This window comes from Gossypium hirsutum, chromosome D01 (genome assembly GCF_007990345.1).
Source record: "Gossypium hirsutum isolate 1008001.06 chromosome D01, Gossypium_hirsutum_v2.1, whole genome shotgun sequence".
Taxonomy (NCBI): Eukaryota; Viridiplantae; Streptophyta; class Magnoliopsida; order Malvales; family Malvaceae; genus Gossypium; species Gossypium hirsutum.
The window spans coordinates 815,540-867,094 of NC_053437.1; the positions used below are offsets into that span (position 1 = coordinate 815,540).

General features: G+C 32.1%; 4 protein-coding genes and 1 long non-coding RNA gene across 5 annotated transcripts; 2 read left to right on the forward strand and 3 right to left on the reverse strand.

Moving 5' to 3' along the window:
• Positions 1-4,911: 4,911 nt before the first annotated feature.
• On the forward strand, positions 4,912-8,709 carry LOC107928934 (putative pumilio homolog 7, chloroplastic). Its single transcript, XM_016860243.2, has 5 exons — positions 4,912-6,761; positions 6,840-7,002; positions 7,400-7,563; positions 7,965-8,223; positions 8,307-8,709. Exons 1-5 carry the CDS (start codon positions 5,443-5,445, stop codon positions 8,412-8,414), a joined length of 2,013 nt encoding a protein of 670 aa, XP_016715732.2. The 5' UTR covers positions 4,912-5,442; the 3' UTR covers positions 8,415-8,709.
• A 1,824-nt stretch (positions 8,710-10,533) lies between these two features.
• On the reverse strand, positions 10,534-14,645 carry LOC107928857 (GDSL esterase/lipase 1). The gene is made up of 5 exons (XM_016860131.2): positions 14,330-14,645; positions 12,591-12,712; positions 12,295-12,507; positions 11,386-11,632; positions 10,534-11,006 (listed from the first exon to the last, which is right to left on the reverse strand). Exons 1-5 carry the CDS (start codon positions 14,607-14,609, stop codon positions 10,759-10,761), a joined length of 1,110 nt encoding a protein of 369 aa, XP_016715620.1. The 5' UTR covers positions 14,610-14,645; the 3' UTR covers positions 10,534-10,758.
• A 1,337-nt stretch (positions 14,646-15,982) lies between these two features.
• On the reverse strand, positions 15,983-18,157 carry LOC107928809 (peroxidase N1). The gene is made up of 3 exons (XM_016860086.2): positions 17,642-18,157; positions 16,738-16,900; positions 15,983-16,602 (listed from the first exon to the last, which is right to left on the reverse strand). Exons 1-3 carry the CDS (start codon positions 18,035-18,037, stop codon positions 16,187-16,189), a joined length of 975 nt encoding a protein of 324 aa, XP_016715575.1. The 5' UTR covers positions 18,038-18,157; the 3' UTR covers positions 15,983-16,186.
• A 2,517-nt stretch (positions 18,158-20,674) lies between these two features.
• On the forward strand, positions 20,675-21,239 carry LOC107928810 (uncharacterized). The gene is made up of 2 exons (XR_001692712.2): positions 20,675-20,774; positions 20,929-21,239. It is a non-coding gene; the product is annotated as an uncharacterized lncRNA (long non-coding RNA).
• A 26,599-nt stretch (positions 21,240-47,838) lies between these two features.
• On the reverse strand, positions 47,839-49,624 carry LOC107928923 (uncharacterized). Its single transcript, XM_016860221.2, has one exon. The coding sequence runs from the start codon at positions 49,453-49,455 to the stop codon at positions 48,148-48,150; it is 1,308 nt and encodes a 435-aa protein (XP_016715710.2). The 5' UTR covers positions 49,456-49,624; the 3' UTR covers positions 47,839-48,147.
• Between the last annotated feature and the right edge of the window lie 1,931 nt (positions 49,625-51,555).

Below are 51,555 nucleotides of genomic sequence, written 5' to 3' on the forward strand. Positions count from 1 at the left end.
AGTGATAACTTTGTAACTTTTCATAGTTAGGTAACAAAAAAAGAAATTTATTAATAGTTGAATAACCATTTTATAACTTTTCGGGTGACAAAAAAAAACATAGTTGAGTGAATACTAATATAGTTTACCTTGTATTTTTAATTTATATGATACTTGTACTAATTATAAAACCATAACAATTATTAAAATTGAAATTTATTTTAAACAATATCGAACTCAATTTTAATTATATCACCAACGGTAAACTACAAAAATAGTCACTTTTGTTTGCCTCAGATTACATTTTAGTCACTTATGTTTGAAATGTTACGTTTTAGTCACTTACGTTAATGTTTTGTTACAAAGTTGTCACTCTGCCATTAAGCTCCGTTACCTCCCTAACGGCAATCTTATATGGCAGTCTACATGAGTTTTAAATGCCAACTTGAATGTCCAGTTGGGATGAGAATAGGTTTTTAATTAAATAAATTTAATTAATTGAAAATTTTAAATTAATTACAACTTGAATTGGAAAAGAAAGACTTTTCGTCTCGTTTTTCTTTTAGTTTTCTTTTCTATTTTTATTGAAAAAACTATTATCATCTTTGTTGAATCGAAACAATAAAAATCAAATTTAGTGTTTCATCAATCGATTGAATTTTTTTTATTCAATTTGAAAAAACAAAGGATGAATTCAATGGAGGGTCCAGGTATATCTTATTTGCATCCGTTTGTCTCTTTTATTGAGTAAGTAGTTTTACTCTGAAATAGTATACTATTTAATGACAGCCCTAAATTAAAAACCTTGATATTTTCTTCCTTTGCATCCATCTGTTCTAGTATATCTTCCTTTTTGATATTTTCTTCACAAAAGAGGAAAACATTAAAAAGTACCCCAAAAGATCCAAAGTTTAGTGTTTTATCTCTGAAATTCTATTTACTTTATTTTCCCAAATCTTTCCAGATCCAATTTATTCTTTCTTCAAATAGAAAGTCTACATCCAAAAATGCCATCAACAACCACCACTTACGACACTATCACCTCCAACCCGACCACCTTTTCCTCGCATGCCAAACACATGCGCCGCTTGTGGCTATAGCTATTCCCCCTCTCCTCTTTTTGCCTCCCCATCTTTGCTTAACTCTTTTGGCACCCATCATTCTGCGACTTACATCCCTTTGATTTCTCCATAAAAAATTTAAGATTTTTGGGATTTATTCTTTTGTCCAATTACCATATGCTACCCACTTTGATTTTTAATCAAAATTTCTTTAGCCAAGAGCTTATCTATAATTTTAAAACAGGGTTGGGCATATTTGTCATGTTATGAAGACGTCAAAGAAGGAAAAGAAAACATTTCAATAATCCCATGAACTAGCTATTGCTTCTTTTTAGTCAGGAGAAAATTAAGTTTTAGGGTATAGTTTTGTATTCTAATTTCATAAAAGAAAATTAAAAATTTATTTTCATCCTAGCTGGACATCCAAGTTAAGATTATCGTTAGAGAGGTAACGGAACTTAACGTCAGAGTGACTACTTCGTAACAAAACACTAACGTAAGTGACTAAAACATAAAATTTCAAACATAAATAACTAAAATATAATCTAAGACAAATAAAAACTACCTATCACTAAACTACACACTCAAAAGCTTAAAAGATGTTCAACAATTAAAACGCAGAACAGAACAAAGAGCATAACAAACAACAATTTTATAGTACCAAGTTACCAACAAGTGCCGGATTAAATGGTAAGTTACCTTGTATTTTTAAGGGGAGATATCGGTGCGAAATTTATAGACAACATCTCAAACATATATCTTAAAATAAAAAAATTAATTTTGCAGTGAGAAAATTGCAATCTGGTTTTTTCTCTCGGGAATAATGTCAAACAGCAGAAGTGCAAAGAACTTGGGTTAACGGTTTATCCAAGTTCACAAAAGAACCGTCGGGAGCGGCAGCTTTCCTTGCTTTCTTCTTCCATTCAATGGCTTTTGTTTTCATTTCCACACCCTTTTCTCCTCCTATTAACTCCCTAACAAGCTTCTCCACTTGATATCTCTTTACATTCCCATCTATCTCAATACCAACACCCAATCTCGAGCACGCCCACGGCCCACCAACTGTTTGTTAATTGGTCTGCCCATTTATTTCAATGGTCAAATTTCAATTTTGGCCCCTAGACAATGTTGAAACTTAAGATTTAATCTAAATTTGAGGATCAATTAAAAAAATTAAAGGATAAAAAACTATGAAATTTAAGAATTAAATACTTTATCCTTAATAATAATTATTTGGACATCTAGCATGTGAGCAAAGATATTTAAAAAAAGAAATAATATTTAAGTAGCTTTTAAAATATCAAAATAGATAGATTTGGTCAATTTTTAAATAAAAAAATTGTTTTTAAAATATAGAAAGTATTCTATTTCTAATCATTATAGAATTTAAATTTATAATTTTTAATGACACTTGTCATAACCCGATTGGATTTAATATATGAATGGGCCGAATTAGTTGGGTCGAACCCAAAAGTCTTCTCGCTTTCCGACAAAGGAATGATTTTTTTAAAACAATAATAATAATAATAATAATTTTTTTGTAAATACCACTTTTGTCCCTTTCATTTCTTGGGGACAAAGCAAAAAACACCGAAGGTAAAGCTAATGGCTAATCTTCATTGGTGCCCAATATATTCATATTTAATTTTAAATTACAATAAAGTCACCATCTTTATTATTTTTTGCAATGTCGTAAGACAAAAATATAATTTATGCTATGTTTTTATTCTTACCAAATTGATTCTTTTTTAAAAGCTATTATATTTGATCTGGTGCCTAAACTTCTCAACTCTTAGTCCATACATTTTAGTGCACTCGAACCCACGTTCTCTTGCATTGGTAACAATACCGATATCAATCAAGCTAAGATTATTGTTTAATATAAAATTTTTTAAATAAGAAACCTTTATGTGTTTTATTTATTTAGTTTTTATTTTTTTAAATATCAATAATGAACATATATATTACGATATTTAAATTTTCTCGTTAAGTTAATGGCTCACTATCATTGTATCAAATAAATATCTTTTAGGTTTAAAAGATAACTTTCATTTTTCTCGTTTAAGTTTAAATTATGATTTAGCCTTAAATTATATTTATTTTTTTAATTTTGATACCTAAATTCCTTTTGTCCCACATCAGTCTTTGAAATATCATTTCCGTCTTAGTTTATAAAAAAAATTTAAAATTTATTAATAAAAACGTGACACATAGCACATTTTTGTTGAAAGTTGATGTTTTTAAATTAAATTGAGACGAAATTAATAACTTAAATACGAAAAATAGGTCAATAATTTTAAGCAGCAAAGTAGGAAAAAAAATATGATTTAATGCGAATTTGTTATTTAAGCAAAATAATAATAAATAGGAATATGTTTAAGAATGTAATACAACATTTTGATTCGGTAATTTTCAAAATTATATTAATGCAAAATAAAATTAAAAACATAATATAAAATGGAAAATATTTGGTACCCTGGAGTTTTTAAATTTGTTAAGCAGAATTAGGGATTGACAGGTATTTTATAGGCGTATAATAAATAAAATTTTTAAACTGCTTGTGGAATTAAAAAAATAAACTAGTAACCGATATAAAATATGTCACGACGTAAAAGAGAAATACGAATACAATATTTAACAACATGACATAAATACTAAAAAAAAGGATAAAACAATATTTAGTCTTTGAATTTGATAATTTTTTTCAATTTAATCCTTGAATTTTTTTTATCTATATTAATATTAGAACTTGACAACTTCTCTCAATTTCGGTCAATGTAATGAGTAATGACGAGATACTTTGATGTTATGTCACATCATCACCTAAAAATTATATTTTTTATTAAAAAATTCAAAAACAAAATATAAAAGTTACTAAGTTCAAGGATTAAATGTTGTTTTATCCTAAAAAATATATATCTATTTGACCGTCAATGTTTAAAGTTCGCAGTTATCCCGTGTTATCTCAAATATTCAAACTAAAAATTATTATATTTTTATTGAAAAGAATTAAATTAATTAGTTATAGTCATCTGGTGGTTATGAAATGAATAAATTTCTGCCTAACCTATAAAAAACCTTAAAGAGAGAGGAAACAACCTCAAAAAGGGGAAAAGAGAGACGCGAGTGGGTGTATTCCATATATGCTTTTTTTTTATAAAAAAATACAAAAAATATATTTAAAAAATTAAAACCCCTAAAAATAGGATCATTTGGCAAATATATGAATTAAAAAAAGTAATTTAATTATGTTAATAAATTGGGTTTGGAAAACTCAAATTGAGAGAGAAATTTTGAAGGAGGCGTTACGTATGATATCTGAAAAAAGAAAATATTTTCATGTTATCAATATGATGATGTGGCAAAACATTTTTCATCTGTCTAGAAAATATATATTTAAAATTACAAATAATTTGATGAAAAATAAATTAAAAATTTAAGTGAGAAGCTATTTTAAATAAATTATAAAAAGTAAAAGGAAATGGTTTTAATTTTAATTTTATTTGTTGAGAAAATTCAAAAATCAAATTAATTAATATAAATAGTGATACATACATGCATGCATAATATTTAATTAATAATTAATGACAATTCTTTTTATTCTACCACGCGCCATTTGAAGTGAGTGGACCCAAGTGTCCCGAACCTTCGGGAGACAAACGCTCGATTACGATTTGAGTAACGAAAAGCTCGACTGCGTGCACTTCACGCATACGAGTAAGAGTGTATTGCTTATTTAAGTCGTAGTGAAAAAGGTACCAAAAGTGCAAAAAAAGAAAAAAAAATTGCTTGAAGAAGAAAATCCCAGCGAGAGTCAGTCTGCAATCTGTCTTTGTTTCTTTATAAATTTGTAAACCAAAAAAATTAATTTCTTCATTTAATATTATTATTTTTATATTAATTATATAATTATTTTGTTGGAGAAAAATATAAATAGCGTTTGTTCTTCACATAGTCCAGCTTTAATGGCGTGAGAGCGTACACAAACGGAAGAGAGTATATATATGTATATGTGTTTATGTATATGTATATGTATATGTATATGTGTTTTTTCTTAAAAGTAAAACCGTATGTGATCTCCTTCAATCTTTGCATGCTTCACCAAACTCTTTTACAAAAAAAGAAAACCCAAAAACCCAAAATATGATTTCTGATATCAATGAAATGAAATGCCATTTGGTTTCCAATCCTTGAAGAAAACCCACGCTTTTTTTCTTTTGCTTTTTCTCAAAATCTGAGCAAAACCCAGATGTTAAAAAGTGGTAATCTGTTCTGGGTATTTGTTGTTTTTTTTAAGTTTTTTTTTTGTTTGATTTAATCTGATGTTTGTGTTTTGATTGTTTCTTTTGTTCTTGTTGTTGTTGTTGTTCTTGTTGTTGTTGTGTCTGTTTGTTTGTGTTTGATGTTGGAATCTACTGCTGAGATTGGGAACATGAAGGATGATGAAGAGTTTGAAATGTTATTAGATGAGATCCCTCATGCAACATCTCATAATCATCATCATCATCATCATCAACATGAGAGGAAGAATCATGTGAATGGGTCCTTACATGGCATGTATGGCAATGGTTTTATGTATGATGATGACCCATCATCAAGTTACTTACATAATCGTACATGCGTTTCCCCTGTAAGCGGTTTCTCTTTACTATCAGATGGTTCATCTTCAAGCTTGTTTTCACACAATGGGCAGTCTTTTTCTGACCATGGATCACCACCACCACCATTAGAGGACTTTAAGCCACACTTGTTTGGTGAACTTGATCTTTGTAGGAACTTTAGTAAACTGTATATTAGCAATGATCAAGAGAATTTGGGTTCTAGTTTTAGAGATTTCTCCCTTGAATCCAATGGGATTCAACGTTTTGATCAATTCAATGTTGAGAAACATGGTGTTTGTGATACATTGAGGAAAGGGTTTTCTGAATTTATGCCTTTGAGTTTCAATGGTGGGATGGCATTTTCTGGTTTGCCCCATAATTTATTAGGTCCTCAAATGTATCCTCAAGGGATGGGTTGTTGGAATGGTACAATGAGATCACCATGGCAGAACAAGGATCAAGCTTGTAATGTATTGAATTTAAGCCCTTCTTTGAGTAATGGTGAGCTGATTGTTCATGGTTCTCCCCGGCCGGTTCGAAACATGTTAAACCAGGGGATGCCATTGTCCAATGGCTTGGCTAGACCTAGAGCTCATTCAAATGTTGGGGCTTTTAGTAATGAGGATAGTTTCATTATTCAAGGAGATGGTTTAAATTATGTAATGATCAATAAGGGGCTTGATTGTTCGAGAGGGCTAAACAAGGCAAAGGATATTGGTGCGAGTAAGCATCGAGAAGGAAGGTTGCAACTCGATAATTGGTCTCAATTTGCACCAGCTTGTGGAAATTCTAAGAATGCTGCTAAGTTATGTACCTCGTTTTCTTTGCCGCCTAAGTATAACTCGTTGGCTGAAGCTCGTGGATATATATACTTGATAGCGAAAGATCAACATGGTTGTAGGTTTTTACAACGGCTATTCGATGAGGGTACCCGAGAGGATGTTGAAATGATATTTAAGGAGATTATTGATCATGTGGTCGAACTTATGATGAACCCTTTCGGGAATTATCTTATGCAGAAGTTATTGGAAGTGTGTAATGAACAACAGAGAATGCAGATTTTGTTAATGGCTACTGAGGAACCGGGTCAACTTGTTAGAATATCTCTAAACACGCATGGGTATGTATGAGAACACCGTGCTTTCGATATGTTTGTATTTGCTGATTGTATTTCTAATATTGTTTTTCCTTGTTTCAGGACTCGTGTGGTGCAAAAGTTGATTGAGACACTCAAAACCAGGCAACAAATTTCGCTTGTTGTATCAGCTCTTGAGCCTGGGTTTTTATCACTCATCAAGGACTTGAATGGCAATCATGTCGTACAGCGTTGCTTGCAATGTCTTAGCTGTGAAGATAACAAGGTAAAGCCTTCCATCTTATAGATTTCTAGGTGTTAACAAAGGGAATCTTTTCTGTTCCATTCTGGTTTTGTTCCTTAATTCAAAGTAAAATGTTAGTCTCTTTTTGGGGTCTATATGTGTAATTGTCATACATGATTGCATTCCTTAAATCACAACCAAATTAAGCTTTAGTGACACGAAAACCGGAATGCATCATATTGCATATCGAAACTTCACAACTGAAAAGAATTACTTAGTGATACTTTGTGTAACCTAGTAGTTTTGCTTAAAATTCAATTAAGACAATGATGCATGTGTGCATATCAAGTTTTGTTTGTTCATCTCTTTTTCTCGAGCCATTTACTTTCCTCAGTAGCAGACATTGACAATGGCCTTTTTTTCCCGATCATTTTGACAGTTTATTTTCATTGCTGCTGCAAAGTATTGTGTTGATATTGCAACTCATCAACGCGGCTGTTGTGTATTGCAACGATGCATCAGTCATTCCACCGGGGAATATCGAGATAATTTGGTTGAAGAAATATCCTCCAATGGACTTCTACTTGCACAGGACGCATATGGGTAAGTATCTCTGCTTGCATTTTCCCGGGAAGAAAGAAAAGGAAAAAGTAAACTTGACTTTCATAATTTTGACATGTAGTTGTTTATACAATTATAAATTTCTGGTTTACCGAGTAGCCAAACTTTCTGGTTTGACTGATAATGCAAAATAGTGCAGTAAGCTGAAAATCTTCTTTGCATGTTTGAATGTATTAATGGCTTATTTTGTATCATGGACTTGTATTACGATAATAAATTCAGACATTAAACATGCTGAGCAAGTTATCATATCGGTTTAGTGTTCATATTGTTATCGGAAAACAACTGTTTGTTCTTGGTTGGCCTATATTGTAACGAGACTGATCAGTTCATTCCAAAAACGGTATTCCCCGGTGCCCCTGAATTTGTTTTTCGTTTTGCAGAAATTATGTTGTTCAGTTCATCTTGGAATTAAAAATTCCATCTGCCACTTCAACTTTGATCTCTCAATTTGAAGGGAACTACGTGCACCTCTCGTCTCAGAAGTTCAGCAGTCACGTGGTCGAAAAATGTCTCATGGTGTTAAATGACGAGAGCCGATCGAAACTCATTCATGAATTGCTGTCTACAGCTCACTTTGAACGATTGCTTCAAGATCCGCATGCAAACTACGTCGTGCAAACCGCTCTCCGTGTATCCGAGGTTCGAGAATCAATCACTTTTCCCATTATTTACAAAACCCCCACTCCCTTGTTTTGATTCTTCATTTTTCTTCTTTATATTAGGGATCTCTGCACAATTCCCTCGTAGAAGCAATTGAGTCCCATAAAGCAATATCACGCAACAGCCCGTATTCGAAGAGGATTCTCTCTCAGAAGCTACTCAAAAAGTGAATGTACATTCTCCCCCTTTACTTTTTGTTGTTTTGTGTCAACTAAAACTATCATCTATATATATATATATGGAAAAACCGGACTTGAAACCGTAAAAACGAGCTCTCGCGTTTAACCTGAGGAAGAGTTTTTGTCTTCTAAAAATGGCATGGGAAATCCCCTTCCATGTGCTCCAAAGAGTGTAAAAGATAAAAAAGCAATTTTGAACTATAAAGTTGCTTAATTTTTGGACATTGTATTATTTATGTTGTCTTGTTGATCTTTATCTATGGTATTTGGATGTTTTCTTTTGCAATTGTACAATGTAAAGAATGTTAGGGGTTTTTTTCTTCTTGTTTCGGTTCCGTAGTTTGGAAATCGAGGAAGAAAGGGTTGCAGATCTTGAGATTCGAGTCTTTGATTTATAAGATCTTACTTATTAAAGAGTGATTGTATGAACCAACTGAATGCAACAAATCGAAATTTTTTTTCACTTTGGAAATAATGAAAGGGGTTGAGAATTTCAAGATTCAAATATCGGATTTGCGATACGAACCAAATTTTGATTACAACTCGTATTCGACATTCATTCCGTTTTTTAAAAAGATTAGTTGTGTAAACCAAACCTTGATTACAAACTCGTATTTGACATTCATTCTTTCTAAGTTTTCAAGATTCAAATATAGATTACCTTTCAAAAGTTTACTGGTATGAATCAAATTTTTATTTCAAACGCATATTTGACATTGAAGAAAGTGCGCTCCCTCAAAATAGTGGAAATTCATTTTAAAAAAAAAAGATTAGTTGTATGAATCGAATTTTGATTACATGCTCGAATTCGATATTGATTCTCATGAAAAAAGTGCATTTTTTGAAATAATAAAAAGGATCAAAGATTTCGAGATTTTAATATTGTATTTTTAATTATATTTAATTTAATTATAACCTCGAATTTGACATTCATCTAATATTAGAAACATTATTTAAAAAAGAAAAAAAAACCTTATTTACAGTTTGATTTAAATTATTATTGAATAATTATAAAATATATCAATATTAATATAAAATCTTGCAAAATATTCATTCTCAATTAAATTTCAATCGATTAATTTATTAAAAAAATCATTTAAAAACTGATGTATGGGCAAAAAAAAACACAGTTACAATAATTAAAATAGTATTTAATTAATTAATTTTAAAATTATGAACCCGACAAGGCCAAGTAACCTACGGGAAGTAGCGCGTCATAAAATATTCCTCGCCAAGTGGTTCGGGACACGTGTCGACATTGCGAACCATACACCTGACGTCAACCAATCACGTCGCTGAAACTGATTGGATCTAATCGGCCTACCCTCATTCCACGTGTCCTTCTTAGCTTCATTTCCCTTCACGTTTTAATTTTTTTGAAAATTAAATCATACATTTTAATAAATAAAAGTTTCTAAAATAATAGACCCAATTAATACATTTTGTTAGCTGCAAAATATTATTAATTCTTATGATTCTATGTGATTTAATTTTTTTGCCCAATATTAATTTTCAAGAAACATTATTTAATAATTTTATTTTCGACATATAAAAAAATATTATCTTATAAATTATATATGGACAGATCGAGTTAAGCTTAATTTTTTAAAATTCTATTTGGGACGGACTTGGACAGAAAAATAAACTCATATTTTCTATTGCGCTAAACTTAGTTAAAGAGAATAAGTAGAATATTAGAATTTGGTTTGAATCCGACCCAACTCAACCGTGAATTTATGTATTTAATTTCAATATTTAATTTATATTTTACTAATAAAAAGAATACACAAAAATGATCTGACATTCGTTAAATTATATTGTGAGTTCTTGTACTATGTGTAATTTGTGAATTTAGTCCTTGTACTTTAATTTGGTCGGTCCCTGTATTTTTTAATTTTGAAATTTTAGCTATGGAAAAAAATATAGATATTAAATTCATTAATTTTACTATTTCTAAATTATTATGCGACAGACATATTATCACGTATGTAATGTCATGTCAATTTATTATTTTCATATATTACTTACTAATGGCTAGTTAAAGAATTTAACGATTGCTGATTGCGTTATAGCTGGAATTTTAAAATTTGAAAAGTATAAGGAAGAAGAATGATCAAATTGAAGAACATTGACTAAATCTATAACTTTATGTATAGTACAAGATTGATGGTAGAATTTAACCGAACAGATTTAGCTGCTACCACTTGAGTCATGATTTAAGTTGAACAATTTTAAAAAGTAGAGGAATTAAAATGGACTAAATGAAAGTTATAGTATATAGACTAAATTCATAACTTACACATAGTACCGAGGTTGATAGCCGAATTTGACATGGCTAAAACATTTGGTCGTTGGCTTGAAACAATGTTTTGAAATTGTAAGGCCATACGATATCGATAGTTCCGCTCCACATTAGCTTTGCAAATTGCCGGTAGGCCTTTTCCGAGAAATGGTAGGCATCGAAAAAGAGATAATCGTCGGGGTTCTCACATAAAATGAATTCTGTTATCCCTCTCTTCCCTCCGCAGCTATAAACACCTCTGCCTTCACCGTACCCACAACATGCTGTCGCATCCTTGAAACCTTTCATATCACCACCCACAGAGAACATATTATTATTCCGGACTCAATGTGAATGTTGAATGTAGAAACTGACACAAATATTTCAAAAATCTGGCCATATCTCATATTTAAGCATGTAGAAATTTGACACAAATAGTTCATAGACTGTTCGTGATATATTGCCGTGAGTATTGGCAATGAAAGTGTTGAAACTAAGCTTGTCAATTGGGCAAATCGGATAAATCTAGATTAATTAATGAATTTGAGTTTTAAAGATTTCAAGTGATAGATCAATTTCGAGTTCTGATTATTTTAAATTTGAAGCTTAGACTTTTCAAATCGATTCATTTAAGTTTAGATTATTTTGTGTTGAGATGAGAGAGAGATGAGCTAACATTACCATATTTTGAAGGGTTGTTTAACCTCTCACTAACAGATTCAAAGAAATTATAGTGGGCATATTTTAACCCATTAAGCTTCTCCTTCAGCTCGTTTAGGGCTTTGGGAAACCCTGAATTGTGCAGTTCTGCTAATTGTGTGATTCCATTAATGCAACAGCCCCCATTCTGTGCCTTTATGTATGGCAAACAACCCAATGGCATCATCTCCATGAACCCAAATTTCCTCCCTCCTTTCTTGTATATTTCCTGAAACCAAATAAAACCCCGATTTCAAGCAATTTCAGCTAAGAAAATAGAATGAAAAAGTTACAAAAAATTTGGATTTTTTAAGGGTTAAATCATTGTTTGGAGCTTGAACTTGGCAACTATTTTCACATTGGGGCCTGAACTTTTTTTTTTGTCTAAGTTAGTTCTTGAACTTGACAGTTGTTTCCACATTAGGACCTAAACTTTTTTTGTCCAAGTTACTCATTGATATTTCATTGAAAACCCTAAAGTTAATGCCCTAATATGGAAACAATTGACAAGCTCAAGGACTAACTTTGACAAAAAAAGTTCATGCCTCAATGTGAGAACCATTGCCTTGTTAAGGCCCCTATATGGGAACAATTGTCAAGTTCGGAGGCTAATTTAGACAAAAAAGAAAGTTCAAGCCTCAATGTGTGAACAATTGCCTAGTTTAGGTCCCAGTATTGGAACAATTACCAAGTTCATGGACTAATTTAGATAAAAAAAAGTTCAAGCTCCAATGTGAAAACAATTGCCTAGTTTAGGCCTCAATACGGGAACAATTACCAAGTTTAAGAACTAATTTAGACAAAAAAATTATTCAAACTCCAACGTGAGAATTGTTAAATTTAGGCCCAAAGTAGTGATTTAAATTATTATTTTTTAACCATGAAACTTACTTTGACAGCAAGAGTCAAATTGCCAATCACCATGGAAACAAACTCTTCATTTGAGACCATAGTTGAGTTTTTTGTCAAATAATCATTGCCTCCTATGCCAATCAAATAAACAGCTTTGGACAACAAATTTTTGGCCTTTGCTACACCAAGCTCTTGTCTCAATGATGTCTCAACTTTCTTGAAGTATTTTATTTGTGTTCCCAAATCTACAACCTGAATTTGACTTTGGTTTTTAATCTAAATATGGAAACAAAATAAAGCTTAAAATTAAAGGAGAAAACTATGTTGTAACATACTAATCCTTGATGAGTTTCAAGTAGGGCACCAGCTCCGGCAGATGCAAAGTTCACCCCATTTCTAAACTCAGGGTTTCCTGGCTTTAAATATGGTGGAATTAATGGTAGCCCTGCAAATTGAGCTGTAACAAAATTGTAAGTTTAATGAATTTTCTGATCCAAACTTAAAAATCCGAAATTTAACTCTGCTATACTTAAAAAAAGATGACATTCAGTAAGTGTACAACAGTTTAATATCTCGGAGCTTAGCTTGATTGGTTCGTATGATCATCCTTAGAGAGATAGCGTTCAATAAGTTTGGATTTTAGTTTGATATCTATAATCCTTCTCTTCATATTACATTTTTGTTTTATACATGTTGGAATTTATTGATCTAAACTAGATATGTTTAAGGGTTAGGTTACATTCCCAAACTTGAAGGTCTGCCCCGAAATTTGGAGGTTTGAAAAAAAGTATTAAGCTTGAAAAATGAATTTGTGCAAAAAAAAAAGAGAAAAGGTCCATTTAAAAAATGGGCCGAGTTTAGGCTCCAATATTCAGAACTCGAGTTGAATCAGCTCGACCCTTTTTCAAGTTTATGATATGTTGTTTTTTATTTTTTATATTAGTAATTTATATCATGTGGAAACTAAGATATATTATTCTATAAACTTGGGTTAGCTGTGGGATTAGGCAAAATTTGAAGTCCATATTCCGGAAGAGGCTGAGTTTGGACGACTACATATGTTATTTGTTGACACATTTGGAGGCAAAATTTTATGGTTGTTTCAGTGGCTAAAACGTAGCCACAACTTCAAGCATTGTTTTATTACCTTGTCTATTTTCAGAGTTGACAAATTTTAGAATAAAAGCATTGAACTATCTGTATTGAAGATATTTAGGCAAGTTAAAACCCAAAACATGAAGGCAATTGAGTTAAAGTTGAAGACTTGAAAATTGGTTCTTGCATATCAAGTTTGATCACTAGCGGAACAAGTAAAATCTCTTTCTATATTTGAAGACATTGAATTACGCCAAGAGTCTTATGAAATTATTATCTTGTGCTAATTTTTAGTTTTACTTTACAGAAAAGTTCTTAAACTATGATTCATATGTAAGCAAAATTTAAGTAGTGTATAAGCTTAACTTTTGTCTAGGTTAAAGACATCGAGAGATTAAAGAGAGCACAAATTTGTTCAAGTTAGGAATGTGTTATGTGTGCATTATTTTTGTAATCAATCAAGAGGGTCTCTTGTATTGCAAAATTAAGCTTTCAACAATGTTAGCCTTTCAAGGGGGAAGCTTAGTGAGAGAGTGATCTGGTCTTTGTACAACAATGAGGACACTAAATTGGTGAGAGTTAGACTAATGTTAGGACTTAAATCATTGGTTGCACTATGAGAAAGATAGTAGATCATTGCTCTGGGTAAGGCCCTGTAGACATAGATTGAGGTTGAATTGTGTAAATAAAATCTCTATATTCATCTTAACGTTTATGCACTTTTGATTTTGTGGTTGAAACTATGGCCACGGCTTCTATTTGCTAAGTCAATACCCCTCATTTCTACAGTACTGATACCATGCATAGGACTGACCTAAATTCGACCTAAGTTGGCCCACAAACATCTCTAATTAAAACTCGAAGCGTTTTGAGTCTTTAATAACTCAGAGATATTCAACAAGTCAGGGTTCGAATTCCAACATCCATGTCTCGTTTATATCAAAAATAAATAAATAAATTTGGAGCGATATATATTTACCAATAAAATCCGGGATCAGTCGGCCGTCGGAAAATCTACCAGTAGGGTAATTGAAGAAGGTCTCACCATAAGGCCAGAAATTGGCTCGGAAATCAAGGATGGTGCTGATATAATTGTTGTTTCCATTATCCAAAAGTGAATCACCGAAGATGAACAAAGCAACATGGTTTTCATGACGGAGCTCAATCTTATTATTATGGCAGCTAATCAAGTTTACAAATATGAATACAACTGATAAGAAGAAGCAAATACATTGGCAACTTATTGATTTTGCCATCATATAATGAAGAAGATAGAAGTGGGTTTATGTTTTGAATTATCGTGGTTTTTATGGTTTGATTTTCCTCATATTCAATGCAACTATTTTGTCCTTTTTCATGTGGAAAATTTCTACCATTTGATTCTACTAATATATATATATTTTAAAAACATTGTATTATTATGAATAAATTAATATAATTTATTTAACAAACAGCATTATCACCAGGGGCGCTGGCACAGGTCTCGACCCCCCTTAAAATAGAAAAATTTTCATCTAGGTCATTTAAAGTTTTAAATTAGTAAAGATAAAATTATATTTTTTCTCCTTAAAAATGATAAAAATTTGATTTAACCTTTTAAAAATTATAAAAATATAGACTATTCAGATAATAAAGTTTCTAAAAGTCAATCTGAGCTCAGTTGATTACTTGATTTCTCCGTCTAAAATGTTTGGGGCTATATATTGACAATGATACAATGTTTAATCATTTGTATTATTAATGAATGTTCATTGAACCATGTAATGTTTGACTTTATATTATATTATATATATATATATGAAAGCATTCATTTTCACTAATATAAAAATAGATTAGTTTTACATAATTACATGATTGTTTACCTGATTTATATATTAAAAAAATACTATTTTTATTACTATTTTATACTTATTATATTTATTTAAAAAATTTTGTGCATGTACAATATATTGCTTGATTTAATACTTAATTTGTTTTTAATAATATAACCTACTTTTTTTTAACAAACCTACTTTAATTTCTTTTAATTATATAAAAAGTTCCAAAATTTTTGGAATTTTTATTTTTTAATTTAAAAATGATTTTTAAAAATCTTCATTTTATTTTTTTAATTTGAAAGCTTTTTTTATTTTTTATTCATAATTTTTTAATCTTCTTAAAATGTAATTTTTTTAAATTTTTTTAGGATTTTTATTAAAATATGGGGAAAATATTTTTTAATACTTTAAGAATTTTTATGTGTTTATAAAGAGTAAGGTTAAATTCATAAAAATTGTAAAGGTTGAAGACTATAAAAGTTGTTCTATTTGCTTTTATAATTGCCACATTAACAATAGACAACAAAATTAGACGAAAGTTAGTAAATGGATCAAGAATTTTAAATTAAAATAAAATTATTTTTGACGTAATGTTTAAAATTATTAATAGTCCCTCTTCAACCCATAAATAAGAGTATAATACGCTTTAACGTATTTGAATCCACTTTCTCTTACATTGACAACAATACTCATGAGTTAAGACTCAATCGACTTAAATTTTAAATTTTAAATTTTAAAAGAATATAAACAGTGTAGCAGATTTAACATGAAAGAAAATGAGCATTACTATTTAGATGATTAAATTAGAATTATAATATCCAAAATAATTTGCACTTCATTATTTTTAACAAAGCAAATGCTTAAAATTCAAATATAAACTTCTAAAATGATGACATTTTTTCTTCTAAGATTTTTAATATCCGATAATCACATTATAGAGCTGGAAACCGATTCATATTTCCTCCATTCACAAGACTTGAAACCGAGAGAGATCCGAAAACTCGGAATGGTGAAATAAATTAGTTAATGGCCGAGCAAACTCTTCGGATTTCACTGTTACTACCCGTCTTCACACCTATATTACTCATCTTCACCATGGACTTCGCGAATTCCTTTCCGAAGTTCAATTTTCGAACGCCTTTCTCGCCCAAGAACTGTTGTACAAAAGTCCTTGTCGACGCATCGGTCCATAACTTTTGGTCCGACTCGAGCACTCCCCGACCGTTTTTCAAGTTGGTGAAGAAAGACGTGTCGAACTTGTTAGCACTACCGGTATCCAAATCAACACGTCGGAAGTTGTTTCCGTTTTGCGGGCAAAGTGATCGGAGTTGAGGGAGAAATGATGGGTTGATCGTCGGGTCCGGACCACCATTGGTGAAGTTGTTTAATCTATAGTTAAATACCAAGCAAGCTGCTGTCCCTATGGTGTGTCCACCTATATGATGGAATTTAAAAATCGGGTTAAGTTCAGGGCAAACTTATATATATTGTCAATATCATGTATATTTGTGTTTGTCTTATTCTCGACTTAACCGATTGATTAGATTCGAGGTAAAAAAAAGTTGCTTACCAACAAGGGTGACAAGGTCTTGAGTGTTGAGACCAAAGCGAGCGAACTGTTGCTTTTGGGACTCAATGGAGTCCGTAAAGCCAGGCAATTTTGCGGCATCTGATTGCAACGAAAGCTTCCCATCTCTACGTCCTGTCGGCACCTTCCAATTTATTCCTTTTGTCTGCATTTTCCAAGGTATTAGACTTTTAGCGACGATAAAATAAGTCGTCACTAAAAACTGTAATATAATAGTTTAATTATAGTTTTAGTCCCTCTTTTATGTTCAAAATTTAGATTTTACCTCTCTACTTTGATTTGGTCTTTTTTATTTTGGGATAAAACAACATTTAGTGCTTGAGCTTGGTAATGTTTTTTTTTTTAGTTTGGACACTAAACTCTTTTTCAGGACGGCATTAGTCTTGGAACTTGGTAACTTTTTTCAATTTGGTCTGTAAATTTAGATAACATTAAGGCTTAAAAGTTTAAAAAGAAATTATATAAAATCTGAAAAATTATAGGGACATTATATTAAAAAAAATTTCAGGTGATGACATAGCACAATATCAAACTATCATATCATTACACTTTAACATAATTCAAGTTTAGAGACCACATTGGAAAAAGCTAAATTCTAGCACCAATATTGATCAAGGAAGTTTTAAGGATCAAGGTAGAAAAAAATGCCAAGTTTAAGGATTAAATATTTGATTTATTTTTTTTATGAAGTTGAATTGATAACATTAACATCCTTAGTTGCTATCATGATGAGGTGAATTTTTTTACTGTTATTTAATCTCAACAACTAACATTATAAAAGCAAATTATCAAACTACGATAAAAATTAAAAATGCAAATTTTAGTTAGTAGAGGGATTAAAATCAGTATTAGACCAATATTAGAGAATTCGAGTGTTTTTGTTTACCAAGACGACGGAATCACGAGCAGCGAGAGCTAGAATATCAGCACACGAAACGACGCCGGGACAAGCAGCTTCAAGCTTAGCTTTAGCCTCGTCGATGACATCAAAGCCTCTCAACAAGCTATTCTGAACGGCTTTCCTCTCCGTATTAGGACCGTCGATAAGGACGGAGCCATCACAGCCATTAACGAAGCAATCATGAAAATGCATCCTCAACAACCCCGGCGCAATAGCTGGATTTGAACGGAAATGGGATTCAACAGTCGACTTAACGATGGATTCCGCTCGTGGGCATGTTTTTGAATAGAACCCGACCCGAGTGGTTCCTTGCCCGAAACCAGTCGGAGGCATTGATAACAATGTGACAGCCATTGTAAGGAATATGTAAGAAGGCTCCATTGTTGATGAGGTTGAAGAAAGCGATTTTGGGAGTGATGGGTGGTTTGGTTTTTGAGGGTTTATTTATAGGGAAAAAAAGGTTAGGGTCAAAAGTAAAGAATGTCGGCTATAAAGGAATCGCCATTACCAAAGGAGAAAAGAAGGTTTTGGAACAATAATGGAGTAACTATGAGTGTGTAAAGAAGGTTAGAGGAAGCTGCTGGGAACACTGTAATGGCGAGCTGGTGTTTTTGAGGTTCACGTGAAGAAATGTCCTTTTTTGTTCTTCAAGGACGTGAAGCGATGTTATTTGGCAAAAGATTCGTTGTATAATAATATTATATCGACATATCCATAAAACATGGAGAAACGTGATAGAATTATGAATAAAATATCAATTTTACATCTCCCATGAAATCTATATTATATAAGGTTAGAGTGAATTGATTTTTTTATTTATTTTTATTGTTAAAAATAATCTTTATATGTAGACCTGATCATAAGGTAAGTCATCAATTCAGGTCGAAAGGTCTCTCTGAAAAATAAGAGGATTTTAATAAAAATATATGTTTGACAAAAAATAAGACCGGTTTAAAATATGGGTTGGGCCTTAGGTAAGATTTTTTTGCCCTAGATCAAGCCTGACATGAATTTGCCTAAAATTTTTCCCCTACTGTTGTTTACTTCTATTTTCCTGCCATTTTAATGTTGTTTTGCCATTATTTTGTTATTATATTGTTACTATTTTGTTATTATTATTTGAATGTTGTATAACTCTTATTTTATTATTAATTTTGCTACTATTTTAGAGTCATTTTGCTTGCCAAGTTGTAACTATTTTAGTGTTATTTAAGCATGAAGACTTTTTTTAATGTATTTTCAAACATTAATTTTTAATGTTTTTAGTAATTTATTTTTATATAAAAAAAATTAATACTGGCTGGCCGAGTCAAGCTCGAATTTAACATTTTTTATATGGGTCGGGAGTAGGCAAAATTTTAGGCTAATTTTCGAGTCGGACCTAGAATTTTGCATCGTCTTGGTCCATGATCAGGTCTACCTATATGTCAGCAAGAGTTTCAAGTAGCACACCACGTTGCACTGTCTAATTATTCTATTAGGCACTCCAGTTTTTAACAGTGCAAATGGATGAAATTTTTAATAAGAAAGATTGCCTCTTTGATCTAACATATATGGTCTAATTTTCTCATTTTCTTAATAAAGACGGTAAAATGTAATTTGACTCTTAGTATAGGGGTCTCCATGGTATTTTACCAAAAATTGATGATAAAAAAATTACAAATATGCCGAGGTCTATTAGGTCAAGTTGTACGGAGTTTAATATTCCTAAATTTGTCAATTGAGTTAGTCACGTTAAGAAAATTTTCTTTTACCAAATATATATAGATATATGTTTGTCAAAATTTTTAAAAGGTCCTTGAAGTATGTACTTCTTGCAAATTTAATCTTCTATTATAATTTAATCTTTTTTTTAAAACAAGTAATTTGATCAATAAGTATTCTATTACAATTTTATCCTTGTAGTTTATTTTAGTCCTAAAATCAATGATTTTTTGCTAATTATATCCAATAATTTAACATAATTTAGTTTTTAAAAATGTGGTGTCATTATTTAACTCACATTCTTCTGTATTGACGATAATACTCATGCCAATTGAACTAAAATTCAATCGACCACCCAAACAATATATTGTTTATAAAGTTCAACACTTTTTTTTCACATTTTAAAAAAGATTAAATATATAATATTTATTTTCACTCGTAACAAACAGTAATAATCCATGAAATTAATATAAAAAAACCCATAAAATATTAAGAGAAATGGCTATAGTTTTAGATTTAGATTAATGCCAAATGCCTTACTGTAAAGTTACCAACCAATCTTTTTGTAAAGTTGCCATATGCACGTTGTGGGGTTGAGTTTTATATTCTATTAATAATGTATATTTAAATTTTTAAATAAAAGAATTCAGGATATCTTAATAAAGTTTTGGTTTAATAATAAATCATAGTGTGGTTTTAAGATTTAAAAACTACACATGAGCTTTAGTCTAATGTGCAATACTATACATGAATTTCGATTATGTAGAATTTTATACAATAAAGGTTAATTTGATTCAATTTTCAATTTTGCACAAATCATTAACACAATTATTGATATAACATTATCTAACATTAACATACAATATACACATATAATTATATTTATTCAATATAAAAAAAATTGACGTATTTATTTCTTCAAATGTGTACAATTGAATCAAAATCAAAGTTTTATGTATACATTTAAACTGCAATTAAAGTTTCATTTATAAAAATTAAATCAAATCAAAGTTCATGCATCAAATTGAATGTTGAACCAAAATTCATGCAGAATTTTGATATTTATCCCCCAAAAAAATTGTTTTTAATAGGGAAAGAAATCTTGGAATTGTTTTTAATAGGGAAAGGGATCTTGAAATATTGCCTTGCATGGAAGGAAGAAAAAAAAGGCCAAATTGGGTTTTATTTTTAAGTAAATAACACCAAATCAGAAGATAATTATGTCAATTATTGTAAATCTATATTATATTTCCAAATTTTGATTCCAATTAGTATATATATAAAGCTCAAAAATGTGAAGGCCAAGTATCACACTTAGAAAACACGTCAAAATTTTTTTCTGGCAAATTAAATCCTTAAAACATGGGCAGAATTTCTCTCACTCATGTCTTCATCCTTGCGCTTCTTTTCATTGGTTTGTTTACTTATATCCCTTCATTCCATATTTGTATTTATATAGTGTTTTTCTAAGTTTTTGAAGAGTCGAGATTGAATTATATATTTTTATAAAAAATAAAATGTAATTTAATTTTTAATATAAAAGTTTCTATCGATTTTATTTATTGTAGTTATTTCAATGATAGCCACTGTTGAAGCACAAAAGAGATGCGCAGAGGTGTTGAACCCAAGTAGTTGTTTGCTTGCGGAATGTAGACAGGAGTGTTTCCAAAAATACCCAAGTGGAGTAGGACAATGCGTTGAAAATGGTGGAACTCCTCTTCAGCCTACTTATGAGTGTCTTTGTGTTTATAATTGTCCTCTTTAATTTTTTTTTATTTCTATTTTGAATTTCAATAATAAGTAATGAGATTATTTTAAGAGATAAATATGAATTTTGATTCAATATTGAATAACACACATGAATTTTAATTTTGTGTTATTTTATACATAAAAATTTAATTTGATTCAGTTTTATCAACTTACTAACATATTTATTGAATTATCACCATTTTATATTGATATCTTGCATATATAAACAATTATATTAATTTGATATGAAAATAAATTTATGCATTCATTTTTTTAATGTATGCATATGAACCAAAATTTAAGTTTTTTATATATAACTGCACCAGAACAAAATTAATATGACCAAAGTTAAATTTAATTTATTTTAATTCTATTTAAATAAATATATATTATTTGTGACTATACTGATAAATTTCTTTAAAAAATTTATTTCAAAAAAGAATATAAATACTAATACATTATTTTTTTGCTATGATAAATAAAGATCGTCGAGCCCAAGCTCAACTAATTACAAATTCAACCTAAAATATTCCAAACTTTCAATTTAATAATTAATTTATTTTGTCAAAAATAATTCTTAAACTCTTGTTGGAATTGTTTAAAAAATAAATATGCGATGAACCTATCATATATTTTTATTCAAAACAATAAAAACGGTGGTGCGTTTACCTGCGGTTAGTATAAAAACGGGAGTGATTGTGAGATTAAATATTGTAGTGAAACTATAGCGTGAAATAACAAGAAAACTAAATTCACCGCACTGGAGATAAACACCCATCCGAAGGGGCCCTTGGTTTAGCAAGCCAAGTTAGATTTCGGTAAATAACAACAACAACAATAAAAAGTAACTTGGGTTTATATCATACCATACCAAAGAGCTGGGAAATCACAATAAAGGAGCTCATACAATCCAATTATTATCATACTGTTTCTTCTTTCACAACAACATAAGATTTTTCATCACAACAGTAATGTTGCATCAAGTGTTCCTGTTGTTAACCTTGAAGCAAAACATTCTTTTCAAAGTCTCAAATCTTCTATTTCTAAGCAGCTTCATTGTATTTCTTTTAGATTCCAAATGCCTAAAAGGCTGCTCTACTGATGTGAATTTATGGACTTAAGGCTTGGAGGTAAAAGTATCATGGAGTTGCCTGTATTAGGAGATTGCATTTTGCCCAATTTATTAAAAAATTGGACACATTAATCCATGTATGTTAGATTAAAAAGCAGCTCCTATAAAAAATTCTACTACATCCATTTCTACTGTTAAAAATTTATCCCTGTACGTCAGCATGAGGTACACGTGACATGTTATGTGTCACCGTTTGGATATTTTGTCAACCATGCCCGTTTTTAACGGCAGAAACAAATGGGATTTTTAACCGAAGGAGCAATTTGCTCTTTGATCTAACGTACAAGGATTATATTGCCTATTTTTGTCTATTTTTTGAGTAAAGAGGCAAAATGCAATCCAACTCCTAATGAAAGGGCCTTTATAGAACTTCTACCGGCTTTGGAAAAATATAGTATCTAATCATCATTATGTAGTAGAGGCCTTGAAATCCTAAGCTCTAGTTTTTGGAACCGAGATGGCTAGATCTTTATGGTATTCCCAAAGAACATTAATTTTACGGTTCATGTCTTAACCTTAATTTTTAACTTTTTAAGTACAATGAATAAATCTCAAATTTTGTTAAAGTACAAGGACTAACAACATATTTTAACCTTAATTTTTTACGATGTTGGTGTGACAACCCGTGTGGCAGTCCACATATACTTCATGTTAACATGACACTATTTGTCTTATGTAACACCCCATACTCGACCCAGTCGCTGAGTTTGAGCTACGAGATGCTACATCCATTGTCAAAGCAACTACAATCAATTATAAACAAAGAAACTATTTACACATGCAAATAAGTATATTACATATTCATAATATGTTACATAATCATTTGCAAGTCTTATAATAGCTTACGAAAGCTCTTATGCTAACATGAGGTCGAATTAGGACCAAATTGTAAGTTTTACAAAATGTTGAGTTGACATCGTGACTTTGGGGATTCCTTTGTCGCAACGCAACTCACTGTGTAACAACTTGTTTTCCAGTGGTGACGGAATAGTGGTTTTGGGACCACAAATTTCTGTCATGTCAACTCGTAATTATTACTTATAGAATAATTACGGAGTCATTTGAGTCGTATTAATTTTTGGTTAAGAAATTTTACCGTTTAGATAGTTAAGTAGAGAAAAAGGACTAAATTGAAAAAGGTGAAAAACTTAGTAATTATTGCATTTAGATGATCAAATAGCTTAATTACTAAATTAGAAAGGACCTATGTAGTAGTTAGCCCTTATTTATTAATGATAAAATAAATATGTTTTAATGGAAATTTTGTAATTAAATCAAAATTTAAACAAAACAAATAGAAAGAACAAACATTTTCTTCTTCATTTTCTTCAAATTCATGCCAAAACACAATTGAAGGGGGCTCCAAGCTTCAGTTTCATCTCCCTAGTGCATGCGAGCTCAATTCTCACCTATTTATTGTAATTTTTATATTTTTGATATTGTTGCAACTAGGTCCAGCTAGCACGTACTTTCGTTTTTGAATCTATTAAAAATTTTAGAAGTTGCCATTGATGAATATTGGTTTTTTTTTTTATGATAATTATGTTTTTGAAGTTTTGAGCGTGGTACTTGGATGTTTTATGAAGTAATTTTTATTATTTATTATATAAGGATTAAATTGTTAAAATGTCAAAAATTCAAGATTTGATGGTGAATTAGAGGTATAATTGGGACTGTTTAAGGGCCTGGATTATTTGACTATAAATTTTGACTTGATAAAATGGTTAATTTGATTATTTTCGAGTTAGAGGACTAATTTGAAAAGGTTGTAAAAGGTAGGGGTAATTGTGTAATTTTAGAAAATAAAAGGGTATAAAAATGTAGAATAAATTTGAATATGAAATGTAAGCTAATAATTGAGAAATTTTACATTTTAGATCAAGACCTTGTTGATTTACATGGAAAAGGGAAAATTGGGAATAGTCCCTAAACTTCTGCAACTATTACAATTCAATCCAGGTAAGTTTCTTCGGTTTATAATTTAATATCTATATGAATTGTATGATGATATAGTATGAAACAGTTGATATTAATTATTTTGTTGATGATGTAAAGTTGTTTGGGAAAATGTTATTGAATTTTGATTCTTGGGCCGGATGAATGCGAGATAAAGTACAATTGAATGACGGTGTGTTATACGGGGATTGGAGTGGAGATTGATGTGGTGTGTTTTATATATATTTTCCCGAGTATATCGAGGTTCATCATCTTATTATGGCATGTTATGGGGGCGAATGTAGAGCCTACGAGCAAGGCACTTAGTGTTGAGGCGTGATATTGGTTGGATTAGCTCCACGGAGCGTTTGGCATGTTATCGGTTGGATTAGCTCTCATGAGTGTTTAGCGTGTTTTGGTTTGGTTACTTGTGTACTTGTATCTGTAAGTCGTTCATCAGGTCGTAAATTATTGTACTATAACTTGTTTAATGACTTTGAATGGCATGACATGTACTTGACATCTTGAATTAACTCTGTTGTGGACATGTGTGTTTTCCGGAGATTATTATTTGAGCTTTGAATTGAAATATTCAATTCATCAATACGCATTTGTGGATGACAGGAAACATGTGTTGTTGAATCATTTTTTATTTGATTGTTATATTTACTTCGGAAGATTTATTGTTTCTGTCCGTCGAACTTACTAAGCTTCAATAAGCTTACTTGTGTTAATTTTTGTTTCTTGTAGATACTTTTGAAGGTTGGACAATTGGATCAGCACTAGAGTCACACTATCCATTTGTTTTCGGTAGTTTTTGAACGTTTGTTTTGGATTATGTGGCATGTAATAGGCTTGTTTTGTCATTACTTTTGTTTTGGTATGTGAATATATAATGAGTAAGCCTAAGTGTAAGTAGATAACTTATTGCAGTATATGAATGCTGGAAGATGTCTTTGATACAAACTTTTAGCATATATGTGATTAATAGGTTATATTGAATTGTTATGGATTTAGGTGCCTATGATAGGCATATTGGTTAGAAGTTTAAGTTGTAGGAATTGGCATGTTTTGATTGATAGTTTATATTGTTGTATAAGTGTGTATACTTGTAGTAGCATTGAGGGTACATTGGTTAGGTACTTAAGATGGTGGAATTAGCAGACACAACCATGTGTATTAAGTTAGTCTGTTACACAGTCTGCGACATGGCCGTGTGACCAACTTAGTGAGTTACACGGGCAGAGATACAGGCTGGGATGCGGTCGTATGTCCCAACTTCGAAAGTCACATGGCCTGGGTCATTCCTCACGGCCTGATTTAAGATTTAAAAACTACACATGAGCTTTAGTCTAATGTGCAATACTATACATAAACTTCGACTATGTAGAATTTTATACAATAAAGGTTAATTTGATTCGATTTTCAATTTTGCACAAATCATTAACACAATTATTGATATAATATTATCTTACATTAAGATACAATATACACATATAATTATATTTATTAAATATAAAAATAAATTGACGTATTTATTTCTTGAAATGTGTACAATTGAATTAAAATCAAAGTTTCATGTGTACATTTAAACTGCAATTAAAGTTTCATTTATAAAAATTAAATCAAATCAAAGTTCATGCATCAAATTGAAAGTTGAACCAAAATTTATGCAGAATTTTGATATTTATCCCCAAAAAAATTGTTTTTAATAGGGAAAGAAATCTTGGAATTGTTTTTAATAGGGAAAGGGATCTTGAAATATTGCCTTGCATGGAAGGAAGAAAAAAAATGGCCAAATTGGGTTTTATTTTTAAGTAAATAACACTAAATCAGAAGATAATTATGTCAATTATTGTAAATCTTTATTATATTTCCAAATTTTGATTCCAATTAGTATATATATAAAGCTCAAAAATGTGAAGGCCAAGTATCACACTTAGAAAACACGTCAATTTTTTTTCTGGCAAATTAAATCCTTAAAACATGGGCAGAATTTCTCTCACTCATGTCTTCATCCTTGCGCTTCTTTTCACGGGTTTGTTTACTTATATCCCTTCATTCCATATTTGTATTTATATAGTTTTTTTCAACTTTTTGAAGAGTCGAGATTGAATTATATATTTTTATAAATAATAAAATGTAATTTAATTTTTAATATAAAAAGTTCCATCGATTTTGTTTATTGTAGTTATTTCAATGATAGCCAATGTTGAAGCACAAAAGAGATGCACAGAGGTGTTGAACCCAAGTAGTTGTTTTCTTGCGGAATGTAGACAGGAGTGTTTCCAAAAATACCCAAGTGGAGTAGGACAATGCGTTGAAAATGGTGGAACTCCTCTTCAGCCTACTTATGAGTGTCTTTGTGTTTATAATTGTCCTCTTTAATTTTTTTTATTTCTATTTTGAATTTCAATAATAAGTAACGAGATAATTTTAAGAGATAAATATCAAAATTATATAAGAATTTTGATTCAATATTTAATAACACACTTGAATTTTAATTTTGTGTTATTTTATACATAAAAATTTAATTTGATTCAATTTTATCAACTTTCTAACATATTTATTGAATTATCACCATTTTATCTTGATATCTTGCGTATATAAACAATTATATTAATTTGATATGAAAATAAATATATGCATTCATTTTTTTAATGTATAAACCTATTATATATTTTTATTCAAAACAATAAAAAACGACGGTGCGTTTACCTGCGTTTAGTATAAAAATGGGAGTGGTTGTGAGATTAAATATTGTAGCGAAACTATAGCGTGAAACAACAAGAAAACTAAATGCACCGCACTGGAGATAAACACCCATCCGAAGGGGCCCTTGGTTTAGCAAGCAAAGTTAGATTTCGGTAAACAACAACAACAACAACAACAACAAAAAGTAACTTGGGTTTATATCATACCATACCAAAGAGCTGGGAAATCACAATAAAGGAGCTCATACAATCCAAGATATTAGCATACTTTTTCTTCTTTCACAACAACATAAGATTTTTGATCACAACAGTAATGTAGCATCAAGTGTTCCTGTTGTTAACCTTGAAGCAAAACATTCTTTTCAAAGTCTCAAATCTTCTATTTCTAAGCAGCTTCATTGTATTTCTTTTAGATTCTAAATGCCTAAAAGGCTGCTCTACTGATGTGAATTTATAGACTTAAGGCTTGGAGGTAAAAGTATCATGGAGTTGCCTGTATTAGGAGATTGCATTTTGCCCAATTTATTAAAAAATTGGACACCTTAATCCATGTATGTTAGATTAAAAAGCAGCTCCTATTAAAAATTCCACTATATCTATTTCTACTGTTAAAAATTTATCCCTGTACGTCAGTATGAGGTACACGTGACACGTTATGTGTTACCGTTTGGATATTTTGTCAACCATGCCCGTTTTTAACGGCAAAAACAAATGGGATTTTTAACCAAAGGAACAATTTTCTCTTTGATATAACGTACAAGGACTATATTGCCTATTTTTTTTCTATTTTTTTGAGTAAAGAGGCAAAATGCAATCCGTCTCCTAATGAAAGGGCCTTAATAGAACTTTTACCGGCTTTGGAAAAATATAGTATCTAATCATCATTATGTAGTAGAGGCCTTGAAATCCTAAGCTCTAGTTTTTGGAACCGAGATGGCTAGATCTTTATGGTATTCCCAAAGAACATTAATTTTACGGTTCATGTCTTAACCTTAATTTTTAACTTTTTAAGTAAAATGAATAAATCTCAAATTTTGTTAAAGTACAAGGACTAATAACATATTTTAACCTTAATTTTTTACGATGTTGGAGTGACAACCCGTGTGGCAGTCCACATATACTTCATGTTAACATGACACTATTTGTCTTATGTAACACCCCATACTCGATCCAGTCGCCGAGTTTGAGCTACGGGATGCTACATCAATTGTCAGAGCAACTATAATCAATTATAAACAAAGAAACTATTTACACATGCAGATAAGTATATTACATATTCATAATATGTTACATAATCATTTGCAAGTCTTATAATAGCTTACGAAAGCTCTTATGCTAACATGAGGTCGAATTAGGACCAAATTGTAAGTTTTACAAAATGTTGAGTTGACATCGTGACTTTGGGGATTCCTTTGTCGCAACGCAACTCACTGTGTAACAACCTGTTTTCCAGTGGTGACGGAACAGTGATTTTGGGACCACAAATTTCTGTCATGTCAACTCGTAACTATTACTTATAGAATAACTTCTGCAACTATTACAATTCAATCCAGGTAAGTTTCTTCGGTTTATAATGTAATATCTATATGAATTGTATGATGCTATAATATGAAATAGTTGATATTAATTGTTTTATTGATGATGTAAAGTTGTTTGGGAAAATGTTATTCAATTTTGATACTTGGGCCGGATGAACGCGAGATAGAGTACAATTGATTGACGGTGTGTTATACGGGGATTAGAGTAGAGATTGATGTGGTGTGTTTTATTTATATTTTCCCGAGTATATCGAGGTTCATCATCTTATTATGGCATGTTATGGGGGCGAATGTAGAGCCTACGAGCAAGGCACTTAGTGTTAAGGCGTGATATTGGTTGGATTAGCTCCCCGGAGCGTTTGGCGTGTTTTGGTTTGGTTACTTATGTACTCGTATCTGTAAGTCATTCATCAGGTCGTAAATTATTGTACTATAACTTGTTTAATGACTTTGAATGGCATGACATGTACTTGACATCTTGAATTAACTTTGTTGTGGACATGTATGTTTTCCGAAGATTATTATTTGAGCTTTGAATTGGAATATTCAATTCATCAATATGCATTTGTGGATGATAGGAAACATGTGTTGTTGAATCAGTTTTTATTTGATTGTTATATTTACTTCGGAAGATTTATTGTTTCTGTCCGTTGAACTTACTAAGCTTCAATAAGCTTACTTGCGTTAATTTTTGTTTCTTGTAGATAATTTTGAAGGTTGGACGATTGGATCAGCACTCGAGTCACACTATCCATCTGTTTTCGATAGTTTTCGAACGTTTGTTTTGGATTATATGGCATGTAATAGGCTTGTTTTGTCATTACTTTTGTATTGATATGTAAATATATAAGGAGTAAGCCTAAGTGTATGTAGATAACTTATTGCAGTATATGAATGTTGGAAGATGTCTTTGATACAAACTTTTAGCATATGTGTGATTAATAGGTTATATTGAATTGTTATGGATTTAGGTGCCTATGATAGGCATATTGGTTAGAAGTTTAAGTTGTGTGAATTGGCATGTTTTGATTGATAGTTTATATTGTTGTATAAGTGTGTATACTTGTGGTACCATTGAGGGTATATTGGTTTGTAACACCCCTAACCCATATCCGTCGCCGGATTAGGATTAAGGAGTGGTACTAAATATCGAAATCTTACACTTAACAGAATGAACCAAATATCAAGCTGTATATAAATATGCGTCTTGAATATGTAAATATATATATATTTAAAATCCTAATTTATTTCACCGAATTATCAAAAAACAATTTATTCGCCAAAACAATTATCACCTAGGTTTAATACTTACAAAACTTAATCTTGAATACCACCAAAATAATTATTACTCACTTTATTACTCATGATTTCTCGATAAGTCAAATACTCGATATTAATAATCTTTCAAAAATATTTAATAAGTACGCACACTTAGTGCTTAATAATCAAACTTGCACACTTAGTGCTTTACCCTTATACTCGCACACTTAGTGCATTTCAATTAAACTCGCACATTTAGTGCTAATCTCATTATCGTATATTTTTATACTCGCACACTTAATGTTGGAAGTCAACAACTTAATACGTCATAATTCAAATTTTTTATCACTACATATATATCAATTCAATTCAGCATAATTACATAGATGTTAAGATAATTTAAAACGACACAACTATATATGCTTAATAACTTACCTCGGATATTGTCGACTAATAGATCGGCTACTCAACTACCTTTGATTTCCCCCGATCTAAATCCGATTTCTTGGTTTCTTGATCTAAACATATTCAAATAAATCTCATTTAAACATATTTTCATTCAATTTAGTATAAGAACACATAAATGGACAAATTACATTTTTACCCCTAATATTTCACATTTTTACAATTTAGTCCTTTTTGCTCAAAACACAAAATACACAAAATTTGACTACACTCCTTAAGGGCCGAATATTCCTAGTGTCCATACAAACCCACACATTTAATTTATTTCACATTTTAGTCCCTCAAAAATTTTATTTTTACAACTTAACCCTAATTACTCAAATTCATCAAAAATTCAAAAACAAAGCATGTTAATATTTCACATATCTTTCATATTTCATCATCAACTATCACAAAGCTCAAGCATTCATCAATGGCATTTCTCAAATCATCAACAATTCACAAAATTAAGACATTGGTTTTGAAGTATTCAAAGCAACGATCTCAAAAACGTAAAAATTATCAAAAACCGAAAAAAACTAACCTTGAATTAAGCTTCAAAATGGCCGAATATTTCAAGCTCTCAAACCTTGTTTTTCTTTTCTATTTTCGGTGATACAAACAATGAAGAAAAAGCTTATTTCTTTTATGTTTTAATGATATAATAACATAATATTATACTATTATTATTATAACTTTTTTTATTTAATATATAAAAACTATATATTAACTACCACTATCCTTTAAAATGGGCTAATTGCCCTTTAAGAACCTCATATGTAAAAGCCACTATCAAATAAACACTTTACACCTTAATAAGCAAACTTCACATTTTATGCAATTTGATACTTTTGTCAAATTAAACACATAAACAACAAAATTAATTCACGAAACTTTTACACATTTAAATTCACACATCATAAACACACAAAATAATATTAAAATATTTTTCAGACTCGGATTTGTGGTCCCGAAACTACTATTTCGTTTAGGGTCAAAATTGGGCTGTTACATGGTTAGACACTTAAGATGGTTGAACTAGCATGATTGAGCATGTTTAACGACATTTTTAATGGGTCAAATGGCTGGTAAATGGATTGCTTATTGTCTAAGAAATCTTGAAATGGTTCATTTAGGTGCACATGGCCTGAGATACGGACTGCCACACGGCCTTGTGCCACATACGATCTGAGAAACAGCCGTGTGTATTAAGTCAGTGTGTTACACAGCCCGTGACATGGCCGTGTGACCAACCCAATGAGTTACACAAGCAGAGATACAGGCTGGAACACGGCCGTGCGTCCCAACTTCGAAAGTCACACGGCCTGGGTCATTCCACACGACCTGATTTAAGATTTAAAAACTACACATGAGCTTTAGTCTAATGTGCAATACTATACATAAACTTCGATTATGTAGAGTTTTATACAATAAAGGTTAATTTGATTCAATTTTCAATTTTGCACAAATCATTAACACAATTATTGATATAACATTATCTAACATTAACATACAATATACACATATAATTATATTTATTCAATATAAAAATAATTTGAAGTATTTATTTCTTCAAATGTGTACAATTAAATCAAAATTAAAGTTTCATGTGTACATTTAAACTGCAATTAAAGTTTCATTTATAAAAATAAAATAAAATCAAAGTTCATGCATCAAATTGAATGTTGAACCAAAATTTATGCAGAATTTTGATATTTATCCCCAAAAAAATTGTTTTTAATAGGGAAAGAAATCTTGGAATTGTTTTTAATAGGGAAAGGGATCTTGAAATATTGCCTTGCATGGAAAGAAGAAGAAAAAGGCCAAATTGGGTTTTATTTTTAAGTAAATAACACCAAATCAGAAGATAATTACGTCAATTATTGTAAATCTTTATTATATTTCCAAATTTTGATTCCAATTAGTATATATATAAAGCTCAAAAATGTGAAGGCCAAGTATCACACTTAAAAAACACGTCAAATTTTTTTTCTAGCAAATTAAATCCTTAAAACATGGGCAGAAATTCTCTCACTCATGTCTTCATCCTTGCGCTTCTTTTCACTGGTTTGTTTACTTATATCCCTTCATTCCATATTTGTATTTATATAGTTTTTTCCAAGTTTTTGAAGAGTCGAGATTGAATTATATATTTTTATAAAAAATAAAATGTAATTTAATTTTTAATATAAAAGTTTCTATCGATTTTGTTTATTGCAGTTATTTCAATGATAGCCAATGTTAAAGCACAAAAGAGATGCACAGAGGTGCTGAACCCAAGTAGTTGTTTGCTTGCGGAATGTAGACAGGAGTGTTTTCAAAAATACCCAAGTGGAGTAGGACAATGCATTCAAAGTGGTGGAACTCCTCTTCAGCCTACTTATGAGTGTCTTTGTGTTTATAATTGTCCTCTTTAATTTTTTTTTATTTCTATTTTGAATTTTAATAATAAGCAACGAGATAATTTTAAGAGATCAATATCAAATTTATATATGAATTTTAATTCAACATTTAATTACACACATGAATTTTAATTTTGTGTCATTTTATACATAAAATTTTAATTATTCAATTTTATTTTCTATTAAATAATGCATATTTAAATTTTTAAATAAAAGAATTCGGGATATATTAATAAAGTTTTGGTTTAATAGTAAAGTTAATGTTGATGAGATTTCAAGTTCGAGCTTCACTTGTGTAAATCATATGTGAGCGTGTTAGTTTGTTAAGTTAATTATATGCACAGTTATAAATTTAGCATTCAATGTTTAAATTTTTTTTAGGGTTAAATATAAATCTGGCTAGAAGAGTCAAATAGTTTTTTTATTAATCATATACCACTTCATATAAAGACAACCTAATCAAATTTTCAAGTTGACAAATTTTGACAGAAAATACTTATGATTTTAATAATTGGACTAAGATTTTTAAATAAAAAAGTAAGACTTAATTTTTAACCTTTCAAGTATAAGGACTAAACATATTTTAACCTTAATTTTTTTTGTCAATGTTGGCATGACAACTGATGTGGTAATCCACATATACTTCATGTTAACATGACCCTATTTAATATATATATAAATTATAAAATGTTCACAAAAATAAAAATAAAAATAAAAATTACAATGAAGTACACGTGGATTGCTATACAATAAGCCATGTTTAAAATTTTAACATTTTAGTCGGTATTTCTATTTAAAAACAACAATTCGACTATTTTTAAAAAGTCAATGGTCAAATTCAACTATTTTTAAAAGGTTGAGGATTAACTTTTTTTAAAAAAAAAAACCGGACCAAATTGACAAAAGACAAACATTAAAGACTAAATCTATTAATATGATATGGCAAGTTACATGGAGGTGAAGGGGGAAATAGCCTAAAAGTAAAAATTATTTTAAAAAAACTGGGATGATATTTAAAATTACACATGAGTTTTGGTTCAATGTGTAATATTATACATAACTTCTGATTATATAGAATTTTATGGAATAAAGGTTAATTTGATTCAATTTTCAGTATTTTATAAATCACTAACACAATTATTGATATAACATCATTTTACTATATACACATAATTATATTCATTCAATATAAAAGTAATTTGATATATTTTTACTTCAAATGTGTACAGTTGAATCAAAATCAAAGTTCCATAGATATATATTTAAACTATAATTAAAGTTTCATTTGTAAAAATCACGTCAAATCAAAGTTCGGGCAATTTACCTAAAAAAGCCATTTTTTTTCAAAATTTACCGAAATGGGCCGATTTTTTTTATTATTTACCGGAATGGTCCATTTTCCGGGAAATTGCGTCCACGTCAGCGCGACCTGCTGACGTGGACGCGATGTCCTGACACGTAGCACGTTCTCGGGGACGCAATTTTGACGTTGATTTCACGTTTGGTTTTTCTGGCTTTTAGGGTTTAGGGTGCAGGCTTTTTAGGGTTTAGGGGTCCCAAAATAAATTATTTCGAGTTGACGTTTCTGGTCAAATAGTATAAAATCGCACCCTCGAGGATGCTAATTGAGAAGAAATTGTGAAATCGTGCCCTCGTAGACGCGATTTCGCTACAGTTGGTCATGTAAGAAATATTTTTTTTTGACGTTTCTGAGCAAATAGTATAAAATCGCGTCCTCGTGGATGCTAATTGAGAAGAAATTGTGAAATCGTGCCCTCGTGGGCGCGATTTCGCTACAGTTGGTCATGTAAGAAATAATTTTTTTTTGACATCGCTGAGCAAATAGTATAAAATCGCGCCCTCGTGGACGCGATTTTGCTACGGTAGCAAGTTTGGGCTGAGGCTATAAATTAGGTAGAAAATGTTCTTAGAATGCATAAGTCATAGCAGAAACATTTTAGAGAGGCTAAGAAAGTAAGAGTTTCAAAATGAGTGAACGTATTAGTGCTGTTATTTACTACGATGGTGAGGTTTGCCACATCGAGAATGGTGTTGTTTTTTTATCAGAGAATACGGTGCGACTGTCATTTAACCAGAACATAGATTTGACAGAACTTCGTAAAAGAATTAGGCGTAAAATCTTCGGAACGACGCCAATGAAAGTTCTGTCAATCACGTATCGATTTTGTTCTTGTGTTGATCCGGTGACATATGACTCGTTCGACATAAAATGTGCTCGTAGCTTGGAGGCAATGGTGCAGACTCATCTTGCTAGCGGAGCAACTTATATTGAGTTATATGTACAATTTACGTCGCCAACTGATGTACTTCCGTCCGGTGTTCGAGATGTATACACGACCCCTGGCCGACACTCAGTTAGCGGGTTACAAAATACGAAACAACCCATGTTTGGTAGCGGTGTCGAATGCACATCCCCCGCAAGGCACTCTGTTGGTGGATGGGACATGTACGTCGGTGGCTCGACGTTTGACGCTGGAAATACGTACTGGGGAACTGCATCAAGTTCTAGTGGATGGCAATCTACATCCAATTGGGGACGTTATCAAATGCCAAGAAGAAGGGATGACGTACTACTTACGACATCAACTGGTGAGTGGACGTCGTACGCTGTAGATGATTGTGGGTTAGAAGATGACTCCGATGTGGATCCACCTCGAGAGCCCGGGCCGGATGGTGCAGAGGTAGGATTATTTTCTGAACCGGAGCCTATTCCAACAGAAGGTGAAGATGGTGAAAGGAGTTCAGATGATGAAGAAAATCCACGATTCAGAGCATACTCACATCCAGCCCACATGCATAATGTCGATCTAGCAGTAGATGATGCGTTAGAGTTTTCAGATCTACCACACCGGTTGCGCGATCGTACAAGTTCGGGGGTAGATTTCGGTGAACTTGAAGTTGGTAATCAGTTTACCAATAATGATTGTTTTATTGGTGCTTTGAAACAACATAGCATAAAAAACGGCGTTAATTACCAAGTCGTTAAATCAAAATCTGATAAGTTTGAGGTGACGTGTGCGTGCAAGACGGCACATGTTCATGGAAAATCGTCGCCTCGTTAAGGAAAAGGACAGGGTTGTGGGAGATAAAAAAGTACAAAGGTCCACATACATGTACTGCAAGTATAGTATCGAATGTATCTGAATAATAATTTTATTTTGCCATGTTGCATTATTTAATGTACTCCCTCTGTAGGTGTTTCACAAGATCATCCCAAAATGGATTCATCTATGTTGGCTAGCTTGATACTGCCCACGATAAAAGCAGATCCTAGGACTTCAGTACCGGTGATAATTGCCAATATCTGTAGCCAAATGGGGTACACGCCCTCTTACCGCAAGGCGTGGATAGCTAAGCAAAAGGCGTTGGAGAAGATGCATAATGGGGTACAGTCCCAGGTGCCATCACAGACCTTGAAACGGAACATGCGTACTACAACGACCGATTGCTACGTGGATGCCAAGTGTTCAAACGCCTATTTTGGACCTTTAAGCAATGTCGAGACGCATTTCCATACTGCAAGCCGTTGGTACAAATTGATGGTACCTTCATGTTCGGTAGGTATACTCATCGGCTATTGGTTGCAGTGGCACAGGACGGCGGTGGAAGAATTCTTCCAATTGCATTTGAGTCGTCTGATGACTGGGATTTCTTCCTCTCTAGGTTAAGGAGGCATGTGTGCCCCCAACCTGATATTTGCATTATTTCAGACCGGGGCGCCGGTATACTAGCTGCATTTGATCGAGAGGGAAGCTTGTGGCAGCGCACACACCATAGATATTGCCTAAGAAACGTTGCTTCGAACTACTACAGGTAATATCCATCTAAGAGCGAACGACGACAAGTGACCAACATGGGTATTTACTCTATAACTGTATTATTTCGTTTGTCAATTTACCTTAGTTTTATTGGTAGAAGTGGTATAAAATATTCGCTATGAACTTATATTACCTTAGTCAATTAGGTTAGGGTTTTTAAATAAATTAGGTTAGGGTTTTTAATTAAATTAGGGTAGGGTTGGGGTTTTTAATTAAATTAGGTTAAGGTTAGGGTTTTTAATTAAATTAGGGTATGGTTTTTAATTAAATTAGGTTAGGGTTAGGGTATGAAATAAATTACGATTTTTATTACATCAAATAGAACTTTTATTTTATTATATCAAATAATATCAAAATAACTCGGGAAAATTTCTATGCGTATTACATCAAATAAACTTCTATTTCATTACATCAAATAATAAATTTTAATACGATAATCAATGTCTATGACCGGGGGATTCGGTTCCACATGGCGGCGGTCGACGGTTACGCGCTGGATTCCTCCTTCTTCTAGCTTCTGGCGGCGGTTGTTCTTCCTCCGGTGGTGATTGTTGTTCTTCCGGTTCGGCGTCTGGTTGTCGGACTTGGAGTGATGATCCACCTTCAAAGAATAGTGTATGTGGAGGTGTTTGCATCATGAACGGCGACGGTGTTTGAAAGCCATGCGTTGCTGGCAATTGGTAAAAAGGAGAGCTCCCCGACGGCCCCCCTTGCGACCCCTCCTGCGTCGCTGCCCTAGTTATCGGTGGTCCGCTCGGCATAACAGGAAATGGAGTTGATCCGGGCATTTGGCTCCAACCTGCCATAGGATTCGAAAAAAGATACATGTACGGGTTAGGGTACATATAAGGGCTAGGAAACACCTGGCATCATAGGGAAAGGCGATTGCGTCGGTATCATCTATTGAATTGCTACGTCAGGTGACTGCGTCGATACTCTCGTTGGGGCCGGTGATTGCATGCCCGCTGATGATGCGTCGGGTGACTGTCTGGGCCTCGTTGAGGGGCTGCCTTCGAAGTCTTCTCGTCTTGGATTTAGAGGCCCGCGCCTTCCCCTTTCGAGATGTAATTTTCGTTGCCTCTCCTCTGGCGTAAGTAAATACGGCTTCCCATGGATCCTAAACCATGGTATGTATTCTGGAACGCACGCTAACTCCGGAACGATGATTTCTTCCTGAGTAGGTAGATATTCATGCTGATTTTCTCATATTTTCGTGTACTCTGACCAGTATCTAGGCCAATCCGTACCTAATAGCCGAAAGTCGATTTTGTGGTGATCGTCAAACACCTCAGGGTCCACAGGAATCGGTTGTCTACATCCAAACTGCCGTAGGACTCTGTTTGTCTGGTGGGGCTCCACGGTTGCATAGTTGATCAACACCACTTTCGCGTGCCAAGCGTTCGGATTTTGTAAAAACTCTTCCGGGATTACTGCCCGGATTGCCAGATCCTCGTATAGTGTCCATTGAAACTACATGAACATGATAGAAATATCAGTTATATACATAATACTAAATACTAAATACTATATATCGGTTCCACTAGCGAATGTATGGAAATATCTACTTGCAATAATACTTACTTTTGCTTCCGACCGTTGCTCCAATAGAAGCCGTATATCTTCAAGTTCAGACGGTAATCCACGATAACTTGCCGGATGGTTCCACCTAAATAAATAAATTTTTAGCATACTTTTATTCGTAAAAATCTACATAACAATTCCAAAATGTACATAAAATTTACCTCGTTACGAGTGGAAATGTATGTGGGTGGTTCACTCGATGACATAGAAATGGAAAGCGAAACCGTGCCCATGATTGCAGTAGTGACAGGCAACCTCCAATGTTTGCTCTCCTCGGTCGCGTCGCCCTGCACATCTCCCGATATAATGTTGCCAAGACGGTAGACCCCCAACTAAATTCACCGGCTCCTCTAAAATCAATGAGTTTTAGCAGCCACCTTAGATGTACACGGCTCCGTGATGTGTCGGGCATCAGATAACCTCCAATTATTTGAAGAATGTATGATCGAGCATATCAGATTCTTTCAATTTCGGTTGAATTTGCATTCAGATTGGGGAAGGTGGCACGTAACCAGCCCATCTCCACCTTACCTCCATCCATTTTATCCGGAACAGCGCCCAAAAGCTCATAGCACACCGCCTCCCAATTGCTAGATTGGGCAGACCCGGTGACTGGGTGCCCGTCCATCGGTAATCCCAATTGCAGATGGACATCTTCTAGAGTGATAGTGCACTCACCATATGGAAGATGAAATATGTGCGTCTCGGGTCTCCACCTCTCGATCAACGCACTGATCAGTTTCGGCTCCAACTTGCATCCCCGGCTTACCATCGCCACGTGCCAAAAACCCGCTTCCCGCAGGTAGTTCTCTACTAACGGTGATGGAGGACCATGCATATTCCGAATAATGCATTCTAATACCCGATCTTCAGACTTTTATAACAAATAATAAATTAATAATTTTCTAAAAATACATAAATAAAAATATCTTAAATAATATTTAAAATTTAAATTTAATACTTACCATTTTCATTTGCTCCACCGATATATGATTCCTATCAAGACGAATCAATGATCCGGCCATTAATGAAAATATAAAAAAATTTAAAATTATTTTAAAAAAATATAAAAAAATTTGAAATTATTTAAAAAAATGAAATTGAGGGGAAATTGAAATTTAATATGGATTTGAGAGATTTTTGGAATGAAATTGAGAGGATTTTGGAAGGAAATTGAGAGTTTAAGAGAATTTTGGAAGGAAATTGAGAGGATTTTGAAAGGAAATTGAGATAGGATTTGTTTGTGAAAAAAAAGGGGTGGGGGGTTTTATAGTTTTTTTTTGACCGTTGGGGGGGCAACGGTCAAAAATTTGACCGTTGGGGTACTGTTCACGCGCGGGGGACATCGCGTCCACGTCAACGCGACCTGCTGACGTGGAAGGAAATCGCTCCCGCGATGTCCTGACACGTACCCTGACATCGCGCTGACGTGGACGCGATTTCCCGGAAAATGGACTATTCCGGTAAATAATCAAAAAATTGGCCCATTTCGGTAAATTTTGAAAAAAAACGGCTTTTTTAGGTAAATTGCCCTCAAAGTTCATGCATCAAATTAAATATTGAACCAAATTAATATATAATTTTCATTTTTATCCCAATAAAGAAAGAAATCTTAAATTTTGCCTTGTATGGAAAGAAAAATTGGGTTTTATTTTTAAGTAAATAACACCAAATCAGACTATAATTATGTCAATCTATATAAAGCTCAAAAATTTCTAAGGCCAAATCACACTTAGAAAATACATCAAATTTTATTTTTAGCAAATTAAATCCTTAAAACATGGGAAAAATTTCTCTCACTCATGTCTTCATCCTTGCCCTTCTTTTCACTGGTTTGTTTTCTTTTATCCCTATAGTTGTTGAGGATGAAGTCGAGAAATTTTTTTTGAAGAGTCGAGATTAAGTTATATATTTTTATAAAAAATAAAATGTAATTTAATTGTTAGTATAAGGGCTTAATTTGATTGTGTTTCTTGCAATTATTTCAATGGTAGCCAATGTTGAAGCACAAAAGAGATGCTCGAAGGTGTTGAACCCTAGCGGGTGTTTGCTTGTGGAATGTAGACAGGAGTGTTTTGAAAAATGCGCAAGTGGAGTAGTAGAATGAATTGGAAATGGTGGAACTCCTATGCAGCCTATTTATGAGTGTGTTTGTATTTATAATTGTCCTCTTTAATTTTTTTTTTTAAATTTCTATTTTACATTTCAATAAGTAACGAGATTATTCTAAGAGATAAATTTTAAAATTATACATGAAATTTGGTTCACTATTTAATATTATTCATGAACTTTAGTTTCGTGTGATTTTATACATAAAATTTTGATTTGATTCAATTTTCACGATACACCAACAATATTATTGAATTATAACCTTCTCACATTGATAGATATTGCATATGTAGACAATTATATTATTCCGATATGAGAATAAAAGGTTAAAAAATGTCATGGGTTCTTTTACATTTCACAAAATCGGAATTTAACCCTTGTACTTTAGTTTTTTGAAATTTGGTCTGTCTACTTGGTAGTAATGTAACTAAAGAAATGACGTAATGAACCTGTGTTTAACAAAATAATTTTACCGATGTTAATCGGACCTAAATTTTAAAAATTGAAAAGTAAAAAGATTAAATTCCAAATTTATAAAGAGTACAGGAGCTTATGTCATATTTTAACCAAAAGATAAACATGCATATATCCAATTAGACATGAAAGATTCAAAAATGGAAAAAAAAGGTTGCCTTAGGGTCCCTTGGGATGGGTGATGCATTTATCCGCGATTAGTGTAAAAACGGCGGTGGTTGTGAGATTAAATATTGTAGTGAAACTATAGCGTGAGACAACAAGAAAACTAAATGCACCGCACTGGAGGTAAACACCCATCCAAAAGGGCCCTTGGTTTAGCGAGCAAAGTTAGATTTCGGTAAATAACAACAACAACAAAAAGTAACTTGGGTTTATATCATACCATACCAAAGAGCTGGGAAATCACAATAAATGAGCTCATACAATCCAAGATATTATCATATTGTTTCTTCTTTCACAACAACATAAGATTTTTCATCACAACAGTAATGTAGCATCAAGTGTTCCTGTTGTTAGCCTTGAAGGAAAAACATTCTTTTCAAAGTCTTAAATCTTCTATTTCTAAGCAGCTTCATTGTATTTCTTTTAGATTCTAAATGCCTAAAAGGCTGCTCTACTGATGTGAATTTATGGACTTAAGGCTTGGAGGTAAAAGTATCATGGAGTTGCATGTGTTAAGAGATTGCATTTTGCCCAATTTATTAAAAAATTGGACACATTAATCCATGTATGTTAGATTAAAAATCAACTCCTACTAAAATTTGTATTATATCCATTTCTACTATTAAAAATTTGTCCCTATACGTCACACGAGGTACACGTGACACATTATGTGTCACCGTTTGGACATTTTGTCAACCATACCCGCTTTTAACAACAGAAACAAATGGGATTTTTAATCGAAGGAGCAATTTGCTCTTTGATTTAACGTACAAGGACTATATTGCCTTTTTTTTTGAGTAAAGAGGCAAAATGCAATCTGACTCCTAATATAAGGGCCTTTATAGAACTTTTACTGGCTTTGGACAAATATAGTATCTAATCATCATTATGTAGTAAAGGCCTTGAAATCCTAAGCTCTAGTTTTTGGAACCGAGATGGCTAGATCTTGATGGTATTCCCAAAGAACATTAATTTTACGGTTCATGTCTTAACCTTAATTTTTAAATTTTTAAGTACAATGACTAAATCTCAAATTTTGTTAAAGTACAAGGACTAACAACATATTTTAACCTTAATTTTTTTACGATGTTGGAGTGACAACCCGTGTGGCAATCCATATATACTTCATGTTAACATGACACTATTTGTCTTATGTAACACCCCATACTCGATCTAGTCCCCGAGTTTGAGCTATGGGATGCTACATCCATTGTCGGAGCAACTACAATCAATTATAAACAAAGAAACTATTTACACATGCAGATAAGTATATTACATATTCATAATATGTTACATAATCATTTGCAAGTCTTATAATTGCTTACGAAAGCTCTTATGCTAACATGAGGTCGAATTAGGACCAAATTGTAAATTTTAGAAAATGTTGAGTTGACATCGTGACTTTAGGGATTCCTTGTCGCAACGCAACTCACTGTATAACAACCTGTTTTTCAGTAGTGACGGAATAGTAGTTTCAGGACCACAGATTTCTATCATGTCGACCCGTAAATATTACTTATAGAATATTTACGGAGTCATTTGAGTCGTATTAATTTTTAGTTAAGAAATTTTACCGTTTAGATAATTAAGTAGAGAAAAAGGACTAAATTGAAAAAGGTGCAAAGCCTAGTCATTATTGCATTTAGATGACCAAATAGCTTAATTAATAAATTAGAAAGGACCTATGTAGCAATTATCCCTTATTTATTAATTAATGACAAAATAAATACGTTTTAATGGAAATTTTGTAATTAAATCAAAATTTAAACAAAACAAATAGAAAGAACAAATATTTTCTTCTTCATTTCTTCAAATTCACACCAAAAAACCATTGAAGGGGGCTCCAAGCTTCAGTTTCATCTCCCTAGTGCATGTGAGCTCAATTCCCACCTATTTCTTGTAATTTTATGTTTTTGAGATCGTTGCAACTAGGTCCAGCTAGCACGTACCTTCGTTTTTGAATCTATTAATAATTTTAGAAGTTTCCATTGATGAATCTTGGTTTTTTTTTATGATAATTATGTATTTGAAGTTTTGATTGTGGTATTTGGATGTTTTATGAAGTAATTTTTATTATTTTTTATTTAAGGATTAAATTGTTAAAATGTAAAAAATTCAAGGTTTGATGGTGAATTAAAGGTATAATTGGGATTGTTTAAGGGCTTGGATTATTCGGCTATAAATTTTGACTTGAGAAAATGGTTAATTTTATGATTTTCGGGTTAGAGGACTAATGTGAAAAAGTTGTAAAAGGTAGGGGTAATTGTGCAATTTTAGAAACTAAAAGGGTATAAAAATGTAGAATAAATTGGAATATGAAATGTAAGCTAATAATTGGGAAATTTTACATTTTAGATCAAGACCTTGTTGATTTATGTGGAAAAAAAATTACGAAAGTCCTTGAACTTCTGCAACTATTACAATTCAGTAATGGTAAGTTCATTCGGTTTATGATTTAATATCTGTATGAATTGTATGATGATATAATATGAAATAGTTGATATTAATTGTTTTATTGATGATGTAAAGTTGTTTGGGAAAATGTTATTGAATTTTGATACTTGGGTCGGATGAACGCGAGATAGTGTACAATTGAATGACGGTGTGTTATACGGGGATTGCAGTGGAAATTGATGTGTTGTGTTTTATATATATTTTCCCGAGTATAACGAGGTTCAGCATTTGTTGCGAACCCTCTTGTTATACTATCCTGTTCTAGCATGTTATGGGGGCGGATGTATAGCCTACGAGCAAGGCACTTAGTGTTGAGGCGTGTTATTGGTTGGATTAGCTCCCCGGAGCGTTTGGCATATTATTAGTTAGATTAGCTCTCATGAGCGTTTGGAGTGTTTTGGTTTGATTACTTATGTACTCGTATCTGTAAGTCGTTCATCAGGTCGTAAATTATTGTACTATAACTTGTTTAATAACTTTGAATGGCATGACATGTACTTGACATCTTGAATTTACTCTGTTGTGGACATGTATGTTCTCCGGAGATTATTATTTGAGCTTTGAATTGAAATATGCAATTCATCGATATGCATTTGTGGATGACAAGAAGCATGTGTTGTTGAATCATTTTTTATTTGATTGTTATATTTATTTCGAAAGGTTTATTGTTTTTGTCCGTCGAACTTACTAAGCTTCAATAATCTTACTTGTGTTAATTTTTGTTTCTTGTAGATACTTTTGAAGGTTAGACAATTGGATCAGCACTTAAGTCACACTATCCATCCGTTTTCGGTAGTTTTTGAACATTTGTTTTGGATTATATGACATGTAATAGGCTTGTTTTGTCATTACTTTTGTTTTGGTATGTAAATATATAAGGAGTAAGCCTAAGTGTAAGTAGATAACTTATTGCAGTATATGAATGTTGGAAGATGTCTTTGATACAAACTTTTAGCATATGTGTGATTAATAGGTTATATTGAATTGTTATGAATTTAGGTGCCTATGATAGGCATATTGGTTAGAAGTTTAAGTTGTGTGAATTGGCATGTTTTGATTGATAGTTTATATTGTTGTATATGTGTGTATACTTATGGTACCATTGAGGGTACATTGGTTAGGCACTTAAGATGGTTGAATTAGCATGATTGAGCATGTTTAACGACATTTTTAATGGGTCAAATGGCTGGTAAATGGATCTTTTATTGTCCAATAAATTTTGAAATGGTTCATTTAGGTGCACATGGCCTGGGATACGGGCTGCCACACGGCCTTGTGCCACACACAATCTGAGACACAATCGTGTGTATTAAGTCAGTGTGTTACACAACCTGCAACATAGCCGTGTGACCAACTCAGTGAGTTACACGCGTAGAGATACAGGCTGGGACATGGCCGTGCGTCCCAACTTCGAAAGTCACACGGCCTGGGTCATTCCACACGACTTGATTTAAGATTTAAAAACTACACGAGCTTTAGTCTAATGTACAATACTATATATAAACTTCGATTATGTAGAATTTTATACAATAAAGGTTAATTTGATTCAATTTTCAATTTTGCACAAATCATTAACACAATTATTGATATAACATTATTTTACATTAACATACAATATACACATATAATTATATTTATTCAATATAAAAATTGACGTATTTATTTCTTCAAATGTGTACAATTGAATCAAAATCAAAGTTTCATGTGTACATTTAAACTGCAATTAAAGTTTCATGTATAAAAATTAAATCAAATCAAAGTTCATGCATCAAATTGAAAATTGAACCAAAATTCATGCAGAATTTTGACATTTATCCCAAAAAAAAAAATTTGTTTTAAATAGGGAAAGAAATCTTGGAATTGTTTTTAATAGGGAAAGGAATCTTGAAATATTGCCTTGCACGGAAAGAAGAAAAAAAAATGCCAAATTGGGTTTTATTTTTAAGTAAATAACACCAAATCAGAAGATAATTATGTCAATTATTGTAAATCTTTATTATATTTCCAAATTTTGATTCCAATTAGTATATATATAAAGCTCAAAAATGTGAAGGCCAAGTATCACACTTAGAAAACACTTCAATTTTTTTTCTGGCAAATTAAATCCTTAAAACATGGGCAGAATTTCTCTCACTCATGTCTTCATCCTTGCGCTACTTTTCTCTGGTTTGTTTACTTATATCCCTTCATTCCATATTTGTATTTATATAGTTTTTTTCCAAGTTTTTGAAGAGTCGAGATTGAATTATATATTTTTATAAATAATAAAATGTAATTTAATTCTGAATAGAAAAGGTTCTATCCTACTAAATTGTATTTTTTTTTATTGTAGTTATTTCAATGATAGCCAAGGTTGAAGCACAAAAGAGATGCACGGAGGTGTTGAGCCCAAGTAGTTGTTTGCTTGCGGAATGTAAACAAGAGTGTTTTCAGAAATACCCAAGTGGAGTAGGACAATGCGTTCAAAGTGGTGGAACTCCTCTTCAGCCTACTTATGAGTGTCTTTGTGTTTATAATTGTCCTCTTTAATTTTTTTATTTCTATTTTGTATTTTAATAATAAGTAACGAGATTATTTCAAGAGATCAATATCAAATTTATATATGAATTTTGATACAATATTTAATAATACACATTAATTTTAATTTCGTGTTATTTTATACATAAAATTTTAATTTGATTCAATTTTATCAAATTATTATTGAATTATCACCATTTTACATTGATATCTTCCGTATATAAACAATTAGAGTAATTCAATATGAAAATAAATATATGCATTTATTTTTTTAATGTATGCATATGAACCACAATTTAAGTTTATATAACTGCACCAAATCAAAATTAATATGACCAAAGTTAGATTTAATTGATTCTAATTCTATTTAAATATATATATATTATTTGTGACTATAGTACTATACTGATAAATTTCTTTAAAAAATTTATTTCAAAATAGAATATTAATACTAATAAATGTAAATAAAGATCGTCGAACCCAAGCTCAGCTATTTACAAATTCAACCTAAAATATTCCTAATTTTCATTTGTAAATAAAGGCTGCTCTGCTAATGTGGTAAAAGTATCATGGAGTTCTCTGCATTAAGAGATTGCATTTTTCCAAGGACAAATTAATTCATGTATGTTAGATTAAAAAGCAAATTGCTCCAATTAACAATTCCATTCCATCTATTTTTACTGTTAAAAATTGATCCCTGTTAGAGGTGCTCATGGGCTGGGCTGGGCTGGGTTCGGGCCGGGCCTATAAAAAAATTTCAGCCCAGGTCCTAGGCCCGTGCCCAGACCGGCCCGAAATGTGGGCCTAAGATTTTGCCCAGGCCCGGCCTGGGAAAAAAATCATAGGCCCAGGCCCAACCCGGCCCGGCCCATTTTTATTTTAAAAATTTTAAAAAATTAAAAAAGTATTTTTTAAAATATTTTAAAATTAAAAAAATTAAAAAATATATTTTAAAAATATTTTAAAATTAAAAAATTAAAAAAAGTATTTTAAAAATATTTTAAAATTTAAAAAAAAATTAAAAAAGTATGTAAAAAATATTTTAAAATTTTAAAAAATAAATATATTTATTAAATCGGGCCGAGCCCGGGCCAAAAAAGTAGTGCCCGTGGCCCGGCCCGTTTTCTAAACGGGCCTCATTTTTTTGCTCAAGCCCATATTTCGGGCCTATATTTTTACCCAAACCCTCTAATATTTCGGGCGGGCCATCGGGCCGGGCCGGGCCGCCCGACCCATGAGCACCTCTAATCCCTGTACGTTAATATGAGATACATGTAGCACTATTTGGTTATTTTGTCAACCATGCTTGTTTTTAACAGAAAAAACACATGGGATTTTTAACGGAATGAGCAATTTGCTCTTTGGTCTAACGTACAAGGACTATATTACCCATTTCTAAGTAAAGGGGCAAAATGCAATCTGATTCATAATGAAAGAGCCTCCATGAAACTTTTACAGACTCTAGACAAAGATAGCCATCATTATGTAGTAGGGGCCTTGAAATCCTAAGCTCTAGTTTTTGGTACCTAGATGGCTACATCTTGATGGTATTCTCAAAGAACATTAATTTTACAGTTCATGTCTTAATATCCTACAACTTGTATTAAACTCCTTTCCAATAATCCGAAAGTTGAAACACTAATTTATCACCAAAACTAAACAATCCTTCAGTCCATTGGCCTCGTTCTATAGTCCGTTCTAGTGCATGAATTCCTATTAGACAGCATGTTTATAAAACATAAAGTACTATAAGAAAGGAATGTGAAAGTTTCCCCATTTCATCTGATATGTGATCCACTGAAAAACACCTAATCCAAGTTATTAACTTGTAACTGATTTGATAGTGAGCCACACAAAAAGAAAATCAAAGACCTCTGTTTTTCGTGTTCGTCAAACGATCCATAATGGATACCATGCTTTAGATGTCTATAATGTAACATAATTATAAACAAAGTAACTCATGCTCGAGACATTGCCCTGATGCACAATATTAGTGCTAGACCGTGAGATTGTTAACTCTCTAGGTATGGCAGCTCGAACAAACCAAGCATAACAATAGCAGCGTACTCAGAAGTCAGAACTGTAAATTCAATAGGCACAGAGTATAGAAACAAATGGAAATTGTATGCAGTGCTCAAAAGTACATCAATCATACAATATAATGATAACCAAAAAGAGCATGCCTCAAATGAGGGGACTCATATAGTATAAGCTAGTAAAGATTACAAAACAATGTATCAAGAAAAACAATTTAATCAATCCAAACTGATTCAATATAAACCCACACATCTTAAACAATCAGAAATCCACAAGCATCGAATTTGAGACCTTAAGAATCAACACAATTTTAAGGATGATAACTAAACTAATAGTAGTAAAATTGAATTTCCACAAGTGTGAATTTTCCTACACAAAGATACCAGAAGCTTAAAACACTATGCACATCCATTACCTGAAAAAGCAAAACCATGAAATCACTTGGAAACCAATAGGATTTCGGGCTTCTTAGCCTTGCTAGGAGTGTTAGCATTCGAAGAAGCGTTTGTTGTCACCGTAGCAGCCGTTGTTGCAGCTGCTCTTGCATTCTTATCAAGCCTTATCAGACTCTGCAATGCCAAGATCGCTTGGGGTGCCAAATCATGAGATGCCCTCGCGTATAAACACCTAACCGCGACCGAGGCGGAGTCCTTCACATCTTGTGAATTTAAAGGACCAAACAAACAATGCCCTAAAATTGTCACTACCGGCCTCAAAAGTTCCCAAGGTAACGGGATCCTCACACCCTTTGTCTCCAAATTCTCTTCATTAATTCCCAAAGTGTTCATCTCCACCACCACCACTTCCTTAATCACATCATCCTCATAGTCCACTTCATCTCCGTCGCCGCTTCTTGTTCCGTTGCTAAACCCTGAATCCTCCCTTAAAAGGCGAATGTGACCAATACCGTTTACGTTGCCGTTTTCATGGTGGTTATCTTCATCTCTGTCAAGCTTTGTTCTACAAGGACAATCTTGCCCCGCCCAAGCGGCGGCGAATTTGCAGAAATCCAGTTTAGACCAAGCCGGCATTTGAGAAACTTGTTTGTAATAGCAATCAAGTGCAGTTCCAACGATGATGGCTCGCTTAGTTGACTTAACGGCTAAGTGTGGCTCCAGTGGAGGTGATAAAACGCCGACGGATTGTCTAGATCTGTCATCAACAGGCTTGTTACGAGGAGCGTGGTAAAGAGAAGGTTGAGATAGGTCGGGAATTTGAACGAGAAGTGGTTTCCCGGCACGAGATTTCGCTTCGGAAGAGTAAACAGCGAGGAGAACGGCTTCGAATCCGGCAAGCGACGGCAGAGAAGAAGAATCCGATGAGTGGACACGGGAAAGGTAGATGCCGGAAAGAAGAGGTAGAAAAGAGAGGACGAGAAGGCGGAGATGAGGATCGGACGATTGGAAAGTTTCGTAAAGCCATTGGCAGAGACGGTCGGAGCCAGAGCCGGATTTAGGAGAAGAAAGGGCGGAGGAAATCAAAGAGTAAGCGAAGGGCGACGAGAGTAGGGAGACAGCGGGACGGTCAGAATCAGCCAAGGAAGAAACGGCGACTCCACCGGAAGGGAGGAGAGCGGCGAGGGAAAGGATGCGGGAACGTTGTTTGGAGACGGATTCCCACCATGAATGCATCGGATCGTTGTCGGTGGCGGAGGAAGGAGGAGGTTGGTGGTGAGCAGCGGCGGAGGAAGTGGAGGAGGTGGAAGAAGAGGCAGAGTTTGTGGAAGGGTTACGGTGGAAGTCCATGGCGGAGATGACGGTGGTTTGACTTGAAAGAGATTCGGGGGGATTTGGGTGTTCCGAAACCCGGTAAAATCGGGTCTCGCCTTTGCTTAGTTCCTATGGACTATGAAGCTGACTTTCAAAATTATTTTCTCCTAATTTTCTCTATTTATTCTTTAAAATAAAATTTTCCGTTTTAAATAAAAGCGTTAAATATGGGCAAAAGGGTAGTTAAGTATCTTTATTCAATGTTTTTTTTGGTTAAAATTTTGCATAAATTTTGGTACTTCTTTTTTTTTTAATTTAAAATTTTTATATTTATTTATAAGAATTTAATCTCTTTATTTTTCAGATTTCAACATTTAGGTCAAATTGTTAATAATGTTAAGATTATTTTTTTAAATTCAACTTCATTACAATATTTTTTTTTCAATTATATTATTTTTTTATTATTTTAAAATGCCACACCAAACCTTTTAATAGTGTTAGCAATTGATCTGAATTTTAAAATATAAAAAATAGAGTGACTAAATTCCAAATTCGTGAAGAGTTTAACCATTTTTTATAAGTATCTTTATTCGATATTGATTTACACCTAGATTCATTATCTTTGTTTAGGCAGCATAGAGTAATTGAATGAAAATGCAATTACTAGGGTAGTAATTATCTTCCTTGTAATTACCTAGACATATTTGGTTGATAGAATTACATTGTACTTCCCTATGTCATGTTTGGTAGTATAAACTGTAATTACACAATTACATAATTTATAATTTAAAAAAATTAATTACTAAAATATTAATAGTATTGTAAAAATAATTTTTAAACAAGTAATAAAAATTAAAATCAAATAGTCTAAAAGAATAGTTGATAATACAATTACTAACAAAAATAGAATGAAAAATAAACATCATATGCAATATTTATCTAATTGTTCTAGTGGATAAATCTCTCTTTAATGTTTAACATATGCACCTTATCATCATCTCCTGATCCTTGACTGAGTTTATCATCATCTGAATTTGAATCAGATTATCAAAATCTTATTCTTCCATGTACTCTTTGAAATGTAAATCATTTCAATTCCACCTATTATTGAAGCTATAAAATATGCAACATGCTAGTACGATCCAACATTGCTTTTTTATGCTATAATAAGATGATGTTGTTAATATGGTAAATATTTTTTTAGAATAACAAATATCTTTTCAACCACATTTCGAAACCTTGAATGTCTCAAATTAAAGAGTCCATGAGTTGTCTATAATACCTGTGTCTGACACCATTCTCTCGAATCGTATCATACCCCCACAATATAATGCAAGAAAACCTTTTCTATTTGCATAATTAACATTGACCTTATAATATTTGGATTCATAGTCCAAATAATTTGTAACTTTAACATTTTTTTATGAATAAAGATGTTATTTTTATAATATATAGCATGAAAACCTCAACTTTCTCAAGCGACACCACCATAAGAATAATAATAAAAAAAACAATAATTTTTTGATGCCACCTAACAAATTGACGGCACCGGACTGAAGCGTGTAGGGACAAGGTATTCAGGGACTTGATAAAGTAATTACGCTTTTTAATTGGCTGAAAAAAGAGTGTCACATAAGCGTATTGCCGCGCCTAATTAAATTTTTAGTCTATTTGCATGTTAAATCTATTTCTTTTTTAAATTAAATTTAAATAGCCATTAAAAAATATAAAAATAAAAAAAATCCTTAGTCGCCATATAATTAACCTTTTCCTTGTAGGATTATGAAAATGACCAACTCTATTCCAAGAAGACCAAAACAATATATAACATATATTTTTTCTAAATAAACTATAAATGTTTGTATTCAAATATTATTTGCAAACTTCCAATAAACCTACATGTAAGTATTTTGATACCATTGTTGTTATGTTTTCGAGTAGATTTAAATTTTTATTTTCTTTCGATTTAATTAAGAGTTTAGAGGGAGTTATGACTTTATGGGTAATGGTAGAAATTGTATAAAAATTTGTACCCGACATATAAATATTTGAAATTGAATCTATACAATTATTAGAGTTAATAGCACCATGCGCCCTAAATTATAACTTTCATTTTAAATTGGTCTCTAAATTTTA

Bases quoted from the DNA above. Each gene is read 5' to 3' on its own strand.
- LOC107928934 (XM_016860243.2), top strand. From the start codon at position 5,443: ATGTTGGAATCTACTGCTGAGATTGGGAACATGAAGGATGATGAAGAG. The intron at 7,003-7,399 runs GTAAAGCCTTCC...TCATTTTGACAG, and splicing joins TTAGCTGTGAAGATAACAAG to TTTATTTTCATTGCTGCTGC. The intron at 8,224-8,306 runs GTTCGAGAATCA...TCTTTATATTAG, and splicing joins CCGCTCTCCGTGTATCCGAG to GGATCTCTGCACAATTCCCT.
- LOC107928857 (XM_016860131.2), bottom strand. From the start codon at position 14,609: ATGATGGCAAAATCAATAAGTTGCCAATGTATTTGCTTCTTCTTATCA. The intron at 12,713-14,329 runs GTAAATATATAT...ATTTTGTTACAG, and splicing joins ACTGATCCCGGATTTTATTG to CTCAATTTGCAGGGCTACCA. The intron at 11,633-12,294 runs GTAAGTTTCATG...ATTTGGTTTCAG, and splicing joins ATTTGACTCTTGCTGTCAAA to GAAATATACAAGAAAGGAGG.
- LOC107928809 (XM_016860086.2), bottom strand. From the start codon at position 18,037: ATGGAGCCTTCTTACATATTCCTTACAATGGCTGTCACATTGTTATCA. The intron at 16,901-17,641 runs GTAAACAAAAAC...TGGAAAATGCAG, and splicing joins CTCGTGATTCCGTCGTCTTG to ACAAAAGGAATAAATTGGAA. The intron at 16,603-16,737 runs GTAAGCAACTTT...TCCATCATATAG, and splicing joins AGACCTTGTCACCCTTGTTG to GTGGACACACCATAGGGACA.
- LOC107928923 (XM_016860221.2), bottom strand. From the start codon at position 49,455: ATGGACTTCCACCGTAACCCTTCCACAAACTCTGCCTCTTCTTCCACC.